Raw genomic sequence first — 72,089 nt, 5'->3', positions numbered from 1 at the left:
AAATTCACTATTATTAACCGGAAAATACTTTGCTCAAATCAATAAATAAATAGCAGAAAAAATTAAGTTATTTTTGTTTGTTGTTAAACTTAAATTTTCAAAGGAGAGCGCTATGTTTTTATCAAATACAATTTTAGCCAATTGCTCTTAATAAAGACAGAGTGTTTTCCCTCAGAAACTAAATTCAAACAATAAACAAAAATAAAACTTGATTGTTTGTAAATTTTAAAACATTTTGATCAAGTTAAATTTTTTTTAGGTATTTACAAGTGAAGTCTAAACAAATATTGCCTAAAGAATTTTTAACTCATACATTTGATTTTGCTACCACTAATACTATAAAAAACTAGAAATCTTACTATAAGTTAAATATTATTATTACATAATAAAATTTTATATTATCTAAAAAAAATTGATTAACAAATACTTAAATAAAACAAACAATTTCATCTCCAGGTCGGCAACTATCCACCAAATCCGCTAATAAAATGGCATCTTTGGACCGAGGCAATCTTCCGGCAGCAATTTTACCCGGACTTTCCTGGACAGTTATTCTCTGGTAGTTCTGGTAGACCGTTTTTGCCATGTTAACATTAAATGGACCGTAACTTTGACATTCTGATGTTTGATTTATTAATTTTATTTTCACATGTAAATATACAAAAAAAAAAAAGCACAAAAGTTTGTATTGCAATTTACTTTAATTAAATATGACTTTATCTATGTTTTTTTTCTGCTAAAAAATGCAAAACATTTTTAAATATGTTATTTCAAATTTTAAAGTAAATAATCTTTAAAATCCACATTTAGTAAACAAGAGGAAATTATAAAATAAACAACTTATTTTATACCTGGACATGCGTTTGGTTTAACTTCTTGATTTTGATTTTGTACAAACGGCCCAAAAACCCCTCCACATTTCAAACAATCATAGTAAATGAGACGGAGTTGTGGCAAGATGGTTGTACAAGATGTGACAACACCACTTGTTTGTACTAATTGGTTCAAATGAATTTGTCTGTAGAAATAATATCAACCAATATATGCTGTGTTTTCAGTAAGTTTTTGTTACAAAAATAGTAATTATATAAAAATGTTTAAATTGTTATTATTTTATAAAATATATACTCAACAGTTTAAAATAAATTTATATCAAACATTTTAAAAGTATTAATACATGGTAAAAATAATTTAACATTCTTAAATGTAGAACAAAAATCGAGTTAATCTTTTTTTTTTGAATTTATAGTTAAATAAGATAAGTACCTCAGGGATCTAATATCTTCTTCAACAGGTAAGTTAGATATCCTGACATGAATTTCCTTAGCAATGTTTTCATACAGAGGGTACATTCCAAGAACAACATGCTTCGTAGCTTGGTCAAAACATTCCAGCATTTCAAGGGGAGCTTCAGGTAAAAAGAAGGCAAGAACATCTTGATGTTCTCCGAGCATGTTGTAATCAACAACCAAACTTTCTTTATTGTCTGATAAAACAAGAATTTAGATTTTATTTTGGAAATGTTAATCTTTAGAGGTGATAATTTTTTTTGCAGGAATATTAGTATGTAACTAATAGCTTAAAAATGCTATACTAGTCTTATTGTTCTAAATGTTCAGAAACACTTACATAAAATATATAACTAAGATAGACTATTAAAAAAACTTTTATAAATGAAGTATTACAAAATTCAATTACCTTCAACCATTTGCTTTATTTTTTCTTTGAAAACATTATTTCCTTCACTATCAACAGTAGTCTTTAAGAAAGACTTAAATCTGTTTATAATTTCCAACTTTGGTCCTGGCATTGAAACCCATTCTCTGACTGTGTGATTTTTCGTGTCTTCTAAATTTTCTATACTCTCAAGCTAAAATTTAATGTTACTTTTATTTACGTATCACTTTATGTTATCAATATTTTCAAATAAATATAAATAATAAAGTTTGAAATTTATTAATATACTTGTTAAAATTTTATATAACGGTATATTCAAAACTTTCGATAAATTATAGACTAAATCTTACAATAAACTTTTAAAATTTATATATCTAAAAAAATTGAAACTATATTTTATAAAACTTTAACCGTTTATACTATTATAAGTTTTTTTCTCATTAATTGTTTACAACTCTCACCATTTCATCTTCATCTCCTTCAGCAGCTCTTTCTGCTCTTCTTCTTCTCTTCGGACCTGTTGGCTCTTCGTCATCTTCACTGTCTGTATGACATAATAATTATTAATTTGACATTACAATGTGTAAAAAAGAAAGTTATGTATGCAAGATATATAATATTTTTATTTTGATTAAAATTTCCTAAAAAAATGCTAAATATGTTTTTGTAAACTTTTCATCTAATTTTAGTATAAAACCTAAATTTTTATACGCTAATTTTATAATAAAAACAGTATGATGAACAATCAAAGCGAAAAAATGTAATATGTTGTTGTTCGTTTATTATGTATAGAATGCTAAGTATTTGAACACAGAGAGTAAACTATTTCAATTAATTATGGACAAAAATTATGATTAATTTTATAAACAATAACTGTCTACTACTTCTAAGCGTAACTTAAAAATATTTTATTAAAAAAATACTAATAGCAAATACATCAGTTAAGGAAATAGATTATTAGTCAGTAAACATAATTAATCAGATGTCAAGTATTAAAAATGTTTTTTATTACATATTTTCAAAAACATTCTAACCATAAAACAACCGATGTCTTCTCCTATCACCACCACTTTCAGTCTTTTCCCTTTTCTTCAAAATTTCATCTACTTCCGCCCTTGCAGCAGGTGAAAGAGCTTCATATTCTGCATCATCTAGATCAGCTCCTTCGTAAGTATCAAGTTGAGGGATGTGGCGATAATCTCTGTTTTGGAATTATACAGTTTATGCCTCATAAATTAGATAACTAGATTAGTTAGATAACTAGGTTGAATTTTAAATAATCTAAATTTAACTACTAAAATTTTGTTTACATTGAGAAGGCATTTAGCATGGTTGCCACTGATCAAGCTGAGAAAAATTTCCTGACTTTTCCTGACTTCTTACCAAAATTTTCCTGACTTTTCTAAATCAAACTCTTAAATTAAACTTATTCTAAAATACATAATCAAAAACTTCAAACTATATAATGCTTTCAATCTAATTTTAATACAGGTTAAAAACACAAGTTTTTTGCTGAATTCTATAATCAAACTTCCAGTACATCACTTAAACCATCTGTGTAAGATTGACGTTTGTAATAAACAGCTCTATCAACAAAATACTTGTATTATTACCTTATAAACACAGCTTTTCTGAAGAAAGACACATTTTGTTAGCATTTCCTAGCATAAATGTATCTAGATAAACAAACGACATATAAGGAAATTTTACAATTAAAACCTTGAACTAATAACGAACTTTCACAACTAAAATCTTAAAACAATAACAAATGTTTACAGTTGAAACCTTAGAACAAAAAAGAACTTATTTTTTTAGAATTTGCTAGCTTTAATGTATCTTAATAAACGAAACGACATATAAGGAACTATTACAATTAAAACCTTAAATTAATAGGGAACTTTTAAAACTCAAACCTTAAAAAATAACGAACTTTTACTGTTTTAACATTAAAACAATAAAGAACTTAATCAAATACTGTTTTTTTAAATGTATGTACTAAAGTTTTTTTTCTCCTTTTTTATTAGAACTTCAACCTCTTCATCTAATGAAGATATGGTTTCCTTCATCTGAACTGCATTCCGCTTTATTTTATTGGCAGTTAAAATCATTTGCCTCATTTTATTTAAATCGCTCTCATCTGCTGCCCCTACACTTGTTGAAGAGAATCATTTCTCTTAATCAAGCCACAACTTTTCTTTTCTTTTGGCACTCATTTACTTTTACTTTCATTTATAAAATATTCCCAATTATCATTTAGTATAAAATTTGTAACAAATAAATATACTCTTATTTATTTAAAAAACTTAAGTTACTCTACAAAAAATACAAATAATAAGTAAACTTAATCTTGGCATATACCTCTCTTATAACTTATTTTATAAATTTAAACAATTTTGAAAAGATTATAAAAAGGTAGTATACACATTAACTTGTTACATAAAATACTAAACTAACTGCTTAGTTATAAAGAACTCAATTATTTACTTAAACAAAAAACAATTTGATTCTAAAATTATGCTAGATAAACTTTTGTGTATATATCACCGTTTCACTATGGAAGTGTCCTTGCTGCAGATCATCAATACTAAAAAGCTTACAAAGTCTGCTTGTTCAAGTAGGGTACTTGTCCAATATGTTAATAGAAAATTTTTGCAGTTTTGTAAAGGATATTTTACTAATTTATACCAGATGAAGGCATTGGAAACAAAATTAAATATTCTTGTAAATTTCTAGGAAAATTTTGGATATTTTTCAGACTTTAAAGGACTTTTAATCATTTTTTACTTTTTGAAGGCTTTGGAAAACAAGGAATTTTGTAAATTTAAACTGACAAAATCTGACTTTTTTTTAATTCTATCAAATTTCCTGACTTTTCCTGACATTTTTTCAAAACCCCCCATTTTTCCTGAGTTTTCCTGACTTTTGTCATTTTTTTAAATTTTTCCTGACTTTTCCTGATTTCCTGACCGAGTGGCAACCCTGATTTAGTAATATGAGGCTAAATAAATATAGGAAAGTAAAAATAAACCTCACATTGATGTAATCAAAACACATTTACAGTTCATTTAAAGATGGTTGTGATTTTTATGGTACTTTAAATTCTTATATACAAGTTTCAATTAAAACTTTAAAAGTAATTTTTTGAAAAAATACATAGGCTACTTGATGGTCCTGAAGATAAAGTTAGGAAAAATTATTTAAAAACTAGTTTTTAAATTTTATTTAAAAAATATTTTAAGTAAGCTTTTTGCGTTGTAAGTTAATGAACTTGTCAATGCTTTATTCAATCACTTATTTGTAAATAACCAATGAACAAAAAATTTATACAATAAATACATAACTTTTAATGAATAATATACTTTTTAAACTTTTAATACTGTAATAATCTTTACTTTCAAGTTGTTACCTAAAAATAAAAAAACTTGATTTAAATGTAAAATGTTGCATAATTGAATTACAATAGTTTATAAACCACCTATAGATTTGTTGTCATACTGATAAAAATTTTAAAAACTTTATTTTTTAATTAATTTTATTATTTTAATTTTTTTAAATGTTTCTTCATTGTTACAATAAATCTTGCTGAAAAAATTGTAATCTTTACATAAGTTTAAGTTTTTAGTATATGATAAACTATAAATTTATGTTTTATAATTGTAAAATTTGTTATATGTTTTAAAAAGTAAGTTTTATGACTAAACACAAAATAGGTGTTTAACTTGTTTTTATTGTTGTTACTTTATTGTTTGTAAACATTTTATTAAATCAATGTTTAGGAATGACCATAGGATTATACAAACAATAGTAAATATAAGACAATACTTATGTATTATAAAAGTATATAATTTAAATTAATATATTTAAAAGTCAAGGCTTTTTGTTTACAAAGATTAACATAAAACCAATTTATATCAACATATAAATCAACGGCTATCATATAAAAGTTTACAAGTATTAATTATAAGTCACTTTTTTAGACAAGGTAAAAATAGTTAAGTCAGGATTTCCAAATGTTTTTGGCAAATTTTCTCCAGGTTTTTTTAAATTTCTTCCAGGTTTTTAAAATTTATGTTTTAGGGTCTATTTTTAGTTTAAAAACTGTGTTAAATAGTATAACAACATTAAAAATATATCTTAAAGCTTATTTAAATGATTTTTTTTTTAACTTTTGATGATGACAAAAAAATTATCTATATAATAGATTTTTTGTGTCACATCAAAATTTTACTACTTAACATGTAAAAGTTGTTTAAAGTTCTAGGTTTTATAGTGATTCTTGTTCAAATTCCAGGTTTTTTTGGCAAACCTGTAAAGTGTAAAATTTGGCAAAAAGTGAAGGAAAAGGGGATTTTAAATTAGAAATTATCTTGCATCTTCCATAAGGACCTTATTGGTCTTACTAACTTAGATACCTCATATCTTAAAGACTACTTTGAACTTTATTAAGCTGTAAAATTATCTGGTTGCGTATATAAAATTTTAAATAATCTTAAGTTCTAAATAACAAGGTAGATCCCCCTATGGCCTTAATAACATAAATAAATATAAATAACAGTTAAAAAGTTTTTTTTGTTGATTATATTCAATTAACAATTTGTAAAATTATGGGTCAAAACAAATTATCAGCATAAAATAACTTAAAATCTTTTTTTTAACTGAATAATACTTTAATAAAATAAATAGACTCAATCATGAGTATCTAAATAGTCTGTTCCAGCACAACATTCACAGTATACAAAAAACTGTGCAATAATAATCACTCTTTAAACTACAAACCTCTCCATATTGTCACCAAACAACTCCTCCCCTTCTTCTTCTTCAGGTTCATCTCCCATGTTACCCAACAAGGCATCAGCTTCACTGTCATCTTGGAAGGGAGGAAGGTCCTCATCATCGTCCATTCTGACAGGACTTGATCCAAGAGGGGGAGGGCTTGAAGCCATGTCATCCTGGTTTGATCGTTCACTCTTGAAATAAAAAAATGATACAGTAGACTGAAGTTTTATAAATTGCAGTATGATTATATATGCAATGAAATACTTATTTTTTGTTTATAAAAAAGCAAACAACATTTAATCATTTTGTCAAAGCAGCAACTTACTTTATCAAGAATTAAGTCTTTGGAAAATAAATGTATGAACTAGCAGAGGGTTAGTATTCTACACTAATAAAGCTTTTATAACTTGTATCTAAAGTACTTTTTACTAAAACAAATATTGAAATTAAATTTAAAAAATATTGAACAAGTTTTTTTACTTGGTTTACTTTTTAACTATTTTTTAGTATTGAAAATAGTATTATAATCAAAACAATGCAAATGAAAGAAAATAATTTATTTAAATACTTATAACTTAATATCATACTACTAACCATTTTACTTGATTTTTTTGTTTAAAACCTAACTTAAGTCTGAAAAAATATTAGTTTTATTTATAATTTTCTAATAGACATTTTAATTACTTTAGTAGAAAAATGGCTTAATTGTTTTTAAAGTATTAAACTTAAATAAAAATTTCATTTATATTTTTGAAATTTCTGATTTTAACATACTTTTTTTCTTAAAATTTTTTAGTAATTATATTTAAAGATGTTTCTTTAAGAGATACTGTTTAATAACATCTACTTTTTTTTAAATATTGTCCAAAACATCTTTTTTTTAATTTTAACTGAAACTTGTATTAAAAAACCTCAGCACACTTGGCAATATAAGCAAAATTTTTTAATTAATTTATTTTTTTTTTATTAAAGTTTTTCAAACTTTTATGTTTAAAAGAACTTGAAAAAAGTTTAGCTTTAAAATTTAATGAAGTTTGAACAAAAAGTTTACATTTTTTTTCGAACAAACATCTATACTTTTAGAAAAATGATTTGTTGCCTTATCTGAGCTGATATCAAACATTTTTTTAAAGACCAAATAAAATCAATATTAAGTCCAATGGGGGAGGGGCGTAACTCCCCTTTTTTTTAATTTAATCTTTCTCTATAAATTGCTATTTACAGGTTTTTAATATTTAAAATATTTATTAAATTGTAGCAGCTTGAAGTTTAAGTGTACAATAGGTTCCTTAAACAACGGAGAAGCTAGAACAACTCATGTTATATGCTCAAATTAAAAGAAATTCAATATATAATAATGAACTCTTTTTTTAGCTTTCTTTCTTTTTTCAGAAATTTTCATGCGTTTTTAATGTTTAAGATGTATAAAAACATTGAAAAGATACTTCAAAGCTAATTCATATGTGTTTCCTGATAAAAAAATTTGATGCATCTTTTATCTATATGATGAATTTTTTGTATCTAATCAAAATTACAATCTTAAATATGTAAAGATTCTTTGAAATTTAAGGGTTTTTTTCAAAATTTTGTAAACTCTAGGTATGCTTTTTCAAAATTATTTTTTAATTAAAAATTTAACGATTTTCCAGGAGTTGCCACTGGTTTTTGAGAAATTACTTCCAGGTTTTTGGAAGTTTTGAAAGTACTTGTTTTTAGGTCTACTTTTAGTTTAAAGTTAAGATTGAGGTAAAAAACTATGTTAAGTAGTATAACAACATTGAAAAGATACTGTTGTGCTACTTTATATGTGTTTTTTCTATAAAAGTTTGATGATGACAAAATAAAATTTATCTATATGAGGTTTTTCATGTTAAATCAAAAATTTACTACTTAACATGTAAAAATTGTTTAAAGTTATAGTATTACTTGTGATTTCTTTCAAAATTCCAGGTTTTTCAGGTATCTTTAGCCTAAAATATCAAATTCCAGGTTTTATGGAAACCCTGCAACCCTGATATACACTGATATAACACAAGTCCACATAAATCGAGGAAAATCATGTAGCTTAGTTTCCCAAGCAAATATCTTCTGACATTGCAACAAAATAAAACATTAAAAATTTAATAATGTCATCAAATATGTTTCATTGTTAAACTTAACATTTTTTATGCCAGTAAATTTAAGGATCTCACAAATTAGATGATAAATAGTGTAAATTTTTTCAAAATATAAATAGTCAATATAAATCTTTATTAGTTATTTTGTTGCTAATGACTTATTGTTTTAATAAGATAGCCATATGTTTCTGTATTACATTCTGTATTACATTACCTTAAGTTAATCATTTTTAGTTTATGCATCTTAGTAATATGTTGGCGGGTTTTGCAAAAAACACAAAAGCCATTTTTACTGTTGAGACATTGAAAATAGCAAAAATCAACAACTAAACTTCATTCTATATTTTTTTAAGTAAAATTTTCAGATCATAAAGAATACTACATAACGAATAAATTTGAAAAAAAAATTATTAAACTCTAACTATTTATATGTAACCGTTTTAAGAATTAACAGATATGACTTTAACTTTAATTAGTTTTATATCATTTATAAAGTAAAAAGTACTTTGAAAGGAGAAAAAAAAATTATTTTTATATTTTTTAAATATTTAGCTTAATATTTTTGTTTTTTCATATATTCTTGTTGTTTTTTTATACGACGTAACTACTTATATTTTTTAACTACCAGCGAATGTTGAAGACATAATTAAAAATTAGTTTTAAGTGAAATAAAATAGTTTAACTTAAAAATAAATAATGCAAACAATATATAACTAATCAAAAATAAAAGCTTAATAAAATTAAAACTGTTTCTTTTTATCATCTAATTTTCACCTAAAGTAAAGATTGATTGATTGTTTATTGAACGACAAAAAAAGTACTCAAATTAAGGTTTGGTTCTAGGACCTTGTGTACAAGAAACCTTTCGGTTATCGAGTCGTACACCATTTGGAAACTGTTTAAAGTCTTGTCCAAGACGAATAAAGAACAAAGCAGAAAAGTTTTAACTTTTTGTATTAAGTCTAATTATTATACTAGTTTTTAAAATGCCGTAGTAAAACTTGTTTGTAAAAATTGATTAATAATAATAACTATATGTTATCTGTTCTAAAAGTCTTAAATTTTGAAATACGTTTAAAGATTACGTTTTTAAGTGTTGTATCAGATAAAGAATACATTAAAAAACATACAGTAGACTAATATATATACTTATTCTAAAAAAAAAAATAATAAAGGCATAATAATTTACTTAATTAATTATTTAATAACCATGTTTTGAATTATATATAGTTATGGTTAGTTTATTGAACGACAAAAAATCAAAATGTTTGGTCCTAGGACCTGGTGCGCGAAGAACCTTTCGGTTATCTAGTCGCACAGCACTTAGATGGGAGCCGATCATTTCTAACCCGATCATTTCTAACCTAATCATTTCTAACCCGATCATTTCTAACCTAATCATTTCTAACTCGATCATTTCTAACCCAATCACTTCTAACCCGATCATTTTTAACCCGATCATGTCTAACCCGTTCATGTCTAACCCGATCATACCTAACCTGATCATACCTAACCCGATCATTTCTAACCCGATCGTTTATAACCCGATCAATTAAAATATGTTTATTTTTATTTATTAGTTCGGGATTAAATTCGAAAACAAACTAGTCTTAAAAATTTGTTAATATAATAAAATATTTTTAATTTTATATTAAAACATGAGGATTTTATTATGTAACGTAAATATGATTTTAATATTAATAAGTGTTAACTTAACATAATTTTAGTTAAACATTATTATTTCATTTTGTTTATTATTTTTTTTAATTTGCTTTAATAGACATTATTTTTAGTTATATAAAATTTACTAAATTGTTTGACAATAGCTTGAACTCTTCTTAGTAGGATTCTTAAAGTAAACAGTTATAATTAGATTTAAGCTGAATCTTCGTGTAACTTACGTAGCTAGATTAATCTAGTAAACCTTTAAAAATGTAATATTTAGATACAATTTTTTTTTATACTAGGGACTATAAACTACTTTGCAAATTTTGCGTAAACGATGTATAATTGTTGACTAATTATTTACTGTTTGATAGTCGGTTAGTTTTCAGTTACATCCTAAAAATTTATACAGATTGTTGTACACATTCCATAGGCCTATCAAGATAATGAAATTTAAATAAACATTTGGACAAACTAAATAATTTTTTTTATATAAAGTGGAAAAGCATAGTTTTCAGATATAACCTAGCTAATAAAACAGTTATGTCATGTAACAAACCGCAAAAGTATGTTACGTCAATTGACCGTCTTAAATTTAATTTATAATTAATAAATTCTTACTTAGTCCTAGAACAAAAAAAAGTCACTAAAACTTAAACATACTTGTTTATTTTATAACAAGTCCGAGGGTAATCAAATCTCGTTTAATTAATTTTCTTTAAATATTTTACTTCAGTTTATACAATATCCGAAATGTTTCAGTTACGACTTAAATCAGTACTTTAGCTGACAAATATTTATTTTAAATCTACTTTTGTAAGAAGAATCGAAATAACGTAAGTGAAAAATGCTATATAGTTTCAAGTTTCATATCTACTGATAATATCATTCTTTAGAATTTTTTTTTCGTACACATTCGTCCCAAGTTTGAATACAACAAGTTAATCTGGTCTCTCTACTTAAATAAAATACCATTTACAACCTCTTCAAAAAAACAGAATAGTCTCTAACCGCTGCAATATTTCTTTTATTTCTTACTATGAAGACTAACAAAACTATAAAATTATTCTTTAGAATACAAAAGACTTAGTTTTTCTTAGTGCTTTTTAAAACTAAGTGTCTACCATTAATCTATAATCAATTTTTGAATTTTATCAAAATAATCGATTACTAAAAAAAAAAATGTATGCAGTCATAAATACAATGATGTTTGGCAAATAACTATTTTCTATCGTTCAGTTTAAATGTTGAGTTTGCTTCCAAACACAACTAATCTTTTCAAAAAATTAAGTTAATTAAATTAAAATAAAGTTTGCACTAGTAGAACTTGTTAGTAAATTAACCAGTTTTTTACTTATAAACACTGGATGTAATATTTAGGATTTGTTCATTCTTTAGTTAGCAGCGCCTTTCCTCTGTAAATAGTTAACCATTCTTAATATTTTCGATAGATATTTATTTGACTTGTGTTCTTAATGTGCTTTGGACTTTAGGTTTTAAATTTTGTGGCTAGTGAGAATGCATTTAAATTTTTGGTGTTTTTTTTTCATCTGTCTGTATTTTAATTATGATAATTTTCATTTTAGATGTCTCGATTATGCTTTAGCAAAATAATAAAAACAAATATAAAAAAAACAATGAAATACCAAACGGTTTCACAAATGTGCAGAACCTAACTCTAAAACAGAGGATGTGTATATCGGGTTGATGTTTGAGAAAGAAGAATATTCATTATTGAATTTTGTTGAATATTGTTGGTATTAATTCTAGCATTCTAGTATGTTCTTTATAAATTAAAAAAAGAATCCTATTTTGATGTAGAAGTGAGTGATTCCGACTATTTTGCTGATTTTTGCATTAAATTTTTTGAAAAATTTACTAAATTGTCTCAGTAGGTTTTGCTGCATTTAGCAGAGAAGTTTTTTTGTTTGTAAGAAGCTGGAAGTTGATTCTATAATAAAAGGTTGTGCAACTGTATTTAGCGTAGTACAGCAAACTTCAAACAATAATAAATATCAAAAATTATTTTTAAGATAAAACTATCAAAACATTAAGTTTTGTTTCAGAAAAGGAAAACTAAAATTCAATTAAAGAATGATATTGTAAGATAAGTTAAATCTTTATTTTAAAACAATAAAGAATGAACTAATATTTACAAATTGAGTTAAACTTAATCGGGTTAGAAATGATCGGGTTAGATTGGGTTAGAAATGATCAAGTTAGATTATATTGGGTTATAAGTGATCGGGTTAGAAATAATCGGGTTAAAAGTGATCGGGTTAGAAGTGATCGGTTTAGATATGATCGGTTTAGAAATGCTCGGGTTCGAAATGATTGCGGATTAGAAATGATAGTAAACCCACTTGGATACCTTTAAACGTTTTTTACAGAATAGTATAACCTAAAGGTTGGGCTCTTTTATGCTGCAAGATTTTTAAGATTAGCTGGGTACAGTAATTATTTTTTCGTAGTTAAACATATTTCTTTATCAATAAATATGGTTATATAAAAACCAAATTCGTTAGTAAACTGCATAATGATTAGTTTTATTATTCAAAAGTGATATAGCAGTATAATGAAAATTAAATAGTTATAATAAATTATTTAATTGAGCAAAATGGTATTTAAGTTAATTTTAAATGTTTCAATGTTTTATTAATAAAATATTTAAGTATAATAAGTGTATAAACTCGAATAGAAAAAGAGTACCCTAGAAAATTTTATTAAAGAAAAAAGAAATATTAAATTACTTTTAAGACTCTAGTTATTCATTTTTACAACAATACTTATATTAGCGTGAATAACTTTTATTCAATTTAAAATTTATTTGTTTTTTAGTGTAAATTATACATCTTATTTTAAATATTCATTCTAGTACAAAGGTTTTTTGTGTTTAACTAAGAAAAAATACTATGATCAAATTAAGAAGCTGGAAAATTGTCATTATTTGATTATACAGTAAAAAAATGTATTAGTTAAAAAATGTATTAATTAAAAATTACTTTACATTAGTCTTATAAAAATATATGATTTATGACTGTTTAGTAAATTATGTTAGCAAACCTTGAATACTACATTGAATTTAACTTAAAAAAGTTAAAGATTTAACAAAAATCATTTTTTTCTTCACTAAAGTTTTTAAACTCAATTGTTTTAACTGTATTTAATAAAAATAAGCTCCTATTTAACTGAGTTTTTATACTTGTCGTTCTTTGAACTTATACTACTAATACTGTTTTAAACTTATAACCAATAATATTTTTAACTATATGAAAATCCTGGTTTAATCGTTAATGGTTAAAAATGATTTGGAAAGTTATTGCAATTATCTGAGTAAAAACCTTTAGTATTGTTTTGAAAATAATTAATTTATTTCGAATTAATAAGCAATCTATCAAAAATATTACAGATACAGTCTTTTTTTAGATTATGCGAAATTTTCAATTTAAACTCAATGAGATTTTTCATAAAAAGTTTTATACTGTTTATTTTTTGTTTTTAAGAAATTGTAGTTTAAAAGTTTTTATTATATTTTGCTCTCTTACTATGAAGAACAAATAAGAAACTAAGCTTTCTTTTAAGTTTAGCTATTCAGTTTTTGTAAACTATGATAGATAGCAAATTATCTTTACAAAGACTTGCTTTTTATCTATACTTGCTTTGCTTTTTCAAAAATCGTTCGATTAAAATTTTATTTTTGTACTTCTTAGTAGCTAAGATAATTTTAAAATATTGTGCATAAAAATTGATTTCTGCAAACAAAAATTGTTAACAGATCAATGCAATATAAGTATAGTTTATTAAATACAAAAACCAAACCGACAATCATAAGTAATAAAAAAGAACCTGGTTTATAAAGTCCTTGTTGGTTATCAATTATATACTATTACAGCAAGGTTTCCAAAACAATTTTTTGAAAAACTCCTTTTGAAGAAACTAAAAAAGCTATGGCCCCGTCCAAAAACATTTCACAAAAAATAAATATTTTAAGTATACCTAAGACCTTTTTTACTCTTCATCACCAATACTAGAATATCAATTAAGCTTCAAATTTTGGCCTTAACTTTCTAAAGTGACACACATTGCAAAGCTCTGGTCTAGTGTATGTTTCAATGTTTCCCTAAAATATGCCTAAGACCTTTTTTTGCTCTTCACCATCAACTCCTAAACTATCTAATGTAAGTTTCAAATTATGACCTTATGGCCACCCTTTGTATATAAAACTTTGGGAAACCCTGATATACATACACAAATTTTCAAGATAATCTGATGAGCTATTAGAAAAGCAAAACATACATAAGCTGACTATTCTTAAAGTGCCTTAAAACACTATTTTTAAAACTTTTTTTTTTTAAATTTAATTTTGTAGATATGTTTACATTTAGTCTAAATTGTAACCAAAACTCCATATGCTTTTAGATGATAACTCAGAGCACTTAGATGCATACATTATAAGAAATATGATGATAGATAGTGTAAGAGAATTAAAAACTAAGAAAAAGTATTAGATGTTGAAGGTCTTTATCTATATGAAATAGGTCTGTTTATCTTTAAGTTTAAGAATAATTTGTTACCAAATAACTTTAAAAATTACTATAAAAGTGTAAAAAATGTCCATAATTATCATACGAAGTCTTCAGAAACAATTTTTTTTAATACCTAGATTCATCAGCAAAATACGTCATAAATCGCTATCCTACCAAGGAAGTAAGTTATGGATTAAGCTACCATTATTTTTAAAAATTTAAGTCATTTTGGAAAGTTCTTGGATGGACTTAAAAGTTATCTTTTAAATAGTGATTCTCAAGATCATTAGTGATCATTCCTACTCGTCTATTTACTTTTGTTGAAAGAGTTAATAGCATTTATCATTTAATATCCAAATGTTTATTTGTTTTTTTTTATTTTTGTTTTTTTTTTGTTCGAAAGTTGATTTGTTTGGCTACAATAACATTGGTTTAGTCTAGGTTTTAGCATTTTCTATCTAGTTATTTTTAGATTATTCTTTAAGATTACTATTTTGAATTAAGTTCAGAATACTTAAAAACTTTTTTTTTTCTTATGCTTACAAACTTTCCTTTTTTTTTAGCATGCAAATGCAAATATTATTACAATTTTAGACTTGGACAAGTATTCAAAAAAAAGTAAATTTTAAAATATAAGGAAATTTGTAGTTGTTAACAATATCATTTTTGTTAAAATTATTATTGTTTTTTGTTTCTTATTTAAAGCATAAATTTTACAGTAGTTATCTTCATATTTTCATTTATAAAAGTTAAGTTCAGTTATTGTAAAAATCAGTTCTTTAAAATTGTTAAAAATTTTTACAAAAGTATATTTAACTATTCAAAAGTAAAATTATTTTTACTGTTTAAGGTAAACTATTAAATAAAATAAAAATTACCTTTTTAGCACAAAATACTTACAAAAATTTTTCGTAAAAATATTTCAGCGTACCACATTTTACTTTCTTTAAAGAGGTTGTAACCTGTAATTCAAGTATTCACACGTTTGTTATTAGTGTTGTTTATCTCCTTTTAAAAGTTAATTTTAAGTTATATATATTTTTTAATTCTTATGTTACTAAACAAGATTCATAGTACATTATTAAACACAAAAATTAGTTAATTTTTGTTTAGTTTTATTTTCTTTCATTTTTCATTTCGTTTAAGTGATTGTTTTATTACTAAAGATTTAAATATTGAAATGAAAAAAAAACTATGTGTAATAGTTCGTAAGAAACTTTATAAGCATGTGGTGTACGACTCGATAACCGAAAGGCTCCTTTGTACACCAGGTCCTTAAACCAAACTTTTTGAGCACGTTTTTTTATCGTTCAATAAACAATATAAATATTTTTTTGAATATATGGTTTAATAATGTTGTCAGTTAAACTTGTGTTAATGCAAAATAAACAACAAAGTATAATTTTGTCTTGTTATAAATTTTATCATATGATTTTTTGATATTACTTATCAAAAGTTTGTCACAAACGTTAGAATTTGTAAACCTTTGAAACTATACAAAAAAAAAAGATTAAAGAAACTTAACACTAGTGAAGTTTATTTTGCGAACGTGACTAAACAAAATATTTCAAAAAACCCAACAAAAACTAGAATAGTTTGTTTTTTAACACAACTCTAATCGTAAGCTTCGCCCGTGTTCGTTCTGTCCCATCTGCCAATATTGTTTGTACTGCCGGAAGTTATTATTTTACCGCAAAATACGGCGCAGGAAGCGAAATATCTTCTTTCGTTGAGCCTGGCAAGTTGTTTACAGTGCTTTGTTTTCAGGTTGATAGCAACACAGGGTCCGCTTTTACTCTTGCATCTTCCTCCAAGGATGTATGTGCTGCCCATGAAGGACGTTACGCCTCTCAGGAAGATAAGTGAGACGCTTTACCCTGTTAGTCACGGTAGAGTAGCTTGTTATTGTAGCGTCGTTGCAGAGGTAGACAATTTCGTTTATGGTTACAAATGAGCCGATCGAATAGTCCACGTGTTTTGTTGTTAGCTTTTTTAAAACGGAAAAAAAACTTTCCCCGTATGTTTATAATAAGCCTTTTGATTAATTGAACATGAGATCCCTTATATTTCTTTTATGAGAGATAATTAAGTGTATTAAAAAAAATTCAAATTTTTTTTCTGCTACAGTGACCGTTGGAAAATTGAGGGTTTTTAGAATTTACAATCGGGCATATTTGTATGTATTATTAAAAGATAAGAAATTTGGAAAAAAAAATCCACCCTGGTAACACAGCAAAGTAAGAATACTAAAAAAAAAATTCTGGCTAAAACATCGGTTGGAGTAAAAATATTCAAAAAAACATTTATTTTCTAATAGGCCCCACTCAAAAAGTCAAACCCCAATCCAATGTATTTTTTTTTAAATTAAAGGCAAAGGAGCGTTATCTAGAAAAAGCCTTAAAGACAAGGAAAATAATTGGATCTAAAGTTTGAAAAAAAAAAAAAATTGCAACAAAATGCTAATCGAGCTAAATTAACGCTTGTATATTTAAAATATAATAAAAGTTTATAAATAATTTCTTCAATCTAGATTGGATCAAAGTTTTTAGAACCTAATCAACATACTCATCCTTAAAGAAAAAACGTTATCATTATAATCCCAAAACATATGAATCTGCATGGTAACCTATCTATAATTTGTTCATTTAACTATTCTTTCGGTAATATATCTCTTAAATCAACATGGAAGCCTTCAAAATGTCCCTGGTGTTACAAGTAATTTTAAATTTTAGTGCATAGTTTACTACCCTGATAAGTTAGAGCAGTGGTTATCAAACTAATCAAAATCTATCACCCAAAACCGCAAAACAGAAAATCTGTCTACCCCAATGTGCTCTTCATCAAAATGTACAGCGTAAGTCTTAAAGTTATCCATAAAAACACTTAAAACTTTTTTTTGTTTTTCATTAAGAACCCCAGAATATCTCGTGTAAGTTTCAGAATTAGCCTTAAAAACATTTTAAACCTCATTTTTTTACTTTTCATCAATAACTCCAAAATACCTAAAGTAAGTTTAAAAATTAGTTTTAAAAACATTTAAGACAATCTGTTTTTTTATCAACAATTCCAGAAAATATAGTGTAAGTTACAAAGTTATTCTTTCCTTTTTGTTCTTCATAAAGAACCCCAGAATATATTGCAAGTTTTAAATACTAGAATAATACTTCATGCACCCTAAACTACATTTCGTACACACTTTGACAACCACTGAGCTAGAGATTTATGTCACGTCTTTTATGACTCGGAAAAATATTTCTCTTTGAAGATATTGTTGAATGCTTAAGTACTTAATAAAGTAACAGCATTCTAGTAGATCAACAAGATATGTTAGGATATCTTTACCTTCAAAAAGCTAAACATTATTTTAAGTCATTCATAAACTAAACACAATAAAATCAAATCTATTGTGCAATCTTTTCTACTGGAGATACAACAGTGGCGTTGTAAAAAATCTTTTTTAATAAGCAGTGTCTCAGAAACGCTTATAACCTTTTCAAAAATAAAAACTGATTTTAGGTTTAACCTTAACAAAATAATTGAAATATATGGATTAATACCAAAACTGCAAGTGTATGCTAGTTTAGTAGACTTAATTTGGTAGTTCTTGCAATTAAACTGTCATTAAAGATGATTGTGAACAGCTCTTAAACCCTGTCAGTTAAAGTTTATGATTAATACCTTTTTACTGATTTAAATACCTTCCAAGTCTCAGCAGCAGTGTTAACTGTTGTGACGAACACAATATTTTTATACGGAAGAGAAAAAGGTTTTGAAACTTAACTAGATTGAGCACAAAAAGATGACATGATTTAAGTTAAGTTTTTTTATAACAATTTTGAATATTAGAATTTACTCATATTTTGTGGATAGTTTTTATAATTAAACATGAAAAATTTTTTTTTTTGACAGTGTCAGACAAAAAATATTTTAACTCTCACCGCCTATAATAAAGTGTAAAATAATCTTCAGAAGTTTTTAAATTAAATCTTTGAAAACACCATATTATACATCAGTTTTTGTTACTTGCTTTATAAAAATCATTTATAATAATGTAATAAATAAAGTTATAAAAATTTTAATCATACGTAATACTTTTATATTAAAAATAAAAGTTTTTAATCTGTTTGTTTGCAGAAATTAGTTAAATTTGCTTTCAAAAGAATTAACTGTGTAAATTAATCATTAGCATAGCTTTTTGTGACAGTTTACAAACTATTAATGAAGCAATGATACATCTTTACAGAAAAAAGAATCAAGGGGTTTATACATAGTTAAATAGAGTCTATTTTCACATCAGTTAAAAATTTAGGGCATGCTATCATCAATTAGTAAAATAATATATAGTTAGTACTCCAAGTTAATAACTTATTACAAAGTACTAACATGTTATCACTTAATTTATCCAAAACAACTTAAACATTTCTTCTTTTGTTATAAAATTAAAACTTATAATATTAATAAATTTAAAGTGATTGATGTTTAAACTTCGAATATCTTTTTGAATTAAGAGTTTTTAAACTGGTTAACCTTCTTGGTGAAATTTGATTGAATGTTTTAAGATAAATTTTGCATCCTTAAGCTTATTCTAGTTTAAAACTCCTTATACTTTGCTTTAAAACTAACAAGTTAAATAATTTTACAATTAAATTTTATTCAATGATAAATTTTTAAAATTTTATTACAATACAATGTTTCACTCGTTTAAAAAAACGAGATCTTCAGTTGTTTAAAATCTGTAAAAATTTATGTGATAACAAGTAGGAAGACATTAGGCTAAACTTGAAATAAAAGAAGTTAAAAAGAAAAAATGTATAACAAAAAACTGAGTAAAATCTAATTAAAACCTATAGTTTAAAGTTATTAGCGTATGATGATTTTAATGTTGCTAGGCTAACATTTAAATTTTTATTAACAAAAATTTTGCCCAGCACTAACAAATTGCAGTGTTTTAAGGTTTTTTTTTGTAAAATATTGTTTTTCCAGTGTAGTGTAGTTTTCCACTTTACAAAGTCAAGATTGTCAATGATACCACCATTATTAAAACTTCAAAGTAAAAAATAAACTTTGATCATTGCTAAATAGACAATTTTCAAAATTAAACTTTAACACATTTTGCAATATTCTTATTGAATATTAAAAAGAACAAATTTTGCTGAAGACTATGTATAAACCCCTTAAAAATTTGAATTTTTTTAAAAATATCATACAAAATTAACTACAAAATTTTACCCTTTTTAGTTTATACAGTGTTCTTATATTACTTTTTATGTACATGTTTGTTTAAATTAGTGTTTAAATAAAATTTATCATGAACTACTTGTACTGTCAGTTTTTACTTACAACTACTTCTAAATATTCAAGCTACATAAATCATGTTGTATAGCAGGGGTCGGCAGCCTTATGTGACTCTATGCGGGCCGCAGTTTGCCGACCCTTAATTAATATGTTTACTTAATCTTCTATATTTTATTATTTTGCGCTACGTTAAAATACACCAGATAAATAAAGAAAGTTTAAAAGAACTTTTAAACTTCTGCAAAATGAACGAATTGGTTACAAATCCTCTCTGACACCAAATCCAGGACCTTTTGGTTCCTCAGTAAGGCAAGTCAGACCTTCGTAAGGCTCACAAGTAAATCTACCACTTCTAAAATATTAAAAGTTATATTATATATCTTGCTTATATAATAAACTAAACATATAATGAATAAGTAAGAGCGGTTATCCAAAAAGCTGAGATTAAACGCCTTGAATATGTACTTAATTTTATTTGAGATACTAACAAAATTAATTTATCATAGTTTTTATACTGTGTGCAAAACTCTAAATCAAAGTTGAGAAGGCTTTTATAGGTGTGAAAAAGCACTGTTTTATCAACTCAAGCGTGAAATCATTAATTAGTTCTACATTTCATTATATATAACTTTTGTAGATATTGAATAAATTTAAAAAATTTATGACACATAAAAACTCTGAAATAAAATACCATCAAGAAATATATGTACTTATTTTTACTTGTGGCTCTATATAAAATGATGAAATTATTTCTTAATAACTTTACTATTTTTGTAGATAATCATTTTATCAATGTATCTTTTAGCGCTAAGTCTTATTCAAACTTTACTCACAACTATCAATGTAAAGAATTGGACTCGGATTCTCTCAAAACTATTTTTTCATCCTTCTAAAGGATTTCAAAAAAAATTCTTAGAGACTTAAGCACTTTTCGCCAAAATTAATATTGGTTGAAAAATTCATGTCAAACAGGCTTAAAAATATTAAAATCATGATTAGCTTTACTGGTTATCTTTTTTAAACGTAAAAAACTATTGATTTAAAAATGCAATTTAAACAATTTAGGATATTATTTTACTAAACTCTTTAGAAATTTTAATCTTAGTACATTTTTATTAGCTTTACTTAAAATAATTTATTAACTGATTCATATTTATAATTTCGCTTATACGCTTAAATTGTAAAGAGTCAATAAATATAGATTTTTGGACAAACAAGTCTTTTTTAGTACTAACATTACAAATATAGATTGTTTTATTGTTTTATAGTTTTCTGACAAAAAATTATAAAAATAAAAATAAAATTTGATTATCTAAAAGATAATTAAGAGCATTTAAGCATTTTTTTATGGCAAATTGCAATGTACTTAAAAAGCATAAGAAAAGTTATTTTACTATACATATAAAACTAAATGAGTAGTAACAATATTTCTAATACGATTGCGTGATATATCTTAAAACTGTTTCAATAGCTTATTTTAATAGTTCTTAACTAGTTTTAGAATATTATTTACAAAGAAGAATAATAATATCAACTAAAAATGGTAAAAAAGTGTACCCTTTATTATCTAGCGTGCACAGCTTTTGAAAACTTTGAGAGCAATGGGCTTGATACATCACTTATAACATGAATTTATGCTTTTAGTACTTAACTTTGTTCTTAAATAATTTTCGCATGAAATAAGTTTTAGCTAAATTATAGTATTTTATAAATAACCATACAATTAAATAGTATTGACCTAGTTTAACTTTATCAAAAACTACAAAAAAAAAATCTAAACTACCTACTGCTTTTGTAATTTCTTTTATTTTTAATATTTTAAGTTTTCTTAAGTTTTTATTAACTGACCTTGGACCAGGTTTAGGTTCCTTACCAGCTTTTAAATCATCCAAAATCTCAGCCATATCTTCAGGCTTTAAATCTTCCTGTTAATAACAAAATTAGTTTACGATTAAAAACACATCTATATAATGCTGACATAATAAACTTATTAGCTTAGCTAACATTCTTAATTATTAAAATAATCAAGTTCTTACTCTAATCTAAATTAATCACAAAATAATTTAAGCACTGCAAAGTTCTAGTAACGTACTGAGATAATAATTACCTATAGTAAAATAACTATAACTCTCTGTAATTTTTGTTCTAAGAAAAGGCTTTATGGTTATGTGTATCAAATAATTGATATAAAATTTACATTTCTAATTAAAAAATTATTGAAAAACATATATATAATATAAACAGATGTACAAGGTCAGGATTGCCATTCTTTTTTAGAATTTTTTTTCAGTTTTCAAAATATCTTCCAGGTTTTTTAAGTACACATTTTTGGCTCTATTTTTAGTTTAAAGTTACGTTTAAGGTAAGAAACTGCGTTAAATATTATAAAAACATTGAAAAGATACTGTAAAGCTGCTTTAAATGTGTTTTTTAATAAAAAAAAAAATTTGATGATGACAAGTTTTTCAAATCTATATGATAAATTTTATTGTGTGAAACCGAAATTTTACTACTGAACATGTTAAAATTGTTTAAAATTCCAGGTTTTTTAGCCTAAATTGTCAAATTCCAGGTATTTAGGCAACTCTGCAAGGAATTAAACAAAATTTTCACAACTATAAAAGCTTTAAAACATTTATATGCTAAACAAGCCTTTTAGTTTATGTACTTTCATACAAAAAACTAACATAATAGTAATCACCAATCTGAATCATTGGTGCATTCACGCAAGCTCCCAGACATTCCACCTCGTTCAAAGTGAACATTTTATCTTCCGTAGTTTCGCCAACTTTAATTCCTAACTTGTCAGTGATAACTTTCAATATTTCATCGCTACCACACAGTTGACACGGAGTTGTGGTGCACAATTGAAGGTGGTACTTGCCAATTGGGTTTCTGTATTAGGAATTGTTTAAATTATTTTATTTACTTTAAAAAAGCATTTCATTACTTTTACCAAATATGTAAACAAAAATTATAACTTTTTCTATTTAGCGAAACACAATTACATGGTATCAATGATGAATAGTAAGTTTTTTTAATGATTTTAATGCAACATCAATTTTTTTTAATTATAAAATGTGTAAATTAAACTTTAGTTTAATGAAGATTTGCAATATTTTTTAATATAACTATTCCTAAACTGTGTTTTCTGCAAGTTTAGGGTGTTATTATGTTAACTTTTTTTGAGTTATTCAAAGAGATAGTTGAAATTTTTTTTAAATCTTAAAAAAACTCGACTGATCTCTGCATTTTTTTTTAAAGATTGTTATAATCATGAGCTTGTCAGTTTAATGCAATTAATTATTAAAAAAAAAAAAAACTTTAAACAAAATAAAAGTCAAACCAAATATTTATATCACGATACATAACATATTTTAAGTTTGTGAATAGTATTCACAAATAGGCTCAGTTTTTATAATTAATTACCGGTGTTTAAAACATAAAGTTTTGAAGACATTTGTCGAAAATTTGTCTCAAATACAAATATATTTTTTTCAGTAGTCTATAGAATTCTAAGAAAAAAATTTACAACATTTTAATACTTCTTAAAATGTTACTTAACTTCAAGTGACAGTTGTTTATTTTGAATATAGATAATTTAGTTGTTTTTGTTGTTACAATTTTTATTGTTTATTTATTTAGACGAAACCTTATATACAAAACTTTTTTTAAATTTATTAAATCTAAGTTATTCTTAAACATTTTGTAGAGCTTGTAAAATGATATTATACTTGGACTAAATTTAATTAATAAATTTTTATATAATTTTTTAGTTATGTAGTATTATAACATACCAAAACACTAACTATTAGCATAATTTATTTAGTTATAAACTAAGTTTTTTTTTATTAATATCAAACCTGTTATACATAGTATAAAACGTAGCAACTTCGTAAACTCTCATTGGATTAACTCCTAATATTTCTGCAGTTTTGTTCATGGCAGAAATGGGCAACCAGTTGTCATTTTGTCTTTGTGCCAGGTCGAGAATTGGCATCATTGCTGCTTGTTTGTGGCCTTCTGGATAGTTTGCAAGGATGGATTCTACTCTCTAAAAGATAAACGGTTGAAAGAACATTTAAAACAATTTCAACAAAATCCTGGGCTTATCAATGCTACAAGGGGAGGGGATTAACTTCTATTTTAAAAAGTAAGTCTTATTCTACATTTATAACTAGGCTAGCAGTTGCTTTTCGCTGTTTTTTAAATTTAAAAGTATATTTCGAGACATAAATAATATAAGTTCAATATTTTCAAACTAAAAAGACAGAAAAAAAGTATTTTATTTAAAGTCTATCATCTCCTACATTTTTGAGCAATCGTTTTCAAACGTTCTCAATCTAATCTTTATAAAACAATGAACACTTCGTATGTAAATATATTTTTAATTTCTCATTTAAAATTACTTTATTTAAAATGACCAAAAATTATTTTGTTTTTAATTTTAAATCAAGTTTTTGATGTTTATGTCTTTTTATAAAAATATATATTTTTAGTTTATATTTTTATCTTAAAGTTAAAATTAGTTAGCTTTTTCCAAATTATATGTATTTAGAGCTTAGGTTTTTACTAACGCAATTTTATTTATTATAAGTTATGAGATTTTCTGACAACGACCAATGAAAAGTCGAAGAGCCGATAAAAGTTTCCCCGAATTAACTCATCTATTATCTGCTCCTTTAATTACTGATAATTAATAAAATAGCTGTATTTTGTCTTTCCTGTTTGCACCTTATATACAGAGCTTGGTAAATTTACCAACATTAGAACTTATATCAAAAAATCTACTTTAACATTATTTATCTGCAAAAAGTATCTGATAGCACATTTAAAAGCAAATAAATAAAGGCAAACGAAAACCTTTAAAAATAGTTATATTTACATATAAATATTTAAATTTAATAAGCAACATCTAATTTCTTATAGTTTGAAAAAGTTTAAAACTACAAATAATCTTCATCAAAAGTTTTAAATCCAGCTTAAAAATATTATTTCACCATAAATTTTGTTTTTATACCATAGTTGCTTTGTATTTATATAAAAACATGTCAAACAAATCTACAAATTATTTTTTGTGAGTCTTTTTGATGTTGCTGTCCTTATAAAACCGAAAGTTAACTTTACAACAGTCAGTTAATTTTTGTTCGTCTTAGGACGACAATATTAAAAGTACTTATAAAGAAAAACAATAAGCTAACCAAAGTTTGTAGAGTTTTTTAACATATTTTTATATAAGTACGTAGCAGGGGCGTAGCGTGGGGAGGGATGCTAGCGCATGCGTGCCACCCAAAAAAAAAAAAGAAGTAAAAAAAAAATGCAATATCTTTATCCTTTATTGCTTTTTTTTTTCTGCTTAATTTGCCCTTTTTCAACTATGTTTTTCTAGTATTCGAAAAGTAAAACGAAATTTCGAATACAAATTAGTGACAAGTTAGGGAAATTACTCAGTATACTGATTCGGTGCGTAATTGCAAATGCGCACCGATGTTGATGAAAAACTCCATAAGGAAAAATTTTATAACTTCATAAGAATTTAGACTCAAACAGTACACAACTAGTTAGTGCACCGCAGTAGTATAACCTTATGACATATTTTTTACAAGGACAAATGCTAACATTTTGTTAACAAACCATAAAGCTAAACCTGTTTTACAGTGATAATAATTCAAGAATAAACAAATTGTAGAAAAAATAGCAATAAACAACTGCAAATAAAATAAAACTAAATTGATAATAAGAATAAAAATATTAACAACATAATTTAAAAGATAAATAACAAAAAACAGAAAAAAAATAAAAAAATTAAAACAAATAATGAACAAACAGTTCATACTGTGATTACAGTTTTAATTTCACTATACAAAAAGTATTGTTTAAATTATCTAAACTTAAAATTTTTATTAAAAGTAGTTTTTTTATCAAGATATCAAACAAATCAAATCTTGTTATTCTATCAGCTATAAAGTTTAAAAATTAATCAATTTTTGTAGCAAGTTATTTTAAAATTTCTTTAGTCACATCATGAATAAATTTATAGCAACTTGTAAAACAGAGTTTTTACAATCAATTTTTAGTCTAAAAGACATAATTGATTAATTTTAAATTTAAATTTATTTAATTAAAAAAAAAATTTAAATAGTATTTAAAAAATTTTCTTTCTACCAACTGTTTTTAGTATTTAAAAAATGCTATTCCCTAAAGATTTTAGAATAACGGATTTTAAGATAAGTGAAAAGTTATATTTCTTGTGATTTTTTAAAAGCATTGAAAAAATTGACCTTAAAAAAATCATCTTTTAAACATTTTGTTTTGTATCAGAAACATTTAGTAAAATCTTTCCACACACTCATGATAACTCGGGATGTTATGAAGTTTTGGAAAACTTTAGTATGACTGAGTAAAAATAAGGATAACTCAGAATGTTTTAAGTATTTTTAAGCTTAGGCTGACTAATGATAGATTTGTTTTTTTTTAACTCAGGGTAGATTTAGTGGATTTAAAAGCTTTGTTACAAAGCCTAATTTCTATTAGTTTAAAAACAATAAAAAAATATTCAAAAGAATTTAAAATGCTTATGATGACACATGACATTTTTAAACTAACTCAGGACAGTTATTTTGACTTAAAGAGTGGCAAGGCAATCCTGATATCTTCAAAGTAAATTGTTTTTTTTTTAATATGTTTTATAATACTAAAGAAAAAGTAAACATTTGTTTTCATTAATTTTTAGATTATTATTTAAAAAAATATGCAAAGTAATATTGTATGGAATGTTGCAAGTCTAAAAATATGTCAAATGATAGGAAGAATATCTGAAGTTCAAAAGCTTGAATTGAAAAATAGCAGACCAACACCAGATATTGTTATTACTCAAGACAGTTCAAGTGGAATGAAATTTTTATTTTTAATTTCTTTTATACTTCAGGTTTTCTTCATTTGTTAAGATTAATTTTTACAGTTTTATATTGTAATATAAGTAAAAATGAAGAAGTTGAAAAAAAAACTAGCTCTTTAGATTTCTTCTACAAAAAATTTAAAACTTTAGATTTAACATTTTTATATAAAATATAAAGATAGTATATTAAAAGCTGAAACGAACTAAAAGTATGAGTTATTTTGAGTTTAATACAATACTTTTTTGTTGATATAAAATAGATATTGAACATTATTTAGAAATTGCACAGAGAAAAATATTTTGAGGTATTAATTGTTATACTTAGTTGACTATTTATTTGTAGTTTAAGGCCATAGGGGGAAGGGGTAAGCCATGTTTTTTAGAAGTTGATCTTATTTTAAAGATTTTTTTTAAGCTTTAAGATGCTTTTTATTGTTTTAAAAAATTCGAATTACTTTTTGAGATATGACCAGTCGAAATCGGGCCGCATAATAGGTTACCTTTGGGAAGGGAAAAATAAAACAGCGAAAAAAGGCTAGTTTGTTTAAAATCTATCTCATCCTACATTTTTCAAGCAATCTTCTTCAAACTTTAACAGTTTAATCTTTATACAATAACAAAAAAACATTACTTGGTGATTTAAAAATTTGTTGTAAAATTTTTTTATTTGAAACAAAAAAACTTTTTTTTTAAATTTTTTTTCTAAAATTTTTATTTATTTTAATTATCTAAATTCATAAGTAACGTTTTTTTCCTGTAATGTAAGGAACATTTTCTAAAATTTGAAGAAGATTGCTTGAAAAATAAAGTAGGAGATAGTTTTTTAGTAATTTCAAAAATTTCCGAGAAAATTGACACCGAAAAATTTGCGGCCCAAAAGTTTAAATTTAGGGGATTTTTTGAAAAAAAATTTGCGCACCCCCTGACAAAAATACCACGCTACGCCACTGGTACGTAGTAAAAGATGAACACAAAAAACAACTTTTGACATACTATGAGAACACAAACATACCATTACATATTTACAAAAACTATTGTCAAATACTATAAAAAAAGAAATAATATGACAAATTAAAACTATTCATAAAAGAAAAAAAACTACTCTCTTTAAAATAATGTTTGTAGTTTATCAATAAAAGATAAGGTAAATAGATGATTTGTAAAAAAATTACTATGTTTTGACAGATAGATTACTTATTTCTTTTTGATCCTAAGTTTTTTTTTTCAAAGTTAGTAAGTGTGTTTAAGTTTTCAGACAATATATAAAATAATTATGGATCGAACAAATTTTAAAAAATCAAGCATTTAGTTGTTTCTTTAGAACAAGCCACTTTAGAATTAGAGAAAAAAAGTACAAGAAAACTTTTTGCTTACTAACGGCTGAAAATATATAAAAACTGTCTTTTACAAAGTTATAAGTGAAAACTCAAATAAACTGTATTAAGAATATTTGATTAATGAAAAACTATAAAACAACAAAAAAAATATAAGATAATTTTTAATACAATAAAATATACAAGACACACAATTTCAATAAAACTAGATATATTTCGAGTAATTCTCATCAGTAGAGTACAAAGCTAACAAGAGATAAGATTTCACAAACTTATATATAAACCAAGTAATCAAAAGATTAAAAAAAGACAAAAGAAACTAGTAGCAATTAAAGTCATTTTTGTTTACTTACGTTATAATTAGTCTACAGTAAAACTATACATCAATATAATGAAAACAACACTTATAAAGTGTTACGAAAATAAAAAAACAGTATAGTCAAAATATTTTTGCTTACTTCCTTAACAACATACAAATAGCTTCTAGTTTAATCAAATCGAAAACATTACTACAAGTTTTGATAATTTTAAATCTATTTAGATTATAACTGTTTACACATGTTGAATTATTAACCAAATATTCTGCAATGAATGAACGTTTAGATGCATTTAAAACCTTGACCGGTATATTTATTATCTGAAAAGCAAAAAATTCTCTACACTCTTTGGGACATGCTCTTTTACTCTTAATTTTAGACATTTGGTTAATAATTCAACATGTGCAAACAGTTATAATCTAAATAGATTTAAAATTATTAAAACTTGTAGTAATATTTTCGATTTGATTAAACTAGAAACTATTTGTATTTTGTTAAGAATACCTGTTTTATGAAAGCAAAAAGATTTTGACTATACCGTTTCTTTATTTTCGTAACACTTTATAAGTGTTGTTTTCATTATATTGATGTATAGTTTTACTGTAGACTAATTATAACGTAAGTAAACAAAAATGACTTTAATTGCTACTAGTTGCTTTTGTCTTTTATTAATCTTTTGACTTTTTGGTTTCTATATAAGTTTGTAAAACCTTATCTCTTGCTAGCTTTGTACTTTACTGATGAGAACTGCTTGAAATACATCTATTTTTATTGAAATTGTGTGTCTTGTATATCTTATTGTATAATTACTGGTCACTTATGTTCCAATAACTTTTTATACCTTTATTTGATAAAATAATAAGCCTAGTGCCCATTAATGTTAGCAAAAATATCTCAGCTTTACTGTAATAGCTAACATATTTTTATTAGCTAGTAAAATCATAAGTAAAATGTTTGTATTACAAACTTCAAAAAATTAGTTAAAACTACAGTGTTGCCGTAAGCTTTTTGTAAATTTCGTCCAGGTTTTAAAAAACAAGTTTTTTGGTATATTTTTAGTTAAAAATTAACCTTAAGTTAAAATAAAACTGTTATAAACACTTAAACAACAACAATAAGATGTTGTAAAGCTACTTTAAATATATTTTTTAATGAAAAAAAAAAAAAAACTAAATGAAACGAAGTTTTTTTTAATCTTTACGATAAATTATTGTATCTAATCGAAATTTTCTTACTTTACATGTAATAATATTTTTAAGTTCCAAGTTTTCCCAGGTTTTTTAGTGATTTATTTGCAAAATTTCATACTATTTTTCAAAGTTTCCAAATTCCAATTTTTTTTTTGCCTAATTTATCAAATTCCAGGTTTTTGCAGGACTCCAGGTTTTTTGACTACCCTGAAACTAATTAAGTTTTTGGAATAAGATATATACATTACTATAAAAAAGTACAACTTCATTAAAATCAAAAACTTTTATATTTGTATATGTGCTTGAATCATAGTAATTAATAGGTTACTAAAACATGGGTCTTCAACCTTTTATAAAGCTAAGCACACTAAATTACTGGAAAATAAATTCTGTGAACACTAGACTTTAAGAATAACTGTTCAAAAATATAGGTTTAATCGTTTGCTAACAAAAGATCCTAGTGAAATAACTTCACTGGAATATAAATAAAAACAAATTGTACAGTAATCTTCCTTTATTGTACCAACATATGTTTCTGTGTGTTAACGAATCAACACACTTCAACTGGGTTCTGTAGAAAAAATAATTACTGTAATGAAAGAATTGAAGCATAGAATAATGTAGGTGTATACATGTTTTCATTAAAATAATTTCTACAGATAATATTTAATAATTAATTATAGGTAAAATATTTTAATTAAGTATTTTACGAACTATTAACTATTATCTGTAGAAATCATTTTATTTTAATGAAAACATGTATACACCTACTTTATTCTATGCTTCTATTCTTTCATTACAGTAGTTATTTTTTCTACAGAACCCAGTTGAAGTGTGTTGATTCGTTAACACACAGAAACATATGTTGGTACAATAAAGGAAGATTACTGTACAATTTGACTTTAAGAATATAAATTATTATTAAAAAAAAAACAGTTTTTTATGTTTTTAGTGTATTGATGTATAAATAACATGTCAAGAACAGATAAGTTATTTTACAATTAGCTTATTAGACAAATTAAGCATCATTTAAAAATTACTTTTTCAACTCACAAAATTTTTTGTGATCAGTAAAATTATTTCTCTGCAAACAGGTGCACACTGTGAAGACCACAGGTCTATAGTTATTATTTTTAGATTAATTTAATTATTTTCTATCTATCTTTTAAAGGTTCTAAGCTTTTTTCTAACATAAGATCAAGTAATTTTATTGCTTAAAACAACTCATTCAATAAATTTCAGTCTTTTTTAGTCGTATAAGTTAGGTGATTACAGTATTATCAAAAATAAAGTAATATAATGTTTGTACACGTAATTTTACTTATATTTAAAAGTAATGTATTTTTAAGTAGCTGTCAAATGTTTTTAATAATAAAATTTATTGAAATAAAAAAAATACATAATTAAGCAAAAATGATTGAGTTTACTAAACAGTTTTGTACATACTTTTTATATATTTTTATTTGAATTATTTTAATGTTATCAGTTGATGTATAAAAAAATTCCAAAACTTTTATTTAAACACAGAAATTAACGTTTATTTATATTATATATAGAACAAAAACAAAACAAATATAATTTATTTATAAACAGTGTTTAGTTGTCTTATAAATATCTAAAAACAACTGTCACATGTATGCCAGAGTAAAACTATTGAAATATTAATGACACCTTAAAACATTTAAAAATTTAAACAATATATTATGTTTTTGAAGTTGTTTGTTTGAAAACTAGCAAAAAGTAAAACGGTTATAACTCTACCGCTTTCATAATGGTTAAAGTTGAGGATTTTAATAATTTTAATAGTAATTATTAAATACTTTAATATTAAAATGTTTTAAAATCTAGTGTTTTCTTAAAAGTTACTTATTAAGTATTTCTTATATTTTGTTTAAAAACCTGACAATACTTTCTTAATAAATTTATCATTTTTACTCATTTTACGAAAATCGATAAACCATCGAAAATCAAAGACTTTACTTAACATAGAAGCTGTCATGAACTTATAAAAAATTTAAATAAACATCAAAAGTATTTAGTTATAGTAATCTAAGCTCGAAAAATAGTATTATCTGTTTATAAAATGTATTGAATTTTAGAAAAATTGTATAAAAATATTTCTTATTTAGATAACAATTACCTATACAAATTTTGTAATGGAATTATCTAAATATGTTGTAATTTAAGAGATCAAATTTATCTTGAGGACTTAAATTTAATTACAAACATGTTTAAAAATTAACTTTTTATTGATATATAAAGAAGTAGGAAATAAATAATTAAACATAAACTATAATTTATAGTACTGATTTTTTATCTCAAGTTAATAGATTTTTATAAAAATTGAGAATATATGTTAGTTTGATATATTTAATTTTTATACTAACCTAAAAAATTATATACTATAAAGAGTTTACTGTGCAATAAGGTTATAAACTAGTAACTTCTACTACCAAGTGACTACTATCAACCTAGATTATAATAATTAGTAACTTGCAAAAATGAAATAATTTGCAAGCGATTTTAAATGAATGAATTAAAAACTTATAAATTAAATAAATATGCAATTAGCAAAAACATTTTTCTAAATCGATGAAAACCTAAATAAATATTTACACCATGTAGTTTTGAAAAGTATGATTTTTTATAAATTTTTGATAAAAAGTATATACAACTATCAAACATTAATCGTAAAGGGTATTTATAAGACACATATATGTTTTTTTATATTTTCTACTAACTACATTATTGCTTTCTTAAAATTGTTTTAATAATAACTACTATTTTTATTTGTCATACATATGAATGCCATACACTAACATTAATTTTTCAACTGTTGTTATACAACTACCTATTCTAAATTTAACTATAAATTTAAAAGAAAAACTAAATCAATAAAATGGCACACGTCATTATTAATATATGTTATAAATATATGTTATTATTAAACATTGCTAAGCGGTCTTATAAGCAATAAACTTAAATCATAACAATAAACTATAATACTTGATTTTTTTTGTGTATAATACACTACCAAAATGACAATTTACACAGTAAAATATACAGTTAGTTAAAAAAGTATAAATAATTTTATTGCTTTAATTATCAACAATAGTATTGTATAGTTATATGTTGTTTATATACTGCTTAGAACAAACACAAAAATAACCTCCTATCTTATTTAAAAAATTAAAACAGTAGTATTGGTTAAAATTAATTTTCAAGAAATATGTTAACTTTTTATATGGTCGACACCATAACTTATGTTTAGTTTTTTTTATAATTTTTAACTGATAGTAAAATATATTTAACAGTTACATTTTAAAACTGTTTTATCTAACACTTAAAATAACTAAAAAAATAATTATAAACCTTTTTATTCTCAGGGGTGAATTCAAATGGGGTATCAGGATTATTCTCATCAGTATCTCTGTGGACAAAAATACCTCCACTTCTTACTGAAGATTTGTGGAAAGACCTGATTTGATGGTGAACCTTGACAATAAGATATAAACTTTGTTAATCAAAATCATTTAATGATAGTTGCATCTTTACGTTATTTTACTCGGGTTTGTTTTATTGTTTAATAAGTTTTTAGTCAATAAACTGAATATGTAAGGACACAAAGTAAACTGCGTACTGAGATTAAATTAGTAAGTCACACTTAAAATTTTACAAACGTTTTGTTAAATTTTATTTAAATAAAGTGATGTATAAAACGTTTATTAGAGTTTTTTATTCAGTAAACAAGAGTTGTCTAAATATGTAAGATATAGCATGTACAAGGGGATAATTTATAGTAAAATAGTACCTTATTTACCTAAATGTACATTTGAAAAAGTAAAGAAATTTTAATTTTAATAGGTAAAGAACAAATCGTATTAAATTATGTTTGAAACAAGAATTTAAATGTTGAGTTAAAACCAAAATTTAAATATTTTGTAATACTCTCTGTATCATTTATATTTGTTTACCTTCATATGCTTTTTTCTTTAAACAATTGCAACTTTTATTAATTTAGTACACACTAAGAGGAATGTCCAGCGCCCAAAGGCTATGTGATGTCATGAAGCACAAAGTAATTTATTAAATAACTTTTAAAGATACTGAACATGCTTACATCTTTTAATATTAATATACTTATTTCAAATGTTGCATAAACAATTTTCATACTAAAATTTATTAAGTAAAATAAACTTATCAATTTTTACACCAAGAAGTTTTATGTACTTAACATACTACATAAATAAGTAAAGCTTTTTTACTGCTAATGAAATTTTTGTAGTTTAATTTATTTATTGAAAATATCTGTGGGACAACATTTACAGAAGGTGTTAACCAAAATCAAAAGAAGCCGAATAAGTCATTAATTTAGCTGGAAACTAAAAAAACCAAAAGTTTAGTAATATAATAGAAAAACTCGTAGTGAGAATACAGCTTTATAGCAAGATGTTTGTTCGCCATAATAGCAAGAAACAAGCAAAATCGTTATTAGCAGGGTTTTCAATTATTTAGATAAAAAAGCTAGCATGAGTGACTAAAACTAGCCTGAGTTACATTAAGCTAACATGAGAAACTTGAAACAAGTAATTGATATGAGCCAAAAACTTTATGAAAATAAGTTTTAATCATGTTTAAAATTCTAAAAATACCATAATGATAACAAAAAAGACTTAAAATAAATGTAAATGACTTCAGCGTGAAAAAATTCCTTTTATCATTGTTATTAATAAAATCTTATACAAGTAGAGAAAATATTTATATGTAGGTAAAAATGTTCACTATTTAAAGTTAATCGGTTGCTAATAAAAAATGTAGGTACATTTTATAATTGCGAACAAGTTAGTTAGGTCTAAAAAAACGTAAACAAAAGTTTGGTATTAAACTATTTAAAAATAATCTTAGGTTTAAAATCAGATTTTATTTTGATTTTGTAAAATATAAAACTGAGTTTAAACGTCAATTTTAACATTATTATCTATATAATTTATATCTATTTCACTTGCAAAAATATATAAACTGAGACATAAAAAACTAAACTAACAGCTTTGGTGAGAGACGATCTTAAAGAGCTTAGCATTTCTGTTTTATTTATCTGTTTGCAACATTTTTACTTATGATAAATTGTACATTTTCAATCGATAAAAACAAGTCTAACACAATTAGAAATAAAAGCATCAATTAAGATCTGGTAATTTGTTTGGTCAGAATGTTTAAAAATTACAAAAAAAAACAGATCATAAAATCTTGATATCAAAATTGCAGATGAAATCAAAATATATTTGAAACACAAAATACTTATTAATTGAAAATAGAGTAAAAATTATTAAAAATGAAACTCTTAATACTTTCTTATTTTGCTAAATATTTTTTCAATATGTAGAATATAGACGTTTTACAGAGCTCATGCTTAAAACTAAAACTTTAAAAAATATAGTTTAAGTAAAACTTATTGTAATATAGGACCTGGTAATAGTAACATAAGTCATTGTAAAAATAATTATAGTACTACAAACATAAAATGAAATCGACTACAATATGTATATTTCCAGTTTAATTAAAACCTATTTTTTTAAGATAAAACATTTATTTACAAAGTTTTTCAGTACGTTTTGAAAAAAATCACTGCAAAATTTTCAATATTTTTGGTTATACTCATTTGATAATCATAAAAAATTTTTCAACAAAGTTCAAATTAAGTTTGCTACTTATAAGATTATAAGTAGTTTGTATAGCAATATTTAGCAGTTTTTTGAAGTTAGGAACTTTATACTAAAAAATACACTATTTAACCTATTCAAAACAAACTTTTAAGTTATTTCAAAAAAAAATTTCAGTAATCAATTAAAAAATATTTTATAGGACACAAAAACAAATACGGTGATATTAAAACAAGCGGCTAAGTATGACACGCAGAAAAATAATAGTTGTTTGTAAACACGACACATATAAATGTCTATTAATTTGAATTATAAGGTAGTTAGAGAGTACAATAATCAACTTAACTGCATACAAGTCTTGTTTAAGGTAAATTACAAATCAAGTTTGTACCAAACAAGAAAAACAACAAGAAATTTTTATATAAGTCACAAATATTCTAAAAGTAATAAACTAATACAAATAGACAGCAACTATTGTAAAAAAATATGACAGTAATAAGCAACATAATTTGAGTATAATTAAGATTATACATACATGCAGTATGTAATAAGCACAATTGATAATTGAAACAAATGCTATGAACTTTCAAAACTGATAAAAAAACTCTTTAAGTGTTTCTAGTTCAAGTTAAATTTAGTTTTTCTTTAGTAAATTGTAGACTAGCTATGTTTTTAGAAAAAAAAATTATTTAAAAACTATTATTTAAAAATTTTAAGCAATTTGTGAAAAAAAAATGGGAACTGCTTGTTTAGTATTGATAACATTTAATATTTGGAATAATTGTCTGTTTCTAAACTTTTGGTCTTTTGAGTAATTAAATAAAGTATACAACAAGTGTTTCTGGAGAAAATTAAGGTCATGTCTGCACCAAATAAAAATCAATTGCATGTCTAACTTATTGTAAAAAATAAAGTAGGACAGAATAAATTTTTAGAAAATATTAAAAGGCATTTTATAAGAAGAATTTTGTAAACGAAAAACTATAATAGCTTCATAATGTTTTTTTTTATATCTACCTCACCAAGATATAAATTAGAGACAAAAAATGCAATATAAGATAAATTCTTGACGAGTAGTATGTCAAATTTTAGTTCTAAATCTAATTAGTTGAATTAAATTTATCATACCCAAGAAATAACATCTCAATAGCAAAATGAGATTTTTCAGTAACCTTTGAACTAGCATATATGTGCTTATGCTCTTTCTAAGAAAACTTAAACATATCTATTTTACTTATTTATTTGTAGCAAGCAACAAATCATAAAACATATTAAAACATTAAGTAAACCAATGAAGTCATTCAAAAGTGACTCTGCAGTCAGAAGAAAATGAGGCCATCTCATTAACATGGGTCTGTTTGTGTTTAGTCAATGGTCCTAGTTGACTAAATGCTTGTCCGCATATGTTGCACATGAACGGTTTTTCTCCAGTGTGCCTTCTCATATGCTGATTAAGCTGCTGTTTGGTGGCAAAAGTCTTCCAACAGACGGTGCATTTCTGACATTTAGAGGCATCATGCACATTCATGTGTGTCTTAAGGTTGTTTTTGTTGGTGTATGTGCGATGGCAAATGAGACATTCAAATTTCTTCTTTTGCTGATCACTCATATAATTATGCATCATAGATTTTGCTGTCATTAAGTCATTGAAACCATTGTCTTGCAAGTCTGTCAAATAAAACTAACTATAAAGTTTGGTTCAAATAAATTTATGCTAATTGAAAAATCTTAAGTGTATGCCAAGATTATATTTTAAAACTTTTGATATAAAAGTTTAATATTTTATAAAATTTTAATTGCTTTTGAGAAACAAACTTTATAGTAAATTTTCAAAACTTGTTGTGTTTATTCCTGAAAAATTACAAGGCAACTTTAAAAGAATTCTAAACAAGTCTTCTAAACAGGATTGTTTAAAGTATAGACGTTTTAGATAGTATAAGAAATTTAAATAAGCCAAACATATTAAAAAATATGTTTGTAATTAAAATAGAGTCCATATAAGGAATACTAAAATATACCTTGTGAATTCATTGGAGACGGAAAACCAGGTCTTATAATACGAGAGGAAATATTTGGAAACAAATTTGATGGAGAATTGTTGAATGTAGTGTTTTCTGAAAAACACTCCCTGTCCAAAGAGATGTTAACCACATTGGCAATATTGGAACAGTTAACTTGATTACTGCCATTTTCACTTTCATTTTGGATTACTTTGTTTGAATTTTCAATACTTGAATCTATATCATTAGAAGAAGTTGAGGAAACAAGTTGGTTTGCAATCTGATTGTTGCTCACTTCATCTTTCCTGATATCATTAACGTAAGCATTATTACCATCAGTTCTGTTCTCTGGACCTAAAAGGGATTTATTAACACTGACAAGTCTTGCATTTTCCTCCTGCAATGTCTTTTTGTCATAAGTTAGTACTTTGACTGTAGCTTGTAAATATTCATTTTTGGCTTGTAGTTTCTTGATGATGTCTGTTAGATGAAGTATATTACTGTTCAAACTATTTAAAACAGACTCTGTTTGATCCTGAAAATTATCACGTGGGCTTTGCATTAGAGTTATTTTAGTAGTGTAAAAAAACAATATACCTGTAATTTGTTTTTTAGTACATTTATTAAATTCTGTATTAAATAAAACACACATTTAAACAACTAAGAAAAAGTATAAAACTTATTTAATAATATACACAAATATACAATATACAAAAAAAAAGCAAACTTATATTTGACAAAATGCATTCCTATGATTGCAAATTATTTAAAATTTTACTTTATTAAACAACTATATGATTTGTTTTTGTGTATGTTTTTTATAAATAAACAGATATAAAAAAATATGTTGACCTGATTATTATTTTTATAAATACTATAACTACTTTGACAGTTATGTACACTTACACATAATTCATTTGTAAACAACTAGAACTTGAATATGATTAAATATAATTGTATTTTAGAACCACTATTTTGTGTTCCTACTTCACTGAATTCACCTGAAATGTAAGAAAAAAACACTGGATTTTCCTAGAAAAGTGAAAAAAATTAAAAAAAAAATATTTCTCTAGTTTAAACTTTTTCTTAGTTCTGAACAACTTTTATTCAGTAACATTGTTATTTTTCAATTTTTGTTCTAAGACAACTTGTTTGTAAAAATGTGTACTTTTAAACTAGAGCTAAATGTTCATCAACTTCTGATGCAAATATGTTCTCAAAAAACAAGTTGTGTTAAAACAAAAACTTAAACCAAAAAAGTTTTTATTTAACGAAATAAGAATTATATTATGAAAATAAACTTTATTTAAATTAAAAACAAAAACTATTTTACAAAAAATTTTGCTCATAAACAAAAATTTTGACAAGTTTTTAAAAAGATAAATATTTTATTAAAAATACCAAATACCTTAATAAAAAACACCTATGTAAGATAAAACAAAATAGAGGAGAAGATATATATATTTTGTTGGTTAAGCTGTCTTATAGTTTTAGTTGTTTAACACTAATTTTATTTATTTTGTACAGACTTGTTTTTATAAAATGATTAAGGTAGATTGGAAACACTGTCTTATTGATATAAATTATGAAATTGTTATGTGTAGCTCTTTAAAATGGTTTTAAAAAGTTCAAACATACCCTCCTGTGTTTATGAAAAAAAAGTCTATGAAAAATTAAAGAAAATTATTTGAAAGTGTACTTGCTTCAGAAATTGGTGATTTTATTCATTAAAGCTGTTTGAGGCAAAAAATTCAGCCTGAATAACTAAAAACAAGATAGAGTTACATAAAGGTAGATTGAGTTTTTGATAAAAAAGTAATTAATATTAGCCAACAAGTAAAAAAAAATGTTAATCAAGCTTAAACACCTTAAAATATCAAAATAATAACAAACTAACTTAATAAAAACACAAATTTATAAAAAGACAGATTTTAAGTAAAAATATAGAAAAAATATCCAAAAAAGCTGAGTTTTGCAAATAAAAAACAACAGGGTGGCCACCTATTTTTTATAAACTTCTTCCAGGTTTTCTTTGAGGTTTTTAAAAGCATAAGTTTCATTGTCTTTTTTAAATAAAACTCTAGGTTAAGAATTGTATTTAAAATTATAAATATATTGAAAATAAACTGTTAAGTGCTGCCAAAGGTTTTTTGTAAATATCTTCCAGGTCTTCTGAATTTCATCAAAGTTTATTAAAAATAACTTTTTTTGTCCATTTATATTATAAATTTAAACTTGAGGTAAAATAACTAAACTAAATAGTAAAAACAGATACAGTAAAAATACTTTAAATATGTTAAAAAAAAATTTAATGATACAAACATTTTTTATCTATATGATAAATTTTTGTACCTAATCAAATTTGCCTACATTACATGTAAAAATAGCTTAAAACTCAATGTTTTTAATGATTTTGGTTTGATATTTCAGTTTTTTTAATCCTTATTTCTCAATTCAAGGTTTTTCAAGTTTTTTTTTTGATAAATTGTCAAATTCCAGATTTTTGGCAACTCTGACTATAATGCTACTTAAAATAAGTTTTTTAATAAAAAAATTAAACAAATTTAAATTTAAACAATTTTTTTTGTGTCTAACAGTTACCTTTCATTTAGTCTTAGTTTCATAAATTTACATGTAAATTTTTCAAAATTTCAATACTTTTGAATTCTTCAAATTACAGACTTTTATAGGTTATTTTAGCCTAAATATTTTAAAGCCAGGTTATTTTATGTTGTATGGCCGCAAAGATTTGCAAAAAACAGGGTTGCCACTCTTTTAGTCAAAAAATCTTCCCTGAGTGACCAAAAATTTCCCTGAGTAACCTTAAATTTCCCTGAGTATTTTTCAAATCTTAAAAAAATTTTTTTCTCTTCTAACACAAATTATTAATACCTCATTCTCATTCTTATTCTTTAATAATAAAAGGAAGGTTGTATGTGTATGCTTCTGCATTAAATTTATGAAAAAAACTGTTTTCAAAAACTCAATCTTAAAAGGTTTAATCCAATTAAAAATTAAAAACTAAATTTTTGCACAACTTTGTGTAAACTTGTTAGTTAACTTTCTACATAAAAGAATAAAGTTTAATTAGTTTGACATTTTAATTGACAAAATTTAATTATACTATAATAAAATTTCACATGAATTTTTAATTTTTTTTACTGAAAACAAGTAGTTGTAAACAAATAACAAATAACTTTATTATTTAAAAAATAAGAACTAATAGTACAACATTGTGTTTTTTAAACTACATAAGTAACTAAAAATAAAAAGTTTAGTAGAACTTTTCAATAAATAGTTAACAACAACTTTCATTTCTCTAAACTATTTGATTTTACTTAAGTAAATATAAATTTAAAACTTAAAAAAACTACAATGTTAATACTGAGAATATTGAAGAACTAGCCGCAAGGCTAAAAAAATTCTAAATAACCACTTAAATAATAAAAATTACTACTTTTGAACAAAATATTGAAACTGGATTAACTAAACCTCATTCTAGATCTAGAAAAAAATTCCCCTGAGATTTTCAAAAACTTCCCTGAAATTTAGAGAAAAAATCAAAACTTCCCTGAGTTAAAAGAAAAATGCCAAAATTCCCTGAGTTTCCCTGAGATTTTCTACAGTTTGAAAATTCCCTGAGATTTCCTGAGTTCCCTGAGTGTGTGGCAACCCTGAAAAAAGTTCAAATTCGCCTGAGTGGCAACTCTTAATCAATAACACAATGTAGTTTATGGACAATGTCAGCAAATAGCAGAATAATAAAAACTTACTTAAAAATGTACAGTTTCAATATTAAAACAAGCAACCTTAAACTATTTTATCTGAAATTTTAATTTAGTTTAGCTTTTAAACTAAATCAAATACTAACTAGAAAAACAATTATTAAGATTTATTTTTAAATTTCATATTACATTTAGTTGTATTTATACTTCATAAATGAATCTTTATAACTATCACTACTTATACCAATATTTGTTTAAATTTGATACAATTGCAAAATATGACTTTTTAAGTTACCACTTTTGAATTTTTTATATATGTGGTTTTGATCTCACAATGTTTAACTTATAGAGTTTTGTTTTCAAAGTGGCCATTAAGACCCCTACACCATCAGGCCACACAGGTGAGACTTTTTATTCAATACTTACAAAATACTAGAAATATTTATAGTTACAGATTAACATATATATTTAAAGTTGTTTAGTTATAGTTTTAACTGAAAAGTTTTCAAACTTTCTGGCATAAACTTTTGCAATTTCTTTCAAAAGTTTCTGCAAATTTGTTTAAGTTTGATACTTCTTAATCTGACTTTACTATATTATTAATGTCATTTTTTATTTAAGCATTCACTTGTTAGGCAATAATATTAAACTTGTCACTTATAGCGCTGTTGTATTGGAGTATGATTTTTGTTTAATTAAATTTCAATAATTAATTAAATAATGTTTTAGGTTACGGTCGCATTATAAATTTACAGATATTTTATTATTAGCAACCTCAATAATAAAAAAAAAAACTTTATGTAGTTTAAGTTTCATTAAGAAATGAAACATATTATTTTTGTTAGTTTAGTTTATTTATATACTTAAGTCATTTTAGATAGAAAAAACTGTAGTCACTCTTCCCTCTTTATTTTTAACATTACTGGTATATATTTTATAACTTTTTTATAAAATGCATAAGTAAACTTTAAAATATAATTTATAGTTTTTTTTTACTTTTAATGATCTAGCAGTATAAATTTATTTACTTGCTTACACTTATATTAGATTTTAACTTTTTATTTAGACTATTGAACTCAAAAACTTAAAATTTCATTGCTACTAGATTTAAATAATCTTACTTATGATTAAATTACCAAAAGTAGCATTATTTTAATGTTTTCTCTTATTTTTTTTTGATAATTCTAAGCTACAAACTTTCGATTATAAAAAAACTAAAGAAAAAAAAAGCGCTTGAGTTAACAGCTAAGTTAAACTCTGTTTTTTAAAAGTACCCTTATGGGGCTCCTGCTTTGAATATGCGCTCATCGCCACAATAAAAACTATGAGCTGCAGCCTGCAGCACTGTGTAAAGGAAAGTTTTAAGCGCCAAATTTAGGCTACTGCATTTATTTACTTATACTTAATAAATAGATCAATTTTTCTAAAGCATAAAAATACTCACATCATAAATTTAAAAAACGCTTAGCAATTTAAGTAATATTATACCGCTAAAAGGTTGTTATCAATTTAAAATATTAGTTTAAAGCTCACACAAGTTTCAGTTAAATATAATTTAGAAAGCTTCACAAAAACAAATAACTTTTATTATTTAACATGTAACTTATAAACTTCAATGAACAAAATAAAGATTAAAACTGAGCAGAGCAGCATAATTTTTGAAAAATTAACTTTAAGATTTTGGAACATAATGTTTTATTTTGTGCATAAAAGCTAAAATTTTGCTATTTTTGTGTACATGAACTCATGCAGTTACAAGTTAGTAATAAAAAATACAGCAGCGTTAATGGTTATTATATATTATTTATTGAATGACAAAAAAAGCGCTCAAAAAGCTTGGTCTAAGAAACTGGAGTACGGAAAAACCTTTCGATTATCGAGTCGTACACCACATATTAATTCATATAAAATAGAGTATTTTATTGTGGTTGTTTGAAAACTTCAATACAATATAAATTTCAGCAGTTTATAGCAGTAATTCATAGAATTAGAAATCATTCCGTTTTTAAAAAAATAATAAATGTTTAAAATCATCCATTTGTTTTGCATTTTCGTTAAGCGTTATTTTAGTTATAAATACCAAAGAACAGCAGTATAGTTTTAAAATCATAATACTAAGTGAACCAAAATTTGCTAAAACTTATCAACTTGTATTTAAATATTTCAAACTGGTTTAAATTATTTTTTGAGTGTTTGATAAATATTAAAACAAAAACATTTCTTGAACAACTACCGAATATTCAATTAAAGATGGCTAGACAGAACAAATTAAAAACAGATATAAAGTAAAATCCTGAATACAGATATTTTTGATAAAAAATATAACAAAAAAGCTGCTTAAATTTGTTACCATTACTTAAACTTGTTTGAAATCACGGTTTACTTGTATATTTGAATACAAGCTTTCAAGTAGATTTGAAAGATTATACAACGATGTGAAAGAAAGGATACAAAACGCATTTATATGTAATTGTACTTATTATTTGTGATTATTTATGAAACTGTTTGACAAAAGTAGATAAATAAATGGATATGTTTATAATAAGTTAATATCATATATATTGTTGTTCTTAATTAAAATCTGAAATTGAACCGTTTAAATAAAGTATTTTACTATTAAACAAATTAACATCTCGTTTTTTTTTGCAACAATATGTATATAGTAAACTTATTTATCCCATCAGTACATAACTTTCGTAAATTTTCAGATGTGAGTTTATCTTTTAAACTCGATAAAGCTGTTTATATTTTATAACCATGAAAACGTTGATAGTCAATAAAGTATTTGTATACAAAAACAGATCTTTTTATTTCCTGACGGACTCTGTTTGTTTGGATATTTTTAGAATTTAACGCTTTATTATGTGATATCCTATTAAATGTTTTATAAATACTCTCAATAATCGTATATTTTAGGTTTTTTAGATTACAATGATTCATAATAAGTTTGCCATAATATAAGCACAGGAAAGAAAATATTTTGAATTTTTTTTGGTCGTTCTGCATAAACATGAAAGCTTAAGCAAAAGTAAAATTCAATAACCACTGGTTACACCACAGTATAATATGACAAACTCAAGGTTTTTGCAACTTTGTTGTTAAAAGTATTTAAATTAGTAAATGATATTAAAGTTCTTATTTAAATATTTTACAAACTAAATTACTTCAAAATACATAATGTATTTAAGTTGTTCTAAGTATAACAAATTTACAAAAAATATTTGTGATAATTAAGTCTGCTATAAAACAAACTTCTCGCTAATTTTAATTGCGAAAGAAACATTAAAACCATTAGTTTTCTGTAAGTTTAGAGTAAAATTTTAAATAACGCTAAAAGTTAAAACATGAATAAATATAATTACACAGATAGATGAGTGGGTAAGAACACAAAAAACTATAAACAAATTTAAGATACTTAAGTAAATACGTAGAAAGTAAATTTATTGAACGAAAATATAAAAAGAAGATGATCTAAAAATTTTTGGTCTAGACTCTAGCTAGAGACTGGGGTAAACGAAAACACCTCTCGGTCATCGAGTCGTACATTACACTTCATAATAAATTATTTTAAGCTAAACAAAAATTTAACAGTAAAAATCTAAACTCTAAAGAAAAAAAAACTTGCAATAAAAAATTGTAAAAAAAACAATACAAGGTATTAAATTAGTTCGGACAACTAATTTATTAACAAAATTACATAAGTAAAACAGCTCTAACTAAAAACTAATCGAAAAGTAGAAATTAAGTCATGTTAACTTTAAATAAATTCTTGAAATAACAGTTAAAATTAGATTGAAACAGTTAAAAACTAAATGCTCAAGGAAAAAAAAACTATTATAAAACAGATAAATAAAATTCGAACGTCTTTTTTCCAAGCTGTAAATTAATATTTATAAACTAAAAATTACTTAATGCAAAAAAGCATCATTAAGTTTTGTGGTTGAAAAAATTATTATGTTTTAGAATGTCTACTTAACCCTCCTTAGGTTGACATATTATTGAAAAAATAAAAACTGTTTCCTACTAATGATAAAAAATTGTATTAGTTTCTTGTTGATTTTATTTAATACACTTTACTTTTGTATAAAAGTTTGTATTAGTTTTCAACTAAATATTAATTAACAAAAATTACTGATTTAGTTAGTATATTTTTCAACTATGTTAAAATTTTGTATTTCACTCAAACCTTATTTGTATATGTCATGATATCTAAAATACATTTTATAAGTTCTTAAACAAGTATGTAGTTTTAAATTAATTCTATCACTTTATAAAAATATAGTATCTATGTCGAAAACTTTCGTATAAAATGAAAATAAAAAGAAAACGAGTAATTTTTTTAATATTTCAATTTGTAAATAGTTTGTAATAACTAAAATAAGTTGTAGAGTTAATATACAAAATGTGTAATTAAAAAAAAACTGCTTATTTAGTGCTGTCCTTTTTTCATTATGGTTAAATATATATGCAACCAGTATACTTGTTTAAAAATGCTTTCTCGTTGAACACATATAAATCGTAGCATTACTATTGTTGCTAGATCTTAAATTTATATTTTACAGAACATTATTAATCAAACAATTATCTTTCAACGGGCAATCATTTTTGTTTGACTTACAAAAACTGCAATATTTTTTATTTTTCAACTTGTTTTATTTATAGTCATAAAAAACGCATCTATACGTAGCTTCTTTATACCTTAAACAGAAATGGACTTTATTTTTATTCTGTGGAATTATTTAACTAATTTTACAAAAGGAAATGCCATAAATTTTGATAAGTTAATAAAAAATTAAACTATTTTTTTATTCTAACAAACTTATTTCGTTTTTATGCTTTATTAAAGAAAATTACTAATATTTAATGTTTAAAAGTTTTTTGTTATTATAACGCAAAATGCATCTTTTAAAGTAAAAGTTTTAATGATGAGTAGAAAATGCATAAAAAAAAGGCAAAATTTTTTTTCTGCATCCAAATGACAACATAAACTAAGATTCTAGACTTCTCATTACAAAGTTTAAAATATTCTGCCATAGATAAAACGTTTCAAATTTGTTAAATACTAATGTCTTTATCTCAAATGAAAAATAATTAATACTACAGCAAAACAAAAACAAAATATTAAGAGAAGCCTAAATCAAAATGAAAAGCACAAACTAACATAATAACTGACTGTAGAGATTATAGATGAATGTATTAAAAAATAAGATTAAAAAAAGAAAAATTAGGCTGTGTTCAAAGAGTAATTCAGCAGCAGACTTTTGTAAATGAAATTATACATAAAGAGGGGATGTGTAAAATATATATTATAAAAATAGTGATAGAAGTTCAAAAATAGTTTTTGATAAATTTAGCTTAACTTGATTGTTATAAAACTATATTTAAAAACTTTAATGGGATATTTGTATACCTAAGTGAGAATTTTTCGATAGGTGTAGTTTTTTACTAACAACCAGCATCATTTAAATTAAAAAATCTGAAGCTGTAGTTGTGATTATTCCATCTTTTTTTAAATGACTACCTGTTGATCCCGAATAGTTTTTTTTTTGTTGCTGAGTAGATTGTTACTTTATAAATAAGTTTCTGACCAAGCATTAGTTATTGAGGGGCTTTTATCGTTTATTTCTCATCTGCAAAGACCCTTTTTCTACATCTTTTTTGTTTTTAAAGAGTTTTCGTTTAAGTTTTTGTATTCTTTTAAAATACTATTTATGCAACTGTAAGATATTCTGCAGTTGCTTCTATTTATTATTTTGTTTAGTTTAAGGTCATGTTTGTCTGTTAGTTTTTAAAATGCTTTTCTGATATTGTTTTTGTCTTGCTTGCAGTAGGGCGAAATTAAAGTAAACTGTCTTCATTGTTCGTGCTGTTTTTTTCTTGTGTGTTTTTATTCTTAGTCTATTTAAGTTTATTTTGAAAGTAGAATTGTTTAATGCGTTTTGGTATCTAGCGATTGAATCATTAACAAACTTCAACAGTTGGTTGAGCCTCATTTATATCTGCTTTTGGAGTTTATCATTGCGAGGCCATCATCCCTGTAAATTCCGATTTCTTTGTTTTAGTATAAATGTCTGAGAATGCTTAAGCTATAAAGTTTTATAAGGTCACAAAGTTTTAAGCAATAGAATGAACCGATAGGTAGGTCAAATGTTGGTCATTGTTGTCTTTTTTATCCATGTTTTGTTGTCGTATGTTTCTTTGTTTTGCATAAAAGTTCAACCTGTTTGATGTCAATCTTTTCTATTTCACTTTTATTATATTTTAGGGCTTTAGTTAATTGTTCTTATTTAATAATTGAATACAGCTTAACTACGCAAAAGTTTAGAAAACATTTATTATCTATATCAGTGGTTTTCAAGCTGATGAAAACTGTTTACACAAAACTAACAAAAAAAAAGGCCTTTGCTGTAATTTAATGCTCATCTAGGGTAGCATGATCTTTATTTATTCTTGTGCATTACAAGATCTAGAATATCTAGTGAACTTATCATATCTCCCATTATTAACCAATTACGTCCAAGGCCTTTTCTTAATCTTCATTTCGAACTAAAAATTGTCTAGTTTAAGTTTCAAAAGTTTTGTTATAGCGGGCTAGATTTACACTTTTGCGGGAAACACTTTGCCGAGCCTTGCATTAAGTTAATTTAATTAATTAAAAATACCAAAGTTGTCGAACGTGTATCAAAAACAAAACAGACTACCAGGGCTAAATATAGCTTTAACCTTTAACTACATAAAAAAAAGCTTTAATAGTATTTTCTGGGTACTTTAAAAAATTATTGCACCTAAACATAAATTTCTAACACACTAAAACTTCACTGAACACTGTTAAGACCACTGAACTATATTATTGATATTGTTAAACCATTATATTACCTCATACGAGATTTTCCACCAAGTGAAACTCTACTTCTTTCTTATGTCATTGGCAGTCCTTCCCGAACATATGCCAAAACTAGTGATTTACCTGTTCCACAAAACTAGGATCCGGTTGGATTCCGATCTATTTATAAAACTAAGATCATGACGGAATTGGACATTACTTATAAATGGCCATATCCGACCGGATCTGGTAGATCAACAGTCTTTACCCAAATTTTCTAATAGCATTAAGAATAATTTATTTTAAGTTTAAAAAAACTTCAAAAATCTATTGATTATATGAGTCGGCAAACATCTTTAGACCGCGGTAATTTTTAGTTAAAAGCATCCTTTTAAAAATATAAATAAATGGTTTTTTGTTGTAAAAACTTACAATTAGACTTTATGGTTGATAACTATTAGTGTTAATTTCATCACAATTTTGTTAAAAATAGTATTTTTACAACGATTAATTCAACTATTTAAACAACTGCGCATTGCGGATATTTTTTATACAGTAAGCAGCCAGCGTGCAACAAAACTAGCCCACGACTTACAGAAGGCTGCCGACACCTGATTAATTGTGACAAAAAGGTCACCTAATATGCACTTGAAAAAGAGAACTGTTATCCATATTTTTAATTGATGTTAAGTTGTTGAGCTTTTATTTGGTCTTAGTAGATTTTAAAAACAAGTCATGTTTTTTGTTACTTCAACTGTTCAACATTACTTTAGAAATTTGGTAAGAATTTTTCAAAACTTAGCTGTTTTTGAAATTATTTACTTTAAATTTAAATGTTCGTAAGTAAAACTCCTAAGTATAAATAATTATATTAGATGGTTTGATAATAAAAATTACTTATTTTTACATCTCTGTTTCAATTAATTTTAATTCTTCCATAAAAGACGACTTTAAGAAGCTGTTTATACTGATGTCAAATCTGATTTTAATATAAAAATTATATTTAACTTCAATTACGTTAATTAAAGTAATTAGTTTAAGTATTATATTCTTTTATAAGCCTTGACTATTCATAAAATAGTTTATTCCAAATAATATATTTTAAACAAGTTTTTAAGTTAATAAAAAGTTCATATCGTTTTATGTAGCAAGATAATTAAAATATTGATGTAAACATGTTTCAATAATTCTATAACTTATGATTTATACTAGCTACGCTTATTTATTTCGAATATTTTTTATAAAGTCTTGTTAATCGTTTTATTCAGTAAAATTATGATTACCCTGTTTCAATACCAAACTAAGTTGTAATTTTGAATAGAAATGTTTGTAAAAAAAAAACTTAAAATTTTTATTTTCTCTTAAATGCATTTTGATGTATATTAAAATAGGCAAATGCTAATTTCTCAGCCAGCTACAACTAGATGGGAAGAATGACGTTTATAGTTTTAATTCCAAAAAAAAGAAAATTTTAAGGAAGTAAATATTTGTTTGCAGGCAGTGATAAGCGGTGTGTTTGTCTTTCACAATGTTACTATGCTATATCATACCACATTCTGTATAGTTTTTATGTCCTTATGCAACGTTTAAAAAAAAGGTTATCTGTGTTTTGATACCTCAAAATAGCTACTTATTTGCTTTTCTGGGTTTTTAAATTTCTTTTTAATCTTTAATTTTAACAAAGTATTACACATTTTGAAAACCATATGATTTTGAATAAACTTATAAAAGAAGCGTATTAAAATAATATAGTTTCACATTCTGTATAGTTTTTATGTCCTTATGCAACGTTTAAAAAAAAGGTTATCTGTGTTTTCATACCTCAAAATAGCTACTTATTTGCTTTTCTGGGTTTTTAAATTTCTTTTTAATCTTTAATTTTAACAAAGTATTACACATTTTGAAAACCATATGATTTTGAATAAACTTATAAAAAAAGCGTATTAAAATAATTTAGTTAGAATTAGTACTTTTTAAAACTGTACTTAAAACTTAAGAGCAACCTTGTTTTTTACTGAACTATAATTTATAGTAACATAATTAATAACATTCTACGCTTAAATTTTTCTGGGTAAATAAACTTTTTTTAAGTAACTGTAACCTTTTTTATTATCTAAGAACACTTTTTTTATTAATAGTTATTAAAAGCTCATGTAAAACATGTAATAGTCATAAAAGTGTCAGAAGTTTTGATTTGCTAAAAAAAAACTCTATGCAGATTTAAATATTTTAAATCATTTCTATACGTTTTTATTACTTGAACTAAAAATTAATAAACTTCAAATTTTTATTTAATTAATACATGAAAAAAAGGTAATTTATTAACAGTCTTCAAGTTGTAAAAATAAATTTTTAAAAGCTTAGCAACCACTAAAAAACATTAATTAATCGTTAAGATGCAAAAAAAAAAAAGTAAAAACGTAAAAGTTCAAACTCAAAGAAGTTTACTGGTCTAAGTAGAATAACATGTCTAACTATAAGTGTAACTGCTAATAGACTATAGTAGGTTTGTGTGACAAATAACGGTGTAGTTTTATATTGATATAAATTTAATGTTTTTATATTTATTGCATTTTTGTTATTCAAAGAAATAGTTTCTAACTAAGACTGTTTAGGACAATGTTTTTTTATTTAAACAGTGTTAGTGAGAACTATGTAGAAACATTTTTTGATTAGTTATTTAGAACACTAATAAAAAAGCTAAGTTTTTGGAAAGTAAAAGTTTAATGAATAAATATATATAAGCAAGAAAAGAAAAAATAAAGTTCGAATACTAGTTGTAAATTTTGTTATTCTGAAAAACAAGAAATTTAAGCATGAAAAATCTGGTATTTTTAAGCAAAACAAAATACATACTAATTGTCAGCGTTATTTCAAAATAATCATATAAATAACATTGTTTAGGATTTGGATTAACTACACATGATGTATTTAAAATGTGTAGTTCTATGTGAATAATCTATCAAATCTAAAAAACTAGTACCCGGTCGGATCCTGTCTTTGTTTAAAAGTTTTGATCGGACCGGATACTATGAATTTCTCAATTTTTCAAAAGTTTTCTGTAATATCTAATGTTAGTTTCAAAACTACCCTAAAATACGCCTTTGTTTTTTGCTATTCATAATGAATTCAAGAACATATAGTAAAAACTTAATTTTTTTCGTCATATCTAGTGTAACTTTTAAGTTTTCTCGTAGTATCTAGTGTGACTTTCAAAAATTTTCCCGTTTTATCTAGTGTAAGTATTAAAATTTTCAAAAATATGTCTGTTATCTATTTTTTCAAGCAGGTTCAGACCACTGGAAAGAGCTTAAAGAAACAAATTATGTTCATTGACCTACAAAATCCGGATATTTTTTAAATTAGGATCCGGCTAGGTCGGCTCCGGGTACTTTTTCAAATTAATATCCGGCTAGATCCGGATAAAGTTTTTAAGTTAGGAACCGATACTTGGATCGGTAGATAACTAGCTTTAAATCATTACGTAACTATTTTTTTCTATAAAGTTTTAATAAGTTTTGTAATTGGTCTTTTGTTAAAAATTATTGCTGATGATGCGTGTTATACGCAGAAACATCTGTTAAAGTTATAAGTTTATAAAAATAGTTTATGTATATATATATAAATTATTTAAAAACAAAACTTTTGTTTTGCAGTCCTCTTAGTTTTGTTACTGAAAAATACACAAAATAAAGGTATTTTTGATTTTTGGTAAGACTAAAAAGTACTATTAGTTTAAACTAATTTTTGACTATGTTTTGTCTCAAATCTTCATATAGTAGTTTTAATATTTTTGATATCTTAGATTGTATTATATATTATAGATAAGCAACATTGTTATCTGCAGTTTACTATTTTATTATACTTAAAAATATCGCATTTTTTTGCCACCGATACCTGGTAGTAAATGAAATATATATTTTGCACATTTTTATTTATAAAGCTCTTTAAATTTCATTGAATTGAGCAATCTTTTTATTCAAGACAAATAACTATATAGATAGCTTAGACTAGAAAAATTAAAATTCAACTATTATTTAATTAAGGTTAGTACGTTATCTCTGGCATCAATATTGCGGAGTTAAAACTGTGTATTCTAGTATTATCCTACTTTCTACTTATAATTTTGTTTGGTTAAACGAATAAACGAAAAGAGCATTTTTGAATGCATCAAAATAAATCTTTTACATGGGTAGCTGTTAAATTTGCACGAATATACTTTTGCACGAAGACACTTTTGCACAAGGGGGTAAAATTGCACAAAAATACTTTTGCACGAAGGGCCTTTTTTGCACGAAGACACTTTTGCACGAGCAGAAAATTTTTCACAGAGAAATTTTTGCACGGGTTAAATTTTTATTTATTGTTTCATTTTTTTTATTTATTTAAATTTTTTCTTTTTCTAATTTAGTTTTTTTTTAAATAATAATTTCTAGTAGCTTTTATTTTTTTATTTTTACTATCACTGTTACCCCTAACCCTTACACTCGGTCGGTAGCTTTTTTTTTTTTAATTAACGTTTTTTTAATTAATTTTTTTTTTAATAATTTCTATAAGTTTTTTAATTTTTACTATCACTGTAACCCCTAACCCTTACCCTCGGTCAGTAACTTTATTTCTTTTTTTTATTAAGTTATTTTTTAGTTTTTTCTTTCTGTTTTATTTTTAATTTTTATCTGATTTTTTTTTACTCTCGTGCAAAAATGTAACTCGTGCAAGATTGACCCTTGGTGCAAAATCGTATTCGTGCAATTTTGTTCCCTCGTGCAATTTTGTGCACTTGTGCAATTTTGTTGTCGTGCAATTTAGTAACCTCGTGCATTTTTGTCTTCGTGCAATTTAGACCCGTTACCCTTTTACATATTTCAAGTATGTCTATGATTTTATTATACTTTAAAATATAATAGTAGTATCTACACAAAGCTAACTAGTATGAATAAAGAATCCAGTTTCAATTAGTGATGTACCGGACTCACTATCCGGGTCCGGGTCCGGCCGGATATTGCCATTTTTGTCTGATATCCGGATCCGGCCGGATTCTAATTTGAAAAAAAAGTCCGGATCCGGTTCCGGCCGGACTCTAATTTGAAAAAAAAGTCCGGGTCCGGTTCCGGCCGGATTCTAATTTGAAAAAAAAAGTCCGGATCCGGGTCCGGCCGGATCCTAACAGAGATCCGGCCGGACCTGGATCTAGTTAGTAAAAAAGAGCATACTGAAAAGTATTTTTTCAAAAACAAACCCTGAGTAAATTAATAAGAGTCATTTTCGTCAGTTAAAATTAAACACCTACCGTGATTGGCTCATTTTGGACACGTGACTAATTTACATTTGTTTACATTTAAACTATGAAATAAACATTTCAAAAAATAAAACTCTTTACATATGTTGTAAAATTAAAAACTTTGGAATGAATACTTGCATTATTTATTGTTTAAAGTTGAGCTCAGAGAATATTTAGAGTTAAAACGGTTGAATGTACGAACCAATGAGAATCATATGACGAAATTTTTCGAATTAAATACTGATGCAACAAAACATCAAAACATGACAGGCAGTTTATATGTAAGCAGTTAGTTAGTTTGGTGTGTAGCTTGAAGCAACAAAATATCTTGAACGTTTTTATGAATGCTTATTGTAAGTAGTGTTTTGTTTTAATAATGAATATTTCAACAGGTGTTTAATTGTTTAAAAATTTAATCCAGGTTTATAGTTTAATAGTTTATTAAAAAATTTTACAGTTTGTTGTTTACTAAAAGTTTTATTTAATTTTTAGTTTTTTGTTTTAAGTCTTTTAATATAGATTTAAATAGCTTCCAGTTTTTAAAGTGTAACCAAAGTAATTAATAATTTTGTATATGCTAGTATTTCTTGATGTGTTTTATATAAAAGATTCATCACTCAAAACTATCGTGTCTGATTATAGAAAATAGTCTCAGTTAGAATTTAGTATTTGTTAGATATTAATTAAATAAGGTAGGATTTAATTATGATGGGTAGTACTAATAAGTTAAGTGTACCACAACTTTACTACCAAATTGTTAACCTTTGCTAGCTGTTCTACTGATTATTAGATTAAAGTAATTTTTTCAGTTTTTAAAAACCTCATTCTGACTCAGGCTTGTTTACACTTACTCTAACTAGTTTTATTGACTTAAACAGTGGAAACCCTGCTAGTTTGAAAATTTTTGGGAATTTTAGAAAATCTTGGACTGCCTCAGGCTAGTTTAATTTATATAAAAACTCAGGCAGTTTTCTTTTAGGTTTTGAAGGAGTTTGAGCTGATCCAGTTTACAATATTTTGTAATTTTCTAGTGTATTTTGTTCAAGAACTTGATTTTAGATTTTTAATTGTAAATAACACCTAAATTTGTAAACCTTGTGGCTAGCTGTTCTACTTATTATTAGATTAAAGTTCTTTTTTTTCAGTTTTTAAAAACCTCATTCTGACTCAGGCTAGTTTATTCTAGTGATGTACCAGATTCACTATCCGGGTCCGGCCGGATATTGCCATTTTTGTCTGATATCCGGATCCGGCCGGATTCTAATTTGAAAAAAAAGTCCGGATCCGGTTCCGGCCGGACTCTAATTTGAAAAAAAAGTCCGGATCCGGTTCCGGCCGGATTCTAATTTGAAAAAAAAGTCCGGATCCGGTTCCGGCCGGATTCTAATTTGAAAAAAAAGTCTGGATCCGGGTCCGGCCGGACCCGAAATTGTGGGTCCGGTACATCACTAGACTTTCAATATCAAAAATAATTGCAGTAGTTTAGATCAATATATGTACAAAAAAATCACTTAAAAAATATGTTTCTAAAAGCTGAATTTTAGTTATAAGAGGCTCGATTTGTTCAAAAGCCAGCAAAAAAAAACTATTTGTCAAAATTTTAAAAAGGAGTTAGGTAAGTATAGACTTTAAATAAAGTAAATAAACTTCTAATATAAACTAAATGTAATGATGCTTAAACGTGTACTTCAAGTATTTTTCAAAACACAGGTGTTCTATTTTTGGAATTAGTATGTGATTCATAGCATGAAAGGAACAACGTTATATCGATAGGATTTTTGGCAAAAATATATGAAGGAAAACAAAATCCAAGTTTTTGAATATTTTTATGGCAAATAACCTTGGAGGCGGTTTCGGGTATCAAGGGGAAATAACAAGTATGGAGGCGAAAAAGTAAACGGATAGTTTACTATTATAAGGGCGATGTTTATAAAGGCGGTAGTTTTTTAAGTTTCTGCCAAGTGGGTGATTATGAAAATAAGTTTGGGAAACCCTGATATAGAGGTACAAATTTACGTAATTTTTTGATTCTAAAGTCTGTATTCATAATACTTCATTCCAAAAGACTTGAAAAAAATATGTATGTTAACAAAATAACTTTTAACTTAAGTACTTTTAGTTGTTATAATTCATGTTAAATTAAACAAAACAGTTTCATTCCAAAACATTAGTTTGATCAAGCTTAAACTATATTTTAGACTTATAAAATTTTTTTTTTGATTACGTTGTAATTTTTTAATAATCACTATGCTTATATATTATTGTTTTATATGGAAAGTAAGCTTACAATTGCTAGAAAGCCCCTATATAAAGTTATTTTTTTAAACAAAAACTTTTAATTTTTATTATCTCTTGTAGTTGAAATTGTGAAGTTACATGGGAAACATTTAAATGTTTCAATGGTGTTATGTGTAAGTACGCTAGCTTTGATTCTCTTCAAAAATGCTGTTTTTCTTTAATAAATCAGAAATTAAAATGATGTTTATTTTAACTACATGAAGACAAAAATTTAACCTTTTTTGGTAAAATGTAAACTAACATATAAAAAATATCACTTGCAAGATTTTATCATTGTTGGAAAAAAATTATAAAAAAATAAACTAAGAAATACTAGTTTGTTTTACGTAAAACTATTATTTATTTACGTTTTAACTAAACATTAAAAATCATACGTAGTCTTTAGACAATGTTTTTTAGCGCTATTTCATAACATTAATTTAAAATTTACTTTTAACAAAAACGAAAAAGATAAAAAATCCAAAACTAGCACTTAAATATACTCCTGGTAACATGTTTAAGGCTGAAATTTATTTTTAGTTACCTTAAAAGCAAACTGGAGGTTTATTATCAATAGAGTATGATTTTTTTTTTAAATCAAGATGCTTATTTAACATTATAAACTATTTTCTAGCGTCGATAAGTTGCAAAGATAATTTTTTTCTAGTTAATTTTTTTTTTTTAAAGTTTAGGAAGTACTAATAAATCAAATCTTAAAATGTATAAACTAAATGCTTAAGAATAAAGTTTATCAATATACAGTAGACAAAATTTAAATATGTATAAAGGTAAATGTTTAAAGCTATTTAAATTAAATGTTTTTGATATATAGGAGTAATAAAATATATACATTTTTTAAAGTTAAAGAGACAATGTTTGTTAAGATGAAAAAATACTAGCTAAAAAGAGCTCATTTTGCTCAAACGCAAAACACACTGTTTAACAAATGAGGCGAGCAACTCTCAAGCTTTATTGCGTCATAGAGAGCAAGCGATAAAAGATTTCATCTTAAGTTTAACGCTCGAACAAACATCAAGTTTCTAAGAGCTTCGATTTTCGAGTGAAAAACTACCTACGTGTCTGATTTGTAACACTAAATGATGCTGTTGCACGGTAAACAAAGGTGCGACCAGTATGAAGGACGTTTTATCTGTACAAACAAAAATTAGATAGGGACGCAAAATGTTTAATTTATGACAAAATGCAAACATGAAGTTATATGATCTTAAAAGTTTTTATATAGAATAAAAAACTTTCCTTTAACTTAAGGTATCTACGATCTTATAAACGACAAACTTTTTTTTTGATGAGCTAAAATTTTTGAAGGTTTTGAATACATATACATCTTTTTTAAATTTAATACTAGCTATAAAATTTTTTTTTAAAGTTTGTTAAATAATCAATTTCCTTAAAAATGTAATGTAAAAATTTACTTATCTTTAATAAAGTAAAAAAAGATTTTAAAAATTGATATAAAGGTTATACCATAAAAGTCAATTAATACTTATTACTTTTAGTTAAACTGTTCAAAGATTTTATTTGTATACTGAAGGTTTGTATGGTATAAAAGTTTAAACTTGCTTTTTGACTATTTATAGAAATCTTACAAAAACTAAAAACAAAAATTTACTATTTGGATCATCTTAGTACAAAAATCGAGTTTTAATCGATGGAATGTAAAGAAAAACAATAAAAAAAAGAAGAATAAAACAGTTGTTTGCATAAAGCTTAACTTTAAAAAACACCAGGCTAAAATGAAAAATAAAAATTAAGTTTTCTGTAAATTTTTAAGCAATTTTTTTTTCTACTTTGCAATAAAGCCGGCATGAGTTGAGTTTTAGCGCGAAGTTAACAACGCAAAAGGAAACAGCATTATAGATTTCACGTATGACATCACAATAAGCGCTTCTTGAAGACGTGATAGGCTTCATTTTCTTTTAAACACTTTAAGAGAAGTTTTTTGAGCTTTTTTTTACAAATCTTGTTAATTTTTAGGTAAACTAACTAATATTTTGCTATGTAAGTGTTTCTTAATACAAGTATACCGGATTACAAAAAAGAAGCTTATGGTAAAGTTTTTCTAAAAAATGTGACTTGGAAGAAAAAATAAACCTAAATACTTTGTGAACAAAAAAGAAGCTTTTCATCAAAATAAGATTACATTTTTGGTTTTAAAACTGCTGAATATATCTACAGGCAATCATTTTAGAATACAACTACTATTTTTGCAAACAGTTTTACAAAAAAAAAATTTACGACTTTTTGATAAAAGTGGTTCTAAAGCAGTAAAGTTTATTGTCTGTCGGATCAGGTTAGAACTTTTCTTAAACAAGCAACCAATAACAGCAGGCATGCTTTTGTAATAAAAAAATGTAGGTATTTTGTATTTTTTACAACTTCAACTGCCAACAAAGCTTTGATTTAAAAAGTATTTTATTTATTTATAGTGTTGACTATTTTTTTATGCTTTTAATTAAAAAAATTTTTCTTTAATGATAAAATATTTATTATTGCCATGCAAATGTTCTATTTAAGTCTGGCTTAGATTTTTTGTTAGCTTTGCTTTATAAAAAACCTAAACGAAAACTATTTTAAACAGCAAAACATCAATTGTTATACAATTTTTTGATTAAATCTATTTATGGTTAATTTTAAATGATTAAAGCCTAGGATGAGTAAGCCTGACCAAAGGTGTGTAGACTGTATACTCGGTGATTTAAAATATTAAGTTAAAAATAATCAGTTATATTTCAAACATACTAAAAACTTTGTTAACTTAAAAAAAAAATTCTTTACTATATAAACTCAGCAATTATATTAAATGGAAAATAAAAAAATCATAAACTTCAATACTTTATAATTATAATACATTACTTAAAATAAAACAAATATTACTAATTTTTTCATCCTGTCAGTAATTCCAATTAAAGCTACTATAAAAATTAAAAGTTTTAGTAAATAGTATTGTTTTTATGTACTTTCAACCATTTTCTTACTTGAGGTGGTATTGACGATAGTTTGTGTGTTATGATGCAGTAATGACGTTTGTTCTGCATTATCACGGTGTCTGTTGACAATTTTAATAAAACAACAGCACATCGTGATATTGCCAACAACCAATCATAATTCAGTATCTTATTTAAAATCCCACCACAATACTATACTCTTTTTAATTTGAAATAAATGTAAATTCTTGCTTTTAGAATTTCCACTTACATCTCATTATATACTGAGCCTTTTAATGAACATATTTCTACTTTTTATATAAACAAATGACTAAGTTTTATCTCACAGCTTTAGTACTTAAATCTTTCTAAATATTTCATATATTTAAACCCTTGCTTTGTAAAAGTGCTTTTTTATCTTCAAAATGTTATTTTATATTTAGTACTAACACAGTACTTATAAGTTGAATCACAATAAAATAATATAGCTATAACTTATTTTTGTCTGTAATAAAAAAGCTACATTTATCTCCTTTTATAACTTATTTTCTCATTAAATATTTTGAGAATGTTTGTACAAAGAAAAACCACTTTAAGTTTTTTTAATATAGTGGTAGTATTTATTTTTTACCCACCTTTTAAAGTTTAAACAAAAAATACTGATCTCTTGTGTATAAACTAGAAGAAATCGAATAATTTTAACTTATTTCTACAGGCTACTTCATAAAATTATGAGCTCAATACTTTATTTTTCTAAATAAAGTTTTACTTTAATCAGCCTTACTTATACTCAAGCAATTATAAACGACTTACGCGGGAAAGTTCTTTAACCACTCGAAGTTTCTACCGCCTTTCAAACTGCTGTTTTCAAGAAACTTCTATTTAGCAGCGGCAGCATTAAAATGAGAACTTTGAAAGCCTCCGCACCAGCTTTTAAACGTCCTCTCTCTTTTTTCGTTTCCTCTTTTTTATTTTCTTTTATTATCCTTCTCTCGATTTTACAGTGCCGGCTTAAGACTTTTACCGCGCCATCGTTGATTTAGCAAGTTGATATTTATCAGAACTCAAACATACATGCTACTTGAATTGAGGCAAACAAACTTTGTTAATAATTTATTATCGACCATCATAAACTCCTTGCTTGCCTTTTGTCTTATCTTGCCCAATAAGTTTGTTTACCTTAGATAAAAAAGTTTAATAAAATCGTTTATTTTTTTAGTTTTTTGAAATTTAATAGTTTAAAATTTGAAAAATTGAACGCTATAACATTTGTACTACCAGTGTGCATATGAAACTTTTTGTGAGCATAAGTTAAAATCTTTCGTACTTGGTAAAAATAAAATAAGTTTACAGTTATTTTTTTTGTAACTGTCGATATATCTGAGTGACTTTTGACAAGATAAAATTTTAGTTTTTCTGCTAAATTTTCGACTTACTTCTTTCAATTATAGAATAAATTGCATTAAAGTTTAAAAACATTTTGAATTTTACACTCGAAAATATAAAAAAATACATCAAAGTTTATATGCTTAACGCTCTTTAAACCTTATAAATAAGATAAAAAAAAAGAATTTTTTAAATAAAAGAATAGTAAAAGTAGTTTTTTCATTGGTGGATTTTGCTAATTTAGTACAAAAATAAACAGTTTTTACAAAAAATTTTAAACAATTTTAACGTAGTGAAATTTAACAGAGTTAAAAATCTAATACTAACTCAATAAAAGAATATTTCCTTAGGTAAAAAATACAATTTTACAGATAAACTACTTGATTATAAAAGAGCAAAGTATTTCCTTAACTTTGATAATTATATTTTAATCATATCCAACTAGCTGTAAGTTTTGAAACATTACTGTTTGTTCCAAGGAGCATAATAATTAAAAAAAAGGTAATGCACTGTGAACTTTTATTATTTTTAATTAGATTAAAATTAAAAACAATACTAATAGCTTTATTTTTTTTTCTGGAATTGTGAAAAAAAAATTTTATTTAGGTTTTTTATTTTCTTGCCAAGTTTAGGTTATTTCGGTATAATAGTAAAAAACTATCAACAACATAATTTATGAAATTTTACAACGGACAAAACATCAAAAAGAGCTTTATATATTATTTTAGTATAACGACACTTTTACAATTAATTTTAGACATTCGGTATCTCATTAATTTTTCATAAATTAGTGTATTTAATAGTTATAAGAAAAAGTGAATAAAAATGATTATTAGTCTCACGAATAATTAAAATTATTTTTAGCTCAAGCGTAAAACTCTGTAACAATTTTCTTACAAACAAGAAACAAGAGGCAGATGAGTGCAATGGGCAAACAGTTTTTCCTCAATAAAGTGATGAACACAGAAAAAATGTACAAGAAGCGCGCACAACATGATAAATGAAATTTTAACAAATATAATTTCACTGCTTAAATTCATTTGGTTTACCAAAGAAGGCTGTTATTTAATTATATTTATATAACTTCACTTTCTATAAAACGAACTTTTGAGTAAGAGTTTTGCAAATTAAAAACGATGAAAAGATTTGAAACTATTTATACTTTGGTTTGACTAACATGAATCTAATTTAATTAAAAATTAAAGATTCAGCAGCGTACATACCATCTTATAAACAACATTGAACTTTTAATTTAAATGTATAAAACTTGTATTTCTTTACAATAGAAAATAGTTTGTTGGTTACTAAACCTATTCGAAATTGAATATTACACATAAATACAGTCGCGCCTAGGCAAAAAGTTTTCTTTGCACATTAGATGTTTTTTAGTTTTAGATTTTATTCTTGTTTCAAAACACTCGAAAGAATGCTAGATTTTCCCATGAGAATTTATTATGATGTTGTTTAAAAAATGTACACTGATAGCTACTACTAAAACAAGCAAGAAATAATCTTAAATTGCTCATGAATTTACATTAAAAAAGTAAAAACTAAAAATAAGTATTATTAACCAAAAATAAATTTAATTAAAAATTGACAAATTGAGAGTAAAGTTTTAAAACTAATAGCCGCAATGTATATTCACTTAAAGTTAAATATGTATTTATAAGCATTTAAAAAATATGTTTAGTTTTATTTTGTTGTATAGTTCCTAATGAATTCTAATTTTTTAGAGCATTACAATACCTATAGGCATTAGTTGTATAACAAAATGTATTTATTTAATTTTTTTTCACGTAGAGCGATGATTACAAAAATAAACTTACTTATGATAATGGTAAAATTTCACATATTGTAAAATTTATTTAATTAATTTAGATCAACAGTCTAGTTTTAGTTAGTTATGTAGTTTTTATTAAAGATAAGTTTTACTTTCAGTCTTTATAAAAACTAGTGATGTACCGGACTCACTATCCGGGTCCGGATCCGGCCGGATATTGCCATTTTTGTCTGATATCCGGATCCGGCCGGATCTTGATATGAAAAAAAGATCCGGATCCGGCCAGATCTCGATTTAAAAAAAAAATCCGGATCCGGGTCCGGCCGGACCCGAAATTGTGGGTTCGGTATATCACTAGTTAAAATTAAACACCTACCGTGATTGGCTCATTTTGTACACAAGAAAAATTACATTGGATACATTTAAACTATGAAATAAACATTTCAGAAATTCAACTCTTTACCTGTGTTGTAAAATTTAAAACTTTACTACAAATTGTCAACCTTATGGCTAGTTGTTCTACTGACTATTAGATTAAAGTGATTTTTCCAGCTTTTAAAAACCTCTTTCTGACTCAGGCTAGTTTATACTCACTCTAGCTAGTTTTTTTGAGTTAAACAGTGGCAACCCTACTAGTTTAAAAATTTTTGAAAATCTTAGGCTGCCTCAGGCTAGTTTAATTTTTTATAAAAACTCAGGCTAGTTTTAAGATTTTTTGAAAAACTCAGGCTAGTTTTCTTTTAGATTTTGAATGAGTTTGAGCTGATCCAGTTTTACTTATTTTGTGATTTTCTAGTTAATTTTGTTCAACAATTTGATTTCAGGTTGTTAATTGTAAACAGTACCTAAAATTGTCAACCTTGTGGCTAGCTGTTCTACTTATTATTAGATAAAATATTTTTTCAGTTTTTAAAAACCTTATTCTGACTCAGGCTAGTTTATACTCACTTTACAGGGTTCCCATATCCCTAGATTTCTCTAGATATCCCTGCAATTATCCAAAATGAAAACCCTAAATTCCCTAAATAAAATTGAAAAAATCATGAATTTCCCTAGATTTTTCTAGATTTTACTTTTCTTTTGGTGCTGGACCAATTTTTATGATATATATATAATATAACATAATTGACATAATATGACTCACTATCCGGGTCCGGCCGGATTTTGCCATTTTTGTCTGGTATCCGGATCCGGCCGGATCTTGATATGAAAAAAAGATCCGGATCCTGTTCTGGCCGGATCTCGATTTGAAAAAAAAATCCGGATCCGGTTCTAGCCGGATTCTAATTTGAAAAAAAAAGTCCGGATCCGAGTCCGGTACATCACTAATACAAACAAAAACTAGGTTAAAACACAAAATTAAAATCAAAAAAAGAAAACAATTATTACTTAATGTAATTTAGACTAAATATTAATTATTCTCTTTTATTGAACGACAAAAAAAAGTGCTCAAAATACTTGGTCTTAGGACATGGTGCTCGAAAAACCTTACGGTTATGAAGTCGCACACCACGGATACCAACGTCTTGTCCAAAAAATCTTTTAAGGTTACAAAATAAAAAGTTAATCCACTTATATTTTTGGAATAATGTTTATATTTCATGATTTTTTAAGATCAATTTCTTTAGTTTTTTTTTATGAATGTAGTTACTTAATTTTGTGCTGCCCTTTTTAGAACAACGTCTTGTCCAAAAAATCTTTTAAGGTTACAAAATAAAAAGTTAATCCACTTATATTTTTGGAATAATGTTTATATTTCATGATTTTTTAAGATCAATTTCTTTAGTTTTTTTTTATGAATGTAGTTACTTAATTTTGTGCTGCCCTTTTTAGAACTATTTCTGAAGTTTTTCCGTGTTCTTAAAATATTTTCATAATGGTCCTGGGCATGATGTTAAACTGTTCTGGTGTATGACTCGGTAACCGAAAGGTTTTTTATACACCAGGTTCTTGGACTAAACCTTTTGAGCGTTTTTTTGTCGTTTAATAAACAATATAAATATAAATATAATTATAAATTCTTAGAGCTTTTTGAGACTCCGTAGATCTGTTCTTAAATTTATTTGAGAGCAGTGAAACGCCGTTAGTCGGAATAAAGTTTTAGCACAAGAACATCTGTGATATACATTCCGATAAGCTTAGCTTATCAGGATCTCCAGGATTTAACGCCTTATAACGTTACATCTTATAAATATAAATATATATATTAAAGGTTTTTATAAAAAGTTCTGGTTGATAGTGCTCGACAAATTTAATTGGAGCTAAATATTTATCTAATTATATAAAAAATATTATTTTTTACATTTTTCACATAACTTTTCTAAACTTTCCTAAAATGCATAAATTAACAACTTCAGTGTATTATTTTTAAATTCAGCTAACTGTACAATAAAGTGTATCATTACTACGTCACATCACAACTATTATAAAAATTTTCAAAATCTAAATTTCTGTTTACTATTATAATAAACTGTAGCTTACTGGGGAGTACATGAAACTTTATATTTCATGTATGAAACAACTGTATAAACTATAGTTTTTATATAATTAGATAAATATAAATAAATAAATATATAAGTTGTCCTCCAGTGGATCGTATGCCTAACAGCGACTTTGTATACAACTAATTTAGTTAAGTAGTATACAACCCATTTACTGCTTAGTTTTCTGTTAGTTTTTTAATTAATACTCAGTACCTGAGTATAAAAAAATATTTTGTTAAGTTTTTGATAAACAAGTTTGAAACATAGATAAAAAAGTTTTGTATATTTACTGTTTAGATTAAAAAAAATATTTTTCATAGTAAAAACTAGGTTTTTTTAATACATAAACAAACTAAATTCTTAATCCACTACGTTTACTGGTGTATGTTGAACTATTTTTAGTGTTTAAAAGTATTTGTATTTCTTTGTAAATAGAATTAAGTTAAAAAACACACTTAACATTATCTGCAAACAGATAGTATACCAAAAAACTTAATTTACAAACAAAATGCTAGCTAAATAATCTGTTGCATTGCAAACACTAATGTATTTCTAACAAAAACTTTATTAAAGCTTATTAAGTAGTCTTTCAAACCTAACTTATTTCCTTTAAAAGTTTAATTAAATATTTATACGCCAAAAATACGTACAATAGTATATTTTTTAGAAGAGCTCAAAAACAAGAAGAATATGATTTTAGTAAACTTTTAAACTTTTTGTAAAATTATCACGGTCAAGTGACTGATTAACCTATTTTAGATGCTGTATTTTTGAAAAAAAGTCTTTAAGGAAAGCACAAACTAAAATTAAACCTGATCCTCAGAAACGATCTTTTGTAAGGATCTTTCGTAGGCCGACACCATTTCGAAAATAGTCTATTAAAAAAAAGAAAGTATTTATAACCAAAACTGTTCCAAAATAAAGGTTTAATCGTTTGCTAACAAAAGATCCTAGTGAAATAACTTCACTGGAATAAAAAAAAAATTGTACAGTAATCTTCCTTTATTGTACCAACATATGTTTCTGTGTGTTAAAGAATCAACACACTTCAACTGGGATCTGTAAAAAAATAATTACTTTAATGAAAGAATAGAAGCATAGAATAAAGTAGGTGTATACATGTTTTTATTAAAATAAAATAATTTCTACAAATAATAGTTAATAGTAGGTAAAATACTTAATATTAAATCCGACTGTTAAAAAACTATATAATACTTGTAATTATTAAGTCTAAAATAAGTAAAGTAAACTAAAAATAAGCAAAACTGTAACGTACTAACAAATAAATCAACGCAATCGCTTAAGTTGAGATTAGGAGCGTCTTAGTAAATATTCGAAATACTGCTTTAAACAATTACATATACATCTCAGGCCGGAGCTTCCTGATTGAAATGCTGAATCCCGCCAGCGTGCCATAATTTTTCGACCCGTGATCTGTGTATCAGAAAATATTAAAGTATTTCAAAGAAATACTGTTTGCTTTTTAAATTGTTTTCTTTATTTTAAAATATAGTTTTTGTGGCATTACATTTGATTAGATTATGAATGTTTACTTTTAGTTATTAAAAAATATATCATATAGATAATAAAGTTAGTTGAATTTTTGTGACAATCTAATAATTTTTTAAATACAGTATGCTTTATTTGCAACAAAACTAAATAATCTAATAATATTTAAAAGAGCCACTTACTAAATGAAAGATATTATATTATTTTTTATATAAAGCTTAACATTAAACAGTTTTTAATTAATAAGCTTGAATGCATAATACTCGTAATTTTTTTATTAACTACATTTATAATGTAAATCAAACGGGTAAGTGTCAAAAATGCACGAAGTGACACTTTTGTACGAAGAACCTTTTGCACGAGTTGAATTCTTTTCTATTTTCTTTTTTATTTTACTTTCACTGTTACCCCTAACCCTCGGTGGGTAACTTTTTTCTTACTATTATTATTTTTAATTAAATTATATTTTTTTGACTATCACTACCACTGTTACCCTTAACCTTTACCCTTGGTCGATTTATTATTGTTATCATATTTTCTTTAATTTCGTGCAGGAATAATACTTTGTACAAAATTGACCCTCCGTAAAAAAGTGACTCTATGTGCAAAAGTGTCCTTTCGTGCATATTTGACCCGTCCCCACATTTAAAATGTACATTGCATTATACAGTTAAATTACTAAAGTTTGTTTTTGCACATACTAGATTGCTAGGTATGGTTCATTTCAACAAAAATTATTTTCACAGCATAAGTCTTGTTTACAATAAGCTCTTTGGAAAGTATATACAAACTATATTTCACAGCACAATACTAAAAAACATCATTGTTTAGGTAAACTGTTTAAAAAGAAAAAGAAAAAAACTTGTAAAAAAAGTTTTTGGTTGGTCGTCGTATACTTGTAAAACAACAATAGTAGAGTTTTAGAAAAAAATTATTAATTAACACTATTCATTACTCAAAAATAATTTTACAGCATACAAGTAAACTTTATTAAGAAAAAAAAAATCGATAAAAAATCATTTTCGCGTCGGATATTATTGCTTGAAGGACTGGATTTGGTCCAAAACTTCATAAGATTAGTTTGTTACTTTTACAATCTAAATGATCAAGTTAAGTGATATATAAACGACTAAAACAGATTTATTATTATTATAAGCTTATTTCAATTACTTTACTTTAAATTGTATTAGCTGTTAGTTTTTTACAGTCTTTATATGAAAAAAGTAAGCAGCAGGGCATAAAACTAACTTACAAAATTAATTTTAATAAATTCAAACTTTTGACTAGTGTGAAATAGCCTCTACGTTAATTCGTACTAACATTTAATATATAAAGTTTTATTTCCGTAGGTTTAGTTCTTAAAGCTTTCCCTAAAAAACAAAAATAAATATACATATAGCTTTTTGCTAATACGTTTTTAGCTGTGAAATTTAAACACATTTATAATTTTTGTTGTTTAGCTAAAATGTTTCCATCATTACTAAAGTACAAAACCTATTACTAACAAACTTTATTAGAACTTGTTGACATGTTAGAAAACCTTTTGTTAATGATTCCATACCTTGGTAACTCTACAAAACCTAATTATTTTGTTTCTACTACAGTTTAAAAAAGGGTTTTGATTTATAGGAAATAAACTAATTTTAAAAAGTAGTTATTATGTAGTACTTATAATAAAAGTATTCATATTTTTATATTGTGTTAATGTGTCAATTAGAAAAGGGCTAAGGTGAGGAGACAAAGTTATCTGTGCGTATAGTTATAAAATATGACACAAACCCACAGCTAATAAGTATTTAGTGAGATTAAATATGATAAAAAATTTTTTAGTTTTGAAACTTGAACTGTAGCGGATGGATAGATGCAGTCTGGATCTATAGATCAAAGTAACGGAAGTACTGGCTTTTCCAGCCTCAGTGGCGAGAACTTTTGCGTGAAGACAGAAGAAGAGTGTTGGGCATGGTCAACGAAAGAAACCTGAAAAAAAAAACGGTTTTATTTGATTTTTCAGCCTTCTCCGTTCATAGACACCAGGTATGTTCCATTTGGGCAGCTGATAAAGGGTTGGGACTTAAAGTTGATAAACCTATTTCAAGAAACCAAGAAAAGAAATATTCAGAAACCTTGTTAAGCGAAAAAGACGGAGATATTAATTCTAAATATTTCTTATTAAGTTAAGATACAAATACTTTTGCTATATTGTAGGAAAACACCATTGGAAAATACCAAGATATAAAATTATACATTAATTTGTTGATAACGTACTTATATTGTTTATTGAACGATAAAAAAAGCTCTCAAAACGTTTGGTCTAAGGACCTAGTCAAAGTATCCTTTCGACTATCGAGTCGTACATCATTAATTCATTTAAATGCTCTAAATTTAAAAACTAATTAAATAACAGCAAACAGACTATTAAGTTTTTTTTTTTATCAAACTCTACCTTAAATATTTTTAAACAACTTTAAGGATAAGTAGTTTTTAAAAAATAAATGATATTCAAAACAGGTAATTTGTAAGTATGTGAAAAAAATGCACGAAATGTCACTTTTGCACGGAAGATCTAAAGCAGCGGTTCTTAACCTTTTTTTTTTTTTTTTTTTACCCTTTTTTGGAAGGTTGTACCAAATTTACCTCAAATATACAAAAAAGTTTTTAATTTTAAGAAAAAAAACTTTTTTTTTTGAACTTTAAGCTTATTTAAAATAGAAATATGTAAAATTTAAAGACTTTATTCAACTTTAGAAAATTACATTTAAATACTAACTTATAAAATAAAAATACAATTAATAAAAAATAATTTTTTTAATTTTTAAAAAGAATATTTATCCCCTAAAACAAAATAATTTACCCCAGGTTAAGAATCGCTGATCTAAAGTAATACTGTGCAAAAGTAAAATTGTGCAAAAATGATGATTCGTGCAAAAAAAGATTCTTTACATATTTGACTTGTTTCTGTATTCTTTTATAGGCAAAAAAATTAAAAAAACAATTTGTACTATTTTTATTGATTTAAAAATTTTATAATTTTAGGTTATATGACACGTAGCCATAAATTTATACTTTTTTCTAATTATATTTTAAGTAGAATAAAACTTAAGTAAGTAATTAAAGATCATTATAACCTATGAGATTTATTACTGTACATTGCTGACTTAAATATAAATTCTTTATTTTCAAATATTAAAAGTACTTATAAGTCAAACATCAAAAAAAAGTAATATAAAATTTTAAGTTATATTAGGTTTCAACTAAACTTTTAAAACCTGTATTTAAGTTTTTTTACTATTATACTTATTAGGACTGTAATGCTTCTTATGTATTTCTAGATAGCTAAAGCTTTATTTAAAAACTATACTTAAAATTATATTAATTATCAATTTATAATGCTACTGTTAACAGTAATAGTTATTCATAATTTCAAGGCTTTGCTGCAATTAAAGTTTAATTTTTAAAACTATGTACAAGACCAAGCGGTAAGATTCAAGAAAAGTTTGTAATTATAAGTAAGTTCGTAAACTTTGATAAAATTTTAGTTAATAATTAACAGTTGCTGTTGTTTCTACCCGCTCATTTTTCCGTTTTTTAATGAAACATAAATTTAGCAACAATCTGGAAAGGGCGGGTTGATTATTCAAACATATTTTTGTTTTTAAATTTGGCTTGCCTACTTCAGCATAAGTCTTTATCAAACAAACACATTTGACTTAGCTATTGTAAAGTTAAACATTGGTATTTTTATTTGACGTGAACAATACGTTTAATTAATATAAGATATATAAATACTCTTTAAAAAATCTCAAATAAAGTAAAATAAATTTGTAATTTTAAAACACAATCAATTATCTTAAAAGACCTGTGATTTTTATTTTTCATAACTCACAAATTAAAAATATTTAAAAAGTCTTTTTATTTGGATTAATGCTAAATACAGTTAATTAGTACTAAACACCGGTTTGACTTGTTTAAAATCAGTTAATATACCTGCTACGTATTTTGGCACCAGCATAACTTCCTGTTCAAACTAAGTTGATTAGAGTTTAGTTTTATTATTTATTTGTTATATAATAAGTCTTAAAAGTATTTATAACGTTTAAAACTACAAAAAAAACTAGTTTTGTAGTTTTCTATTTTAATCTATTGTTTGTGAAAAAAACTTTTTAAAACCTTTTTAAAGTTTGTTTTTAACTAGTTTAAAGTTACAGTTATTACTATTTTTTTTTTTATAATTTATCAAAACTATGCATTTTGCTTATAAATGTGTATAAAACATATTTATATATAAAGTAAGTGACAAAAAGGCTTTTGTAATTTCGTTTAAAGCCTAAGTTGATACCTGCCGTATATCTTTCTACTTCTGACTTAAGTTATCTAGCGAAAATAGAAGACTTGTTTGAACCCAGTTAAAAAACCGAAAGTTACTTTTCACAAATTTTAAAAACTGTAATTTTAGTTTATTTACGTTTACAAAAGCTCTGATTATAAATAGTTTCAGACTTGTAACTTGTTTAGATCTATTCAGAGGAACTAGAATTTATTTTATATAAAGTTAGATATTTTTACAATAAAAATACAACAAGATTAGGTTAAAAAAACACCAGGGACAAATATATATCGCTTAGTTTAATAATTTCCAAAACACAGCTAAAAAAAATATAGTAACAACATAGTAAAATAAAGCTTAGAAAATTACTTTCCTGCTCTCATAGTTCAATAAAAACTAAGTATGTCTATAAACTATTTGCAGTTCATCAAATTTTTAAAATGATATTTCAACTTTTTTTTTTTAATTTAAAGTTTTTACATTTAACATCTTTGTTCACATTACATTATGTTACTTGTAAGTTGAGTGTCAGTTTAATTTATAGAAAATGAAATTTCACTGTGATAACTACTAATGGTTTTAGCATGAGTGTTTGGTTATTAAATTATTTAAAAAGATAAAGCAACACCGTGTTTATTTAAATGCCTAATTAAATTTTTATTTTAGTAATAATCTAGTTATATTGTGGTCGAGTGATTGAAGTTACAGAGTAAGTTTTTAATGAACAATAAGAATTAAATATTGAAAAATAAAGAAAACTAAAATATTTTAAATAAATTATAATGTTAAAAAATATGCCAATATGTTCAAATTTTTAAATGTCATATTTTTGAAATATTTAAAGTTTGCTTTATAGAAATTTATTATATCCTGGTTAATAAGTAAAAAATAACTATTAATAACATATTATTGCTTTATTTAAATTTGCAGTATGTAGTTTGAAATAGCACATCGTCTATTTCGTTTTCATTTCAAATGCATTATATATCGTTTTCCAACACTCTTATGTTACCTTTTAACTAATATTTATTAATTTCAAAATTAACATTTAAAAATGATGAAGTAGTAAAAAGGCAAAAGAATATTCATTAACATATGCAAAGCTTCTAATTTCAAAAAGGTCTCAGTAAATAATAAAGACTTTCTTTTTTTTGAAAACTAGCATAGAATTTATAAAACAAGTCTTAATTCACCCTAAAAAAATATAACTAAGGTTCTTATCATTTTATTAACAAAAAGTACACAAATAACACAAAACACATATTAAAACTTTAATTTAAATGTTAGACTCTCTTGGAAATATACTGCAAAATCGTGAATAAAAGAATTTTGGGTTAGCTCACAATTTAAATTAAAAAATGAAAAAAGTATATAAATTTTTGAAAAACTACTTGAAACGGGTGGGTGTCACTTTTGCACGAGCGTCACTTCTGCACGAAGGATCACTTTTGCACGAGAGGACACTTTTGCACGGCGACTTTTTTGCACAGAGGGTCACTTTTGCACGCAGGGTCATTTTTGCACGGCATCATTTTTGCACGGTACTCAGTTTTGCACGCAGGTTAATTTTTGCACAGCGTCATTTTTGACACTTTTGCATGGTCGTCACTTTTGCACTCAGGGTCATTTTTGTACGGCGACAGTTTTCTCACGATGACAATTTATTACGGCAGTATTGTTGCACAACGATACTGTTGCACAACGTCACATTTTTACGATGAAATTTTTCCACAGCGACATTTTGCCACGATGATTTTTTTACACGGGACATCACTTTTGCATGCAGGCCGATTAAAAGTTTTTTTTAGCTAGTATCAAATCAGTAAAATAAAAAGAAGCTGAAACTAAAAACTTATAACATACTTATATTAAAGGCAAAAAATTAAAGGTTTAAAATCTTAAAAAGTAAAAGATGTTAGAAACAAACTAACGAAAAGATAAAATGAAATCATTTATAAAAGATTCATTACAGAGACAAAAAGTTTAATTTATTTAGAAACTAGGATAAAAATTAATTTATGTGTAAATAAATTGTTCTAGTTTATTTTCAATTTTAATATATTAATCAATAAATGTGCCTTTTTTTAGATTTTACTATACG

The 72,089-nt window shown here is 25.0% G+C and overlaps 3 protein-coding genes across 3 annotated transcripts in view; all 3 read right to left on the bottom strand.

The window, feature by feature from the left end:
- LOC145829576 (DNA replication licensing factor mcm2-like) overlaps positions 1-7,085 on the bottom strand; it is a 13,649-nt gene extending 6,564 nt beyond the window's left edge. The window contains exons 1-8 of the mRNA XM_082937416.1: positions 7,048-7,085; positions 6,454-6,644; positions 2,712-2,878; positions 2,139-2,221; positions 1,699-1,870; positions 1,267-1,486; positions 852-1,018; positions 443-618 (exon numbers count right to left, since the gene is read on the bottom strand). Of these exons, the coding sequence (XP_082793542.1) occupies positions 443-618; positions 852-1,018; positions 1,267-1,486; positions 1,699-1,870; positions 2,139-2,221; positions 2,712-2,878; positions 6,454-6,644; positions 7,048-7,050 (1,179 nt within the window). The 5' untranslated portion in view covers positions 7,051-7,085. The remainder of the gene's footprint in view (positions 1-442; positions 619-851; positions 1,019-1,266; positions 1,487-1,698; positions 1,871-2,138; positions 2,222-2,711; positions 2,879-6,453; positions 6,645-7,047) is intronic.
- A 13,109-nt stretch (positions 7,086-20,194) lies between these two features.
- On the bottom strand, positions 20,195-34,966 carry LOC145830274 (NADH dehydrogenase [ubiquinone] flavoprotein 2, mitochondrial-like). Its single transcript, XM_082938223.1, has 6 exons — positions 34,840-34,966; positions 33,168-33,290; positions 23,920-24,110; positions 22,744-22,951; positions 21,905-21,981; positions 20,195-20,408 (listed from the first exon to the last, which is right to left on the bottom strand). Exons 1-6 carry the CDS (start codon positions 34,873-34,875, stop codon positions 20,315-20,317), a joined length of 729 nt encoding a protein of 242 aa, XP_082794349.1. The 5' UTR covers positions 34,876-34,966; the 3' UTR covers positions 20,195-20,314.
- Positions 34,967-36,177: 1,211 nt separating this feature from the next.
- Positions 36,178-38,047, bottom strand: LOC145829754 (uncharacterized). Its single transcript, XM_082937623.1, has 2 exons — positions 37,474-38,047; positions 36,178-37,123 (listed from the first exon to the last, which is right to left on the bottom strand). The coding sequence occupies exons 1-2, from the start codon at positions 38,015-38,017 to the stop codon at positions 36,753-36,755; spliced, it is 915 nt and encodes a 304-aa protein (XP_082793749.1). The 5' UTR covers positions 38,018-38,047; the 3' UTR covers positions 36,178-36,752.
- Between the last annotated feature and the right edge of the window lie 34,042 nt (positions 38,048-72,089).

The sequence above is a fragment of the Thalia democratica genome, chromosome 2 (assembly GCF_965202585.1).
Source record: "Thalia democratica chromosome 2, ktThaDemo2.hap1.1, whole genome shotgun sequence".
Taxonomy (NCBI): Eukaryota; Metazoa; Chordata; class Thaliacea; order Salpida; family Salpidae; genus Thalia; species Thalia democratica.
This window is presented reverse-complemented; position numbering and strand designations above follow the sequence as displayed.

Bases quoted from the DNA above. Each gene is read 5' to 3' on its own strand.
- LOC145830274 (XM_082938223.1), bottom strand. From the start codon at position 34,875: ATGCTAAGCTCTTTAAGATCGTCTCTCACCAAAGCT. The intron at 33,291-34,839 runs GTTAGTTTAGTT...CTTATTGTCAAG, and splicing joins GATCGTCTCTCACCAAAGCT to GTTCACCATCAAATCAGGTC. The intron at 24,111-33,167 runs GTTTATAATTAT...TTTATCTTTTAG, and splicing joins TCACCCCTGAGAATAAAAAG to AGAGTAGAATCCATCCTTGC.
- LOC145829754 (XM_082937623.1), bottom strand. From the start codon at position 38,017: ATGCAAAGCCCACGTGATAATTTTCAGGATCAAACAGAGTCTGTTTTA. The intron at 37,124-37,473 runs GTATATTTTAGT...TTTATTTGACAG, and splicing joins GTCTCCAATGAATTCACAAG to ACTTGCAAGACAATGGTTTC.